This window comes from Vidua macroura, chromosome 6, assembly GCF_024509145.1.
Source record: "Vidua macroura isolate BioBank_ID:100142 chromosome 6, ASM2450914v1, whole genome shotgun sequence".
NCBI classification, from domain to species: Eukaryota; Metazoa; Chordata; class Aves; order Passeriformes; family Viduidae; genus Vidua; species Vidua macroura.
The window spans coordinates 57664758-57725972 of NC_071576.1; the positions used below are offsets into that span (position 1 = coordinate 57664758).

Below are 61215 nucleotides of genomic sequence, written 5' to 3' on the forward strand. Positions count from 1 at the left end.
AACAGGACATTCTGCAAAAGTACAGCTGAAGGGAACTGCTGCTGTTTAGGGGCAATTCAGGCCAGGATGGAGAACAACTTAAAAATTCCATTTTTTTTTTCACTGAGAATTATTTCTATGCAAATATCATAGATTCCACTAACCTCTCCTTATGTAGAGCTTGCACTGCTGCCAGCTGAGGTGTATCTTGGGCTCTTCTAGGATCACAGCAGAGTCTGGTCTGGACAAATCCCTTTAGATATTTGTGTCTTTTATGTTACATTTTTCCTACTTTTAAGGTATACTTCTCTTGATTTTACTGTTACAACTTCCACTCTCTGGTTTTACAGTTGGATAGATTAATAGTTCTTGCACATGCACTGAATAAAATATCCTTTCCCTGCACTGTTTAAAGGCAACAGAAATTGAAACACTCATGGCAAGGCAAGTGTCTCTTGGGGCATTAATTACAGACAAGTGAATGCAGAGTAAAAAAACCAACACAGAAGATCCAAAATAGAAATACAGAGACCCAAGTAATTAAGGATCAAGATTATAAATAATATCTATGTAAGCATTGATCTGACACACCATTCATTTTCTCTCCTTCCTTGCCCCTTCCAGTAATACCATTCTATTTATATGGCAACTCCTAATTACCTCATACCCATACCTCATCTACTGCCTGGACAAACCTTGAGCAGCCCAGACTGCAGAAGGAAATGAGGAACACTCCAAGAGTTACAGGTTCAATCTCCTGCAGTCCATGCCAGTTCCCCTGATGCAGTGACCATAAAACAAAACAGCTGCATGAATATGGAATTGTCTGTATGAACACTTTGACTAAAATCACCATCTCAAATTTGTGATGAATGTGCTTCATTCTGCAAACCCAAATGAGACCTAATTCCTCTTTCTTTTTTAGTGTTAGTAAATAGCTGCTGACAATAATTCTTCTTTTCCAGGTGGTTTGGGACAGCTTCCCAAAAGAAAAAAGAATGTTACCTTTTGGTTAGACAGATTCCCATGAGAATGGAACACGCACTGGAATAATTTAGCACAGCATAACAGATACAGACAGTTTAGAACAGTTCAAACTCTGTTGAAAGCTGGAACAAAGCAGTTTTCTGTCTTTAAAAAATAGAGATGGATGAAGAGATGTTTCATCTTCTCTGAGGCATCTTCAGAATTGGTAGTTTACTGTCACCAGCTCAGAGCAAGGCTGGCACTTATTAGTATTTATCAGTATTAGCTCTGCTTAAAGGAGTCTGTGGTTCAGCAGTGTCTGTACAGCCAGAACCTTCAGGTGCAAAGGTGAGAAGACTCCAAAACCAGTTTTCTCTAAGAGAATTGTGGAACGAGACAGAGGGAATATAGCATTGCATGAGATTTTTCTCAAATTCCAACCTCCTCTGTCCTATAGGATGAGCAGCCAGCAAAGATGAGCTCTCTACTGCTACCTGTGTGCCCTAAAGCAGAAAGTCACTTCTGAATTAGCAGATAGAAGAGGGAACATTCTGGCTGAGACCTAGCTGTCACTGAAAACAGATTGTGCAACCAACTCAACTGCACCATTGACAGGAGGCCCTAAGAACCAGTGGGCCCACAATGCTCCTCAAAGTGTCCAAGAATGTTTTAGGTATTCCTCAGTGTGTCCAAGAATGCTTTAGCTGTTGCAATTAGCATATGGGATTTGCATATGAGAGAGGCAAGAGAGGAGATTCATGTGCTAAGAACTCTGAAGGGATCAAAAACATTTAAAGAGTCAGAGCATTGCTTGGAGCCTTCCAAGGCAAAAGAAAATACCCAGGAAGTCATTACCACAAATGCACTCTCAGGTGCTAAAATCCCCTGTTTTCTTCAGCTAAGCCTGGGCATTTCTATTTTAATCAGCAAAGGTTGGGTGGGAAGGTATGAAATTCTCGTATGCTGCTGAGCCAAACAGCACTGCTGGAGTTCAGGCAATAGCACAACAATGTTGGGGGCATCTCCAAACGGGGAGATAAAGGGACATGCATAAAATAAGGATGACACTTATTTAGAAGAAGCAATAGGGATTCTTTAGCATTTATCATTTCAAATGGAGGTAAACTCAATCAAGTTTGCCAGCCCCAAATACTTCACCAGCCCCAAGCTCTGGAAGCTGCAGTGCAAGAAGTTTTTGCCTCAGGGCAAAGGAAGAATTAAAAAGAGGAACAAAACAACCCAGAGGCACTTAAAGAACAACTTAGCTATGATGAGCATTCTTAATCTCTCCAATAGTTACAAACCACAGGTAAAAAGACATTACAAGCTGCATGACTACACATGAACTGTACCTTCTATAGTGCAGCCAAGACCAAAAAATCCTGAAGTTCAAAGTAATTCTAGTATAAAAGTATGAAGGCTTGAGCAGATGTGGACCAAAAGTCAGACAGGATAGAAATAATACTCATTTTCAGTATACTGACTTGGAATTTCTCTCCTAGCTATTCCCATATCTGGTATTCCCTTAGATTCTCTCTCCAATTCAAATCCTCTTCTGCAGAGCAATTAATGTTCAGCCAAATAACAAAATACTAATATTAGGAGTAAGTACTCGTAGCTATGAGAATAATGAGCATTCAGTTACACACCTTTTTTCACATCCATTTTGCCAACTTGTTTTGTTACTCACATTAATACTGAATTTATCCCTGCTGACTGCTGCTCCAGCTGTAGGAATTCTTCCAGGTAATTTCTGAGCTCCAGATTTATTGACTGTAAGGTAACTACCAATATTTAACAAGGGAGTCTAAAAAAACTGTAAAACAAAGTAAGGAGCAAATTTGTTCCAGACAGCCTGCAAGTCTTAATAGAAGATGTCAACAGTAATGTAAGTTTATGTAAAATTTTGCTGCAACAAACACTGCTCTAAGCAGTGAAATATTTAATGTGGAAAGGAACTTATTCCCAGGAAGTGGCACTTCATTATAGAAACAACTGGTACAATTTTAGTTGCTGTTCTCCTACCATAGGTCTTGCCTTGTCCAAACCCTTCCTTGGCAGCACATTCCCAGATATATTGCTTGTTTCTGTGTGGATAGAGTACTGTGGTTTTCTGAGTTCAATTAGCAGAAGTGGACATTTACAAAGAGAATGATTGATTCACACACAGATGCTTTTTCATTTGGCAGTGACAGCTACTCCTTCCCACCAAGTACTGACCTGGAAAACCTTCTGAAAGAGAAAATTGAGTAAGTGGATTAAAAAAACCAAAAACTTACAAACACACACCCCAACCAACTTCCCTCTTCCACTCCTCCTCAAAAAACCCCTCAAAAATAAAATACCCAACCCAGCAACATTGTTTTTTTTTGTCGTTACATTTGAAATGTCCTGTGAAAGGCCAAATCTACAAATTTCAGGAATGAGAGAAAATTCTACATTCCTCTTTCCTCTTGTATTCTGGAGATTATGTGCTGCTCACATGTGAGAAGAGCAAAATGCTGAGCTGCAACAGAGCTCACCAGGAAACACTTCCTACAGTCACGGAATTGTGGATTGAATGGATGCAATCCACATCATGCAACTGTGGATGCAAAACAGAAACTAGGAATAAAGCACTTCTCCAGCAAGGCAGTGTTACACTTCTAACTTGCTGTATTTCATCCAGGAATAGATTACTGCTAAAAATAAAGGAATTTAATAGCTGCAAGCCAACCACATACTTCAGAAGGCAAGGAATGCTGCCAAGAGAGAATTATGGCAATGTTATTCCACCACAGCACTTTCAAAAAACAAGCATTAGAAAATATGAATTAAGCTAAAACACAGCTTTCTCTCCAATTACAGCAACACATGACTTTTCACATAACCTTAATCATCCCATTAACTTTCCTCCTCAAAGGGAAGAAAAAAAGAAAATGACTTCTGGTTTTTGGTGGCTTTTTGATTCCTCTTTTGCTATATAAAAGCAGAGAAATAGCAAAGCAAAAGCACCCCTTGTCCCCTTTCTGTCCCTGCTGATTGGCCTCTTGTACATCACCCAGTTCAAGCTGTATTAAGTCATAACCTCTCCTTACACAACTCCTTTCTGTGGAGAGCACAAAAAATACCTCTCACAAGAGATGTCTGAAAACCCCTGTTATTTTACACTTCCAGAAAGCATTTCTCTCCAGCTGGATGTTAGGTCTGAAGACCCACTCAGCACTTCATCTAGAGCTATCTTTAGCCAACACCAAATGTATTTTCTGTACATACAGCATCAAAAAAATCTGCAGACTTTTCACAAGGAAGACAGAATTAGTAACATGATAAAGCAGAGGTGTATTGAGGCAGAGATCCCATAGTAAATGCTGTACATCTTTTTCCTTCCAGTTGTTAAGAGCTGGCTCCTCTCACACTTGCCACTGCTGTCCGTGCTCTTTTTGTTTCACCTTGCATGCATCAGCTTTCCTTAGTTGCATCAATTTCCTCACACTTCTCCACAGCCTCGTAAATGAAGCCATGTGACATCAAGCATTCCCACCTCAGCTATCCACTGCTTCCCTGTGGTTCAGGGTCATGATTCAGCTTTGCTCTGACCCAACAAACATGAGGGCTGTTCTTCTACTCTGATGCTAAGTTTTAGGTAAGACCGCAGATAGAAACCTGGTATCAAACTGAGCCACAAAGAGACATCTCGAGTGTTCTGCATTCTGCTGTCTGCTATGGTTACCAACTGCCCATAAACACATGAACAAACCCATCCACAATGAGAACAGCTCATGCTCACAACAAACCAGAAATAGCAGCATGGGAAACTTCACTTTCACTTAGTGCTTCAAGTGAACTATCAGTAGTGACAATCCAGGCCTCCTAAAAACAAGGCAACATATTTAGGCCATACAGTCTATTAGAACTGGTAGCAATACACTATCCAGACCTACAGAATCTTCTCTTAGCAAATGCTTGACACAGGAATTAATGACCAGTGAAAAAAGAAAAACATTTCCTTGGACTGGTACAACTGATTTTTTTTTTTCAGAACCACAGAGAGAAAACAGATTTGGTCTACAGCACAGCAATTTTTCATTGTTATTCCTGAACATGTTATGTGAAAGGACTTAGCTCCCAAAGCCATGTACTTACAATACAGTGAGGACCACCTCCTCCAAACAGATTCCATTGTCAAATTCAATGTTCTCAGGTATTCTGCTTATAACTTCTAAGGAGTAAAATAAATCACTCCAAACAAATAAGCAAGAACATTTTATTGTGACACTTGCAGCTTTACCTTTCTCAAGCAACACAGAGTTCTCCCAAATGTCTTTACCAGCGAATTTAAATATTTCATCTAAATCTGCATCACTAGTTTATAAAATTTCTCTAAGATCTGCATATTTTCAACTGATTTAACACAAAAAGAGAAGCAAAAGAACAAACCCTTGAAAACATAAAAGAGCTGCATCGTGGCACATTTATTCTTTAATAGAAAGTAAGAAAAGCTTCCCTACTAACCTTTACTCCGAGTAAGGAAAAAGATAAATATCCACAGCTCTTTGTTGCATCTGGTAGGATTTTAAGATCCATCTATGCATGTATAATCACAGAACAAAGTTTCAGCCACACTGAACCACCTAAGGAGATTTTATGATCCATAGTTTTTATATGCATTCCATCCTCGGTGTGCTGACTACAGGACAGAGATTCTGTGCACCTACAGTGGTTTAAATTTAAAAATACACCATAAGCCAACTTGGAGAAACATCCATTAGTAACTAATAGAAAGAATCACAAGAAGGTCTCACAACAGTTTGCTAAAACATTAAGGTTTTTTAAATCACAGTTTTGAAATATAAAAATTCTATCTCCCCTGTAACTGAGATGTATTTACATGAACTTTTTTAAAATACGGTCTGTAATTCAGCTCTAATCGCTGTCATCTGAGCCCCCTTCAGAGCCCTCATCATTAGACGCCTCTGGCTCAGACTCGTTCCCGGAAGCTCTGGCAGACCCCTCGTGGTCAGAGCCCCTCTCGGAGTCTCTGTCGGACTCGGCGCTGCGCGAAGCCGGGCGCGATTCGTTCTCGGAGCCGCCGGAGCCGCGGCTCCTCCCCGACTGCACGGACTCATTGTCCGACTGCTCCGACTCCGAGCGCCGCCTCTTCCTCGGGGACCTGTCGCTGTCAGACTCCTCCTCGGACGCGCGGGCGCTGGACCTGCGGGGACTGCCTGCCTCGCTGCCAGACTTGTTCCTGTTATCGGAATCGCTGTCGGAAACAATGCGCTTGCTGTGCTGCTGCTCCCCCTCCTCAGAATCACTGTTGCTATTTCTAGTGTGCCTGTGGGGAAAAGCAAAGGGGAAAAATGGTATTAAAAAGGTGCTTCCTTTAGCTGATAAATAAAGCAAGACACCAGGATTTGGGTAATGCTAGTGTTAGAAGAATGAGTGGAATTAATTTGCACTGGGAAGGGATGTTGTGAGTACAATGAAAAACTTCTCATTATCTTCATGTTATCTCATTAACCCTGCATTTTCTCTTGAAAGCATGCATTGAAACTCTAAGTACATACAAAAGTTAATTAAGGTTCTTACCCATCATCAGCAATTTTGAGTTTGTCCTCATCAGAAGAATCATCACTTGATGAAATGATGGCTTTTGATTTGATCTTTCCTTTCATTGAAGGAGGCAGACGTTCTGGTTTGGGCTGTATAGGGGGAAAACAAAGGGCTGCTTGTTCATGTGGCACAGGGCCCAAATGTAGAAATACATTCAGAAAACTGGACGTGCTTTTAAAAAATTTTCCATTTACTATCACTTAATTCTAGATGGCTTTGGAAATATCCTTTTCATCCTTGAAGCAGCAATAGCAACAGGGGAGGAGGATAAAAATAAGCTCTAAGACTAGCTGGCTACAGGAGGTTTTGCTGTAATTTTCAACACGAATAAATCTCTCTTGACCAGGGTAATGCTGAACTCGAAACACATATCTAGAGAGTGATGCAGTTATTCAGGGTTTAACTTACAGCCTTCTTCTTCTCTGCTTTGGGTGGACGTCGCTTTTTAGGCCGCGGGCCGTTTTCGTGTTCTTCATCATCACTCCCTTCTTCTGCCTTCTGGGGTCTTGAACAGAAACACATTTTATATGGCATGAAGCATAATATTGCAAAAAAACCCTTAAAACATACAAAAATACCGGTCTCAAGAAATGTCCAGTTCATCAAGTGTTACTCCAACTTCTTTTGCAGAGTGGTTGCTTAAGTTTTATAAAGTGTAATGTGTTAGTAAAAAATAACCATGTGACCTCTTGATAGGAGTTTGTTTTCAAACTGTTACAAAAGACTGCAGAGAATTTACTTAAAAGCCCTACTAATGCTCAGGGAAGTCTAATATTAAATTGACATTAGTAAATAATTAATTAATTAAAGTATCAGCTACCTCCTCCTCTTCTTCTTCTTTCTCTCACCCTCCTCTTCTTCCCCATCCTGTTCACTGCCACTGCCCTTCCTCTTCTTTTTCTTTCTAGAGATGGGCAGATCTTCATCACTGTCATCATTGACAAACTCATCAAACTCCCCTGCTCCTTTTTTGGAACGCTGTAAGAAACACAAACAACACAACCTATTATTCACATCCCAGTTACAAAGCTACCAGGAAACACTTCAAAATGGAAATTTAGCTGAACACGTTCTAGAAGAAATGAAAATATAGACCTTCTAGAGACTATGGGAAAGTTGGTACAAGATAGGTATAACTTAGAAACTGATTCCGAATTGGCACATAGTACGATAATCTTCTGTTATTTTAACAATTGAACACATTTTAGTGATGCCACTGCACTCAGAACTTTTAAGTATTAGCTTCCAATTCTGACATTTTAGTATTAAACCTGTGCAATTTTACTCAGTAGAGCTTAGGAGCTTGAAATTAAAAACCCGTGCTCCTATAAGAGACTATATATCAGAAGGGGAAAATTAAGGAGGTTTAAAAGAAATAAAAAAACAAAAAAAGAGATTAAAACATTCTGTTCTACCCTGCCTCCACCGCCACCACGTTTTTTCTCCTTTGATCCTTCTACTTCACCAGTGAACATCAGAATATTCTTGGTCTTCTCCACATATTGAGCTCTTTGTTCCAGAAGTTTCTTCTGCTCTTCTTTTTCTCTCAGGCGCTTCTCTTCCTGAAACACCAAGGAAGCCATCCATTACCATTGTATTTGCACCCCCACCGTGATTATAGCAGCAGGCACAGAAATTATTTGCTGTCAGGAGACTGGAAAATTGCTTTTTGATGCTCTGTGTCACAGCAGAAGGTGCACATGGGAAAAAAAAAAAAGTTTTTTACAAAAAGTTTTCTACAAAAAAGCCCATGGTAGAATAGGTAAAAGTCTGATGGCAGAACTTATGGCACATCTATTTTATTTCACTATACAACTAAATATTGCTGAGGCTATGGGGAAGAAAGAGTTAGCTGCAATATTTTCAGCTGGCACTTACTATGACTAAGAAAAACAGCTACTAGGTACCACCCTAGAGCAGCAGGAGCACACATATTGTCACTGTCTGCGCTTATAAAATGCAATCCACAGAATTTAGTGCAATGAAACCTGTTCTTTAAGCAGTTTCTGGCGAAGCAGCTCCTTCTCCTGCTCCTGCTTGGCACGCAGCTCCCTCTCCTCCTCATCCTGCTTGCGTGCCCGAGCCACATGATACTGGGCCTGGCTCAGTAAGTCAGAGCATTGCCTGCAAAACCCAAGGTTCTCAGGTAAGGCAAGGTGGCAAACACAAAAAGAAATGCTTTTATGAAGTGCCTGCACCACAACACTACATTCATATCCCCAATGAACTAAAAAAAACAGCTACTTGAAATAGCACAAAGAAGAGCAGTGCAGATTTTTGAGAAAATTAAAGCCATTTTTAGTCAGCTAATTTATCTTCCAATGTATCATTTCAGAACATATTGCTTCACACTTCAAACGTAGCCAATTCATATACAGAAAACCCACACATGAACATAAAAGGAATCATGCCAACCAATTTGGAGAGCTTCAGAAGTATGTTTAATCACAACAACCTAACAAACCTTCTTGGAAAGGTAGGGCAAAATTCAAGCTTCAAACACCCAGTACTGTGAGAGTTAAGGTTGCATAAAGTGTCCAAGTCACACAAAACATTAAAGTAAGGTGCTTTCAACCTCCTCTTAGCAGATGCCAAAGTGACATTTCTTTTAATATTGAAATTTTCTTCTCTGCACAAAGTGCTTCAATGATACCCATTCAGATGTACAGTGCAGGATGGCCAACACGTGGTATTTGTATGGGGCTATGGAAATCTTACAAGAATGGGCAGAAGTGAAACACAGGAAAAGAATGAAACAGTGGTAGGGAGTGACCCTGCACTTGTATTTCTACTGTTCTAAAAAACTGACAGCTGAAATTTTGGAATCTAGTTTTAATACTAAAAAAAACCCCAGAAAACAGGACAAAAAATATTTCACTTAGAATCTGAATGAAGGATTTGTTTGTGGGTTGTTTTTTTTTTTTATTTTTACCTGGCTTCTGTAGCAGCAAGTGCCAAGTCAAATCTCATCTTATCACCTACTTTACTCAAGTAACTGAAGTACCTGGAGGAAATCACAAGAAACTAAAGTAAGCAAAGATGGCATTACTTACATATTTATTGCAATTCTGCCTTAAAACAAAGCATTTACTCCTGAATTGCAAACCTGTAGAAATCAAAAGATAAGGAAATCCCACCAATTTCCTCTGTGCCAGCACCTTTTAATACAGCACCTTTTAACAGTTAAGAAGTGCATTCAGACTACTCCAAATCTAAAGCATTCTAAAACCACTCTGGAGAGGAAAAATTCTAAAGAGAGTTCTGAGATTTCATTTGCTGGCTCCTACCAATAAGTACACTGCTGACCCCAACAGATTGATTTATTTGCCACAGATCACATGCCTGAATTCAGCATAAGAGAAGGAAGGGAAACTTGTTTTTCAAAAATCCTTTCAGAACAGCCTCCTTCACTAGTGGACAGGCCCTTGAGAATATAACAAACTTACAAGGAAATAGTGAGCTATGATGATCAGTGCTTTGAAAAGTTTTTCCAGTTTCAAAGAAAATTACTTCTAACTTTGAAGATTGCCACAGCTTCTTCCCATATACCCTCAGACACATTTCAAAAGAAGTGTCTTTGTGCTAGACTAAAATTCTTGGGTATGTGAATATACTAACTCCTTGCTTGAGGTCAACACTATGGAGAGTATGTTCTAAAAATTTTAGTTAATAGATTCATTAAAAAAAAAAATTAATACTACTTCTTCAAGACAATAAATAACAAGCTTCTCATTAAATTTAAGTCAGAACTTCCATCCTCAATGTAACAGCAGAGCTAGGAATGCACAAATCATGCACCAGATACACCTAGGAGGAGGATAAATGGTTGAAAGCTCTGTTCAAGGATGGTGACAACTGGATCAGATTAATCACACTGCTGTCTGCACAAAATTTTCTATTACTGTTTTTTAAACGGAACTAAAATATCTCAAATGCACTTAAGAAATTGCTTCTGTTCTTAAAGTGTGACAGTACTTGGGCTTTACTTACCAAAAGGAGGGTGAAATTAGTCTTAAGGGACTGCCAGTCATTAATTATGCTTTTGTAAAATAAACAGATTTGCTTTTAAGCCTTACAGTTTGCTTTGAAAGAAGTCATAAAATAGTATTCAAGTTCTAGAATAATTATCAACATCTCTTCAACTGTGCATTTCTGGGAAGAAGAGCATCTTGGTCACAGCAATAACAAAACTCTTTGAGAAACACATATTGGCACCTGGTCAAACAAAACTGGTTCTGGAACAAAATCTGAACACACAGTTTTGTCAGGCCCAGTATTTTGTTTTCCTACTAGAAATTCTAGAATTACACAGTGCTTTGTAGAAGATGATTGCTCTTCTAACCAGATTTGTGCTCAATATTGCAAGTATCCTGTAAGGGGACAAAAACATAGATTATAATGATTAGAAACAAATTATCTTTACCTGTGGGCGAGCTCCAGTTCTTTCACAGCATTAAGCACTTCCTTCAGATTGCTTTTTTCATCCTTCAGGACAGAGGTAGCAAGTCTTTGCAGCACTAAAGCTACATTAAACATGAGGACTGTATCACTTGGAGCCACATGCCTGGCCTGCAAAAAACCCATATTTTTAAGATAAGCTACAACGTGAAGCAGAAATGACATACAGAGAATAAACATCATCATTTCAACCCCAGACCACCAAATTTAAAGAAACACAAACACACATCAACTAACAGTAATTTTATTCTGTGATCCATGACGTTCTAGATCCATACCTTTAACAAAGTTTGTTTGCATTCCTGTAATTTGCCACATTTAAACAGTGCCCGGGCCAAATATAACAACACTTCAGTGTTTTGATGCTTATAGAACTTTCTGAGGCAGTTTTCATACTGAAATAAAAGAAAAAAAAAATCAAAGTAAGAGGCAACAGTGGTTTGTTATTTTGGTTAGCTAACTCTAGTAAATGTTTCTATTCCTAAAAAGCATTACTGCTAGTATTCCTTTTATTTTTTCAAAGAAGTGTGTAATGCTACCTGGGTGCCTCCTTTTCACTGATCAGAACATTCTCTCTCCTATTCCATAGCTGATTTTTTCTAGAAAGTAAAGTGGGTTCTGCAGCCCAGAAGGTTCTGTAAGTCTTAAGTACAAAAGAATACTTTTTAAAGCAGCATTTACTGCAACAAAGTCCAACCAACATGACTCATTTTAAGATCACTCAAATATTCTCCAGAGTATGTGGGGGGAATAAACAATCTATTTTCTTTATTCATATCAGATGTTTTACAAAATGAAATATATCTAATATACATATATATAATATATGTATAATAACTCCATATAATTATAATAATTCCATATATCTGATGTAATTAGTTAAAAAAAATCCAGACTTTCCAGATAACTCAACATCAAATTTGTTCTGTCCACCCAGCTGAGGAACTTGCCCATGCAAAGGGATATCAGATTCTCTAAAGCATAAAAGATGACTTGTTACTATAACTTTTGTGGGTCTGGAATTAAAGGCTTACAAGATACCAAATGTTATCATCTTCAGTAAAAAGCACCTTCTGTTTGACATACTCTTTTCTCAAGGAACCCTTCACCCTCTCTAAGCTTCCAAAATAGCAAGGAATACAAAGTATGTTTTATTTGCAGCTCAAGTACAAAAAAATTGCCCTGAACTGTAACACCTGAGGTTGTTACTCTTGGATCTCACTGTGTTGTGAGCACCTTCAGCATCCATGATTTTGTGTTTAGCTCAAGCCTGCCTCAGAATTGTATGCTTTAGGGTAGAGAACTCAGAAGGATAATTATTGTGGCTGCACTAAGCTGGGCTAGTAATTTCAATTTGTCTACCTTTGAATCTAATATAATGTATTTCACACTGTGACTGCATAGCAAAACTCAGGGAAAAATAAAACACCTCACTAATTAAACACAATTCTAATAACACCTTTTCTTAAATAAATTAGCAAATGAGTAAAATATATTTCTCCTAAATCAATAGGTGAAAGTGATACCCACTTCCCCACTGTAATTCACTGCTTAAACAATTGCTAAATGAGATTTTCATTAGGCTTTTTGTCAATAAAAATAGTCAAAGTGCTAAAAAAACAACAGACCCCATTCAAGCACAACAGACTGTATGTGACTGTGTTGCCAAAGCTTGCTAACAATAGTTCACTGGAGGACAGTGACTACTGAGCTCCTGATCATGTAAGAAAGGCCCAGTAACACTTCTTTATTAAGCGTCACAAAAAGCTTCAGAATAGCTCTGAATGAAGTGTCTTTGAGCCTCAATAAGGACTCATCTTAAATGACACAAGTTTGTTAGTTTCTGTCCAGTTCAACATATGCTGTGTCTTTAAGCTTATTTGTATGCTTTTCATCAACTAATTGAGTCAATTTACTCAGAACAGGCTGACACTTGAACATTTACTTGCTTGGGCAGGTCAAGTCAAACTAGCTGACCTCAACAGATTTCTTCCACTGTGAATTATTTTGTGATTTTAACTGTGGTGAGTGAAATTACAGCCCAGTCAGCTTTTAAGACAGCTTTTAAAGTATTGATGTAGTCATTTACAAGAACAAAAATAGGAATTGTTGCTGTTTAAAAGAAAATCCCAGCAGCATATTGTATTTACTTACTTTGGAAACATCTGCATGTAAATCACATGCAGTAACTACACTGACTGATACTGCTCTGGCTAATAATTTATTCCACTACCAAAATTCTAACCCTGCTCTCAAAAAAAGTATAAAAGTTGATAGGTGCTTTGTTACCCCCCACCCACATTTGGCAGTCTGTTACTAAATCTAGACTTGACAGCCAACAGCTTGCTAGAAATTGGCCTAAAACTTGTTAAAACACTGCTCAGAAACTTTCCCAGCTGCCCTGACAATAGAGAGACATCTAGAAGTGATCTAAGCCAAGACAGGAGGTAGTTCAATGTGGAGATGTTACCATCTGCACAGCACTGATGTACTGCTTCTGCTCCACGTAGATATGTGCCAAATTCAGCCACACATCGCTGATATCTGCTGTGGCCTCTCTCACTTGGGCAAAAACATCACGAGCTTCTCGGAAATATCCTTTGTGTGCCAAGACAGCTCCTGAGGGGAGAGGAATATGGACAGTGTGAGCTTCCAGGTTCATGCACGGTGCACTCCTACCACAGGAAGTTCAATACTGCCTCAATAAAGTGTCCCTTTAAAAACTGACATAGCTGCCATTTCCTGGGCTCCACTCTACAGTGCTCGGGCCCTGAAAAAACACTTCTCTATTAAAGCACGAAACTTAAGAATATGATCACCTCTGAAGCAAAACTAGAGTTTGATATTCACCTATGCCATTAGCAGCATACAAATTCTTTGGGTCATTTCTGAGGACTTGCTTGTAGATGGCTAATGCACGGTCTTGGTGACGTTTCTCCTGCAGAAAGAAATGCCCCAATTCATCACTCACTTCTAAAGTGGTGTATTAAAAGATCTACCCAGAGGTTTTATGAACTAGAAGATGCCAAACAAACATTAAGACGTTCTGAATAGCTAACAACATACAAAAAATAAACAAAGAAACCCATACACAGGGCAGAGAGATGCCCATTACCTTTTCTCTGTCTCTTGTGGGTTGATGGAGAGTCTGCAACCAGACGTTGCCAAGAGCCAGCATGGAGTAAGTATCATTTTGTGTGGAGGGCTGCTTCAATATTCTTTCAAATTTCTTCTGTCCTGGACCCCACTCTTGTTTAGCCAAATGAAGATTGCCAATCAGAGACCAGGCATCTGGATGATCCTAAATAAAAATTCACTCTAAGTTACAAATAAAAGGGAAGTGTTTCCCTTTGCAAGGGTTCTTTTCCAAGTATAAAGTGTTGCTCTTCTTAAACATAATTCCATATTTAAAAGAACCCCAAACAAAACAAAGAGAGCAGATATGGCAGCTCTCTCTTCTTCCCCTAGTTTAAACAAATTAAAAACACAAAAAGAGGAAAATTAAATTTTAAGTTAATTTATTGTTTGGAGTGTTTTAATGCTAAACACTATAGAGTTACAAACCTGATTGATTTGAAGTGCTTCTTTAAACCAATCAGAAGCCTCATAAAAATTCCCTTTGTCCCTGGCCATAGCTCCCAAGCGCAAGTAGCCTGAAAATAAAGATAGAAAATGAAATAAAAATCAGGGAACAGGTTAAAGTCATCTTGAACAAAGAAAATATTGTCCATGCATGAATTTCAAAAGCAATCTTTCTCTTCATCAGCTAAGGACAGCAAACACTAAGAGACCTTTCATATTCTATTCACGAGAAATATGACGTGAAGAGGAACTTGCACCCATGATGGCCATGTAAAAACTGCAGGTTTTGAATAGTTAGAGTATTGTAAATGTGTTAAATTTGGTTCATAAGTTAAAGACAACTGAAAAACAGCAAAGAAATAAGGCTCCATCAGTTATCTCCTCCCTCCACTTTAAATAGCTCTCCCATCTCCACAAGCTTTGGGAAGGGTATCTGCAGGTGACAATGGAAAACAAACAGGGAAAAGGCTACAGATGAGGCTGGGGCATGATGTGTGCTGCAGCCTGTGGCAAATAGCACAGGTCAGCCCCAACACTACTGTGAAAACAAGGGAAGACAGACATAAGGAGAGCAGAAGACACTGTCAACCAGAAGATTCTTGGTATTATAAGGATGACTGTAGAACTGAAATACCAAATGTTTCTTACAATCAACATAATTTGGATGTTCTCTCAAAATGTTTTTATAGAGCTTTTCAGCTTCATGAAATTCACACATGGCCTCGTAGAGCCTGGCAAGGTTGTAGGATGTTGTCACAGAGATGGCATTGTAGTAATGCTCATCGTGCTCAGCCTCTGCTTTCGCACGATCCAGCGATGCCAGGAAGTATTTCTGAAGTACAGAAAGAAAAGAGCAATGAAGCACTCCAGAATATCCTCAAAGAAAAACTTCTGTGTGATCAAGAAACATCATTCAAACTGTGAGCAACTGCATACCTTTGCTTCTCCCAGGTTTCCCAGCCTGAAGTGCAGGGCACCCACATTATTCAGGATCTCTGGAGGGACATCAGCCTGTACTTTCTCCTGCAGAATGCGTGTGGCTGTTCCATAGGCTGACAGAGCACCCTGTGCAAAGAAACAGAAAGTGGATGAAAGAAAGAAGAGAATGAGCTCTACATGCTCTTAGGAAAAGCACACACACAGTTCACCAAGTGTGTATTAATAATACCTGTATATCAGTCTGTTCTAGAATTTGGGCTAGCTCAATCCATGCCTCTACATCATCAGGATATTGTTCTGTGACTTTCTTTAAATGCCCCTGAAAAAAGAGAAGATAATTATGCCACTTCAAAGACACACAGCCTGTTTTAAAAAATGGAAATAAAAGAAAAGAGTGAAGGCATTCACTTTAACACTAGAAAGATGTACCATATTGCAGAAGCAAACATCCTAAACATCTGCACAGTAATAAATCTGCATTAGTTTTCTTCCTTCATTATTCTATTCTTCTGTAGAACAGAACACTTGCTTCAAGTCTTAGAGAAACAAAGGCCATTACACCAACATGAAAAGCTAGAGAAATGTCTAACATTTCTTGCATTTATCTACCCAACATTAGATTTAAAATACCTTTCATTTAAAAAAAAGCATCACTGTTCTTTCAGATAAGCCCAGACAAGACAAGTGCTTTCTGGAAATCACCAGCTGATTCGCTCTCTTCAGGAAATAATGAGCTAACTTCCCATCTTCAGACAATTTTATATATATATGGAAAGAATTTTGCCCTTTTCACATACCAAATAGAGACATGAGGCTGGAGCTTCTCTAAATTCCTGGACATGCTTAACCCAGAGCCCAGTGTAGTCTCAGTTCTTTCCAGAAGTTGTGACTCTTCACAGACAGGAAGATCCCTCATGACAGCCCATATGAAATATTCTATATCTACAGCCACCTAACCCTGAGTTTTATTCAACTTAAGGAACAGTCTGATTTCAAGTCTGATTTCCAAGTTCTACTCTTGCAAATAAACACGATGCTGGCGGAAGGAAAACTCACCTTTGCAATATCCCGTTTCTCTTGATCTTCTGAAGCTGCATAAAGAGATCCAAGGATTTTCATAGTCTCATAATTGTTAGGATAGGCTTTCAAGACTTTTTCAAAGCATTGTGAAGCATTCTCTTTGTCCCCTCGATAAATGTACATTTGACCCAATCCAAAAAAAGGAAGTACGAAAGAAGATGAGGCAAACTGAGTGGCCTGGTAATAGTACTGGAAAGCTTGATCATAATCTTCCTGATTAAAAGGAATTAAATGAAGAACTGTCAGTGTTTTTAGAGGCAACCTTTGCATGAACTTTTATAACAGAGACTTTTTTAAAATGTGAGCTCAAAGGGGACTTTTAAAAACTGCCCTACCTGCACATGAAAAGACCTCGCCAGCTGGTAACAGCTCTCTGCCTGCATTGCTTCCACTTCTGTGTTATGGAAAGCATGAAGAGCCAAGTGTTGTACTTTACCATAGTCCTGACACAAAAAAAAAAGGAAGTTAAATAAAATGTGGAAGGCTTCACTTTCTTTATGGTCAAGTGATTTTATGATTTAAACATGGATAGCTGGAAAATACAACAAAGCTTTAGTCACAGCACTGACTAAATAAAAACAGATTTAGTTTTAGCCGTTACTATTCTTTTCTCTATTTCATGTTTTAAAGCATGGAAGAGTGAGGAGGGGGAGAAACAAACCAACAAAAACCTCAACCAACCAAAAAAACCAATTCCAAACATCAAAAACCCAAAACCCCTTCAGGACACAAAGTTGATTTTGATTTAAGTAAGTGTACCTTTCTTGGTTTTCTTGAGAAAGGTTCATACAAAATTCAGGCCAAAAACCTCACAGTTCTTCATCTAGATTAACAGATATTAGGCACCTGATGAAATGTGTTTGAACCTAACACCAGAATTCTTGCTGTTCAGAGGTTTTCAAGCATTTAACTGTAAAATTTCAGTGATCTCTTACCTTCTTGAAAAAGAAGTGATTAGCCAAGTGATTCAACACCATTGGATTACTGGGATCAATTGTGTAAGCCCTAGAGAGGAGTTGAACACCATTCTTGATGGAATCCGCCTAAATGAAACATTGACAGGTATCAGCAGCACCTCAGTATCTGTATCTTATTACCATCTTCAAAACCATTTTTCAGTCTAGGCTGCTCAGGATTTCTGACAACACCATACTGAGCTCACAAAAAAAAAGTAAATTCAGCTACCGGCTTTTCTTCCTGCAGCAGACAGGTGGAAAACGGGAAATGAAGCTACCCTACAGGGATGGAAGAGAGCAGAGCAGGAATTTCTAGGGGGGGAAAAAAAAAAAAGGCAAAAAAACCCAAAAGACTTAGTGCTGATGTCCTTTGACATGTCACACAGCCTGACAGCTTTCCTTCCTTCTGCTCCTTCTACTGTTCAGTGTCCTCAGTGCCTGTTTGGTTTAGGTTTCATGTTTCACCCAATTCATTCAACTGTGGAATGAAGATATTTGCATGTTCAAATTCTAAACAACAACTTTAGATCTCGTTTTAAAATCAGTACAAGTTTCAAGTGTTTATACAGAAATATCATTGCATCAACTTACTCTTTTCTAAAGAAGATTTACACCTTAAAGCAAGCTTCCCATGGTAAAAATGTGATTTACTTACAAGTTCAAATCCACAACTGATAAAATAATTTCTCTTTATTTAGGACAATAATGAAATCTGTATCACAAGCATGTCAGCTTAATCTGTACTTATTTCTGAACAGAAACACCAAAAATGCTATCAAGAAATCATCTAATGGCTGTGCTTTACTCTGTAATTATGATGAGAAGAAAGCTGTCTTATTGAACATATTAGGTTTTAAAAGGTTAAAATGTAACACCTAAATGTAGGCACCTAAAAAATCAATTTCAGTTTGAACAGGTGCAATCCTTCCAAACCTAGCATAACAGTAGACCTGGATAATGAGATATTGAAGCTTTCCTGCCTTCATTTTCAAAGGTTAATGTGGTTTATAATCACGCTGTGCTTTTGTCCAATTCTCCAATACCTTGAGTCTCATGTCCAACTTCAACCCAATCCAGTAGATTGGTAGAGGTCCCAAAGCTCTAAGTGCTTTCATTTAAGAAAAACAGATCAGACAGACCTCAATGAGAGCACAAGTGTGATCTCAACCCTGATCTGACATCATAACATCTTCTAGGAGGAAGAAACTTCAGAAATATCTAAGCACAAAAACTATATAAATTAGTTTGATACTCAGAGAGGCTCTTTTCCCCAGAGTGTTCTCCCTTCCCTGTGTCAACTCTTCAATGTTACACTAACTTTTACTACAAAGTTGTGAGAACAGTTTGAAGTAAAGCACAGATGATATATTTCTTAGGAAGAACACAAAATGTCTTTGCGTGGCTCAGCTTTTAATCACAGATTTTTGAATCTTCAGGTGAGTGGGCTCATCCCTTGACTTCAGCCAAAAGATCATCAGGAAAAGAAAGAGAAAGATACCAAATATTATCAATTTCTCATCTGTGAAATTTATTTAAATTTGACTTTATTTTTGGTTCTTTCTGTAGTTTTATGAAAAAAACTCTTATGCCCACTTTTTCTTTTTTTTTTTTTTTTAGTTTCTTCATGGAATTATTAACAGGTGTTTTTTCCCCCCCATGAAATAGTAAACCAAGACATTTTCAGACATTCTGTGCTAACAAAAGATCTTTCTAGGGAACTATAGAAATCAGCAGACTAAATTTTAGCCACATACAATTATGTAACAATATATATATTTTTAAAAACACTTAAGGGTCTCCTTATCCACTGATAACATCTGAGATGGTTAATCCCTGCTAAGGAAGTTATGATTCCAACTAAGCTATATCTGCATGCATTTTTCTAGTGATACAATACCTAGAAAGGTGGATCACCACTTAATTGTACTTTTATCAGCCCAGTTAAAATTTCTTCTTGTCTACTCTTTGGTTTACCATGCAGCATGCATGCTTGAATACAACTTTGAAACTTGTTTGAAAATTTGTTCTTAACTCCTAAACTTCTAAAAATCTTGTTCTAACCTCCTGGGAATGTGTCTTTCACCGTCCTCCACGTATGTCACCATGGAGTTTTATTATTTTAAATTAAACAGTTAACCTAGCATTGTTTTCTGTACCTAACTCTTCTATAAATAACAGAATTTAAGATTTTTAACGACAGAAGAAAGGTATTCAGAATGTGCTGCTCACACCACAAGCACATATCTATAATATCATTCAATAGAACACAGACTTAAAATTATTCAACCATAAAAGTTATTACCCATTTTTAAACTGGACTATCTTTGAAAGGATAAAAAACTTGCCTTTTTTTTAGCTAAAAGAAAGTAAACTGAGCATGGATTCCTGCTAAGTCAGACCCACCTCCTTATTATTGAGTTCCAGAACAGCCAGTCCAACCAAGGCCCCGACACACTTGGAATTCAGCTCCAGAGCCCTGCTGAAGGCCAAGCGAGCTTTCTCCAGCTTGTTCAGTTTCACAAAGCAGTGGCCCATTCCCAACCGAACCTCAGCTAGAGAACAACATGACACCATTCAGAATCCCAAAGTTTCAACTTTATGCCTTTTTTTTTTTCACAGCCTGGAGTTAAAGCAGAGTTTTTCATAGTTCCTTAAAGTCTGTAAAGCCATCTCACAATTTGCTGTTTTTCAAGGCAGCAGCCCATACTTGGCTGGCCACAAAATGAACTTGAATGTATTAGTAAGACTTTATTTCTTCATAAACCCCAGAACATTGATCTATCTCCCACTGACTCCAATGCCAAACAAATAAAAAATTACTTTAATGGGAATGTATTAAAAAATAATAGAGAAAAGCATTAAAAATTCACCAGATGGAAGGGCTGGACATTTCTTAGGCAAGTTAAGTTCACCCCAGACTAGCAGGTCTTCAGAAAACACAGATGAATAAACAAGTTAGCTGGCATTTCTCCTCAAATGATCAACTGATTCACATGCTGTTTATCATCCTCCAGCTTCCATAACCAAGTACAGATGTACTAAACCAGAAAATTCATATCATACTGCCCTTTCAGACTGCTTGTGATCTAAGAGTACAGAGAATTTATAAACAGCAGTTTCAAACCTGTGTCCACTAGAAAAAGGGGAGCAAAGGAAAGATGTTTGTTGAAAAGTAAGGCTTTTGTAGCAATCAATCTGGTAAAACAGACCACAGAGCACACAAAAAGTTTGCAATAAACCTTTTCTCAGACAGATTAGGGCAAAATCTATCACATCTCTCAAGAGACTTTCAAGTATTTATGATCCTAATGTAAATACCTTGAATTAATGTATCTATATCCCATGTATTGCCTTTACAGCCATTAAAATTCACTTTCCCAGATTTTTGCATAAAGAAAATAATACAAGACCAGGAAAACTCACATCATGCACTATAAGTAGAATTTTGCTTTTTATGTCTTGTTTCATTATTGTTATGTCATTTCTGAAGCCTTATTCCATGAGCTTACAGAAAAATTCTGCAGGAGTCTTGAACAGTTCCCTCCCTCTCCATACAACTTTAATTTCTCTTACATGCAAAATCCCATTTTCTAATACCTCTTTAAAAGGTAATACTCCAAAAAAGAACAGTATTTTCCTAAACACAACTTTCTTCTCTAAATATTAAGAAATACTTCAAGTTAATGAGTGCCTAAATCCCTCTATAATGAGGGCTGGGGTTCTTATGACAGATATAGACCACAAAAATGCCCATTGAATTTGAAGTAGGAAGACCTGAGTTAGTTTGCAAGCAGAGCAAATACCTCCAGTAGCAAATACTTTCTGTCTTACCTGGGCAGCCTGGATTGGTACGCAGTGCTTTCTTGTAGTAGGCAAGGGCTCCTCTATAATCTTTCTTGTTGAAAGAAATGCATGCCTTACCTGTTAGAATATACCAGGAATAAAACCAAGATTATAAACCAGAAACTCAAGTATTATTTGGTTAACTTGTGCTGTGCCCATTTTCAAAAGTTATAGTTAAAAACTAACAGAAAATTTGGACGACAACTTCTTACATTTGATGATGTCAAGTATATGAAAAAAGCAAACATGAAAACACATTCAATTTATATTTTCATATTTTTCTGCAGAAACTTAATTCCTTATTGGTCCAGAGGAAAGACACTTACTAAGACTAGTGAACAACTTAAATTACAAGTGTTACAATCTGCTGACTCCTCACAAGTGGTAACTTCACCCTTAACAGAGTGTCCAGCATCATTGCCACCACTAGGGAAGCATAAATAGCTGGACTGGATATTTGCCCTTGGGTATCAGAAGATGCCAGTTAGCATTGCATTTTTCCTAGCTCTTCCACCTATGTGTACTTCCCAAATTTGACTTAGTCTCTGCCATGTGTATCTTGATCACAATTCTCTCTGCACACCCCCTCTTAAGCACATAATTAATTCCAGAAGTCAACCAAAGAGACCAGGTTTTTACAAACATCCAGAAACTCGTACCGAGTAAGGCAGGAATATTATTTGGAGATTGGTTGAGCACGAAGTGGAACTGTGCATCAGCTTGGTCCATCTTATCACCTTCAAGCAGGCAAAAGCAGGCTCTTCCCAACAAGTGATTCTAGACAAGGGAAAGAATATTGCAAAACCTGCTTTCTTTACAATCACTAATATACAAACATGTTTTTTTTGATCAGATATCAGTTTTACCTGATCGTACATGATGATTTTGTCAGCCATAGTGTACAGCAGGGTGGCCTGGGTGATGAGCTCCTTCTTGTTGTCTTTGTTCTTCTCCTTCCGAGCCTGCTGTACATAGTAGGCTGCCAGAGTGTCCAGACATGTCATCTGATCTTTCTCGTGGTCTCTGTAGTCCAGGTTGCCATCGATGCGGGCAGCTTCCAGCAGCTTCACAAAGTCTTCTGTTTTGCCTTGCTTGTAGTACTCCAGCTACAAAACACAGTTTTAACAGATAACACCACCCCAGTGAGTACAGAACGCACCAAGCTGATGCTTTGATATCACACAGACTCTTTTTCTAGGATGTAGGGAAAAAGCAGAAATAAATGTAGGTATCATCAGAGAAAGGTTTTCTGGTAATGCCAAATATTTTTCTGTCCAAGAATCACTGAATGGCCTGGGATGGAAGGGACCCTGAAGTTTTTGGATCTCATTCCAGCTGCCCTGCCATGGGTAGGGACACTTTCCTGTTGCTCACAGGCCCATCCAACCTGCCCTTGAACACTGCCACGGATGGGGTATCCACAACTTTTAAGGGCAACTTGTGCCAGTGCCTCACCACCTTAAAACACAACTTTTTGAGCTATTTACAAGAAGAATCCACTGGTCTTCCTCTGAAGTTCTTTGATGTTTTGACATTTAATCATACTTTCCACAGTATAGATACTGCCCCCCCCCCTTTTTTAAGAAGCATGTAATCAAAGGCACAAACCAGGAAAACTGGTATTGAGGGGGAAAAAAACATAGAAAGCAACCCTCATGAGGCATTGTTTCAGGAAAAAGAGATTAAATGAAAATCCTAATATGCATATGTCAATCAGAAACATCTGGCCTAGAATAAAAGACTGAATGACCCCATATAGTATCTGTTTGGAACTCAGTTATCACTGGTCATAAGAGTAGGGAACTGGAAATCATGATTTGATTATGCGAATACAGTATTTAAATGCACAATTTGTATCTATACTGACCGCTAGGGCAATCCATATGTGCAGCTGGGTGTGCTCCTGTTTCAGTATACTTATAACTTCATCACCCTCGGGCAACTGATCGAAGTCAAGCTCAATAACCTAGAACCAAACAACACAGATCATCTTTTCACAAAGCTTTAAAAACATTGTCAGTCATTGAGCTCAAAGGAAACTGGACCTGTCAGAGCACAAAACATAAATAATTATTTGCGTTTAAACAAGGTTATGGACAAAGAAACGAGAGATAATATATTGCATTCTGTACAAGACGAAAGCGATGGCCTCTCTTTAGAGAAAAGACAAACCAATGTTTGGGATACAAGCGAGGGAGAAAAAGCAGAGATCCTAATTCAACTTCTTTCACTATGGACTTCATGCTCAGAATCAGCTAATAATCAACTTGACTGCACACTGCTGACTTTCTAAAACTTTTCCTACAGGTAATATAGAGATCTAGCTCAGAGACAAAATCTTCCAAGTCATCTGGTGTCAGAAAATCAATACCTAAGACTTAGATTCCTGAAATATTGTAAAATCATCTTTATGCCCTAGGAAATTAAGAGACTTTTGAAGCAGCTAAATTTATGAATATTTCCAACTGTAGATATGACTAGCAAATGACATCAAGAACTTTTCATCATTCAGGTATTGTTTTGTATTAGTCTCCCATGTTGATCTAATCTTCTGATATCATAAAATGAGGAAAAAGGAACAGGTACTCCCCAGATGGGATATTTGGGAACACAATTTAACTGCTTGTTAGTTCACCTTACTCAGCCATGCTGTCTTTAATAATTAGTCATCTGCGTTACAAGTTAATTTTACAGCAAGAAAGAAGTGCAGTTGTTGTACCCTGATCACCAATGCTGGGACTCCTCTGTAGGCTGAATTAGAGCAATCCAGTTTATAAAGGCTTCTAGTTTTGACTATACAAGAATTCAGCAAAAATATTTCCGCTTAACTTTGGCTCATTTTAGTTTATCTTGCATAGCACCTCCTGTCTGACAGATAATGGCCCTCATCCATCAACTAAAATAGTTATGAATGAGAAATAGATATTATCCATACAGCAAATAAACATGGAAGTAAAAAAGAGCAGGGGTGAGTGGAGGGGTATTTTATTACATTCCCTAGTAATTAACTCAGAACTTTGGGATCCAAGTAGTTCTAGCCTGAACAACAGCACCAAGATCACAATTCATGTTGACACCTCAGACAAAAATTTCTGTCACAGAAGAAAATGCCCTTGAACATGCAAACTCCATAAAACAAAGCAATTTTGTGAGACTTAAAACCTCAATGGCAGCCACATAGAAATTTGTTTCTGTATATATATTTGTGTGTATATTAATGTCTCTGTGTACATGTATCTATGTATGATATGTGTATGTATACAGGAGAGCAGGCAGATAGATATTCACAGAGAATTTTCTTCAACCTGTACGCATTATGTTTCAACACCTTACTTAGCTACACTATTAAGTCAGTATCTGCCATGGCATGACTGAATGGCAAACTTTGTTATGTGCTGCAAATCTCCACATACTTCTCCTGAACCTTTCTAACCTTTCTAACTTTCTACACTTGTGACAGTGTACCTTAAATAAAGAAAAGCTAAATTAAGTTTTCAGCTTCACGATGAAATAACTTTACAGAGAGGGTCCTCTTGCCCTGCCTGTGTCTGTGCGCTGCTTGAGGAACACCAAGAGACCCCGACACACCAAAGCGCGCCGCGAACGTGGCCGAGCACACACCTGCGACCCCGGCACCGGGACTGCGAGCGACACCCGCGCCCCGAGCCCGGGGCACAACCACGGGCGGCAGCGGCGACCGCCCCCGCCCCGGCACGGATCGTCCTCCTCGCCCTGCCCCGCCGCCTCCCCGCGCCCGACTCGCCTCGTCGGTGTCCCGGAGAGGGATCTCGATGGAGCCCCGCGACATCTTGGCGACAGCGCTGCCGGAGCCGCCACTCGCCGGGCCGGGGCCGCTGCGCGCACTTCCCCTCACGGCAGCGCCCGACCCGGACGTGCTCGGGAATGGGGCGGAGCGGGCCGGGCCCGCCCCGGGGCGGTGTGAGGGCGGCGCCTGCTCGTTCTGACACCCGTCGCGTACCTAGCCCGGGGAATGGGGATATACACACCTATGGAGCTGGGAAAGGCAGCTCTGGGTGTTTGTGCGTACGCGCAGCCGCTGCTAAACCGAGCTGGTTTAGCTGAGTAAAACTCCCTGGGCTTTGGGGCACGGCTCCCTCAGGCGGCGCCTCTCCTCACGGCGTCTCAGAAGCGTCAAACGATTCCCAAATAAACGCGTTAAAACGGGCGGATTTTCCCCATCTTCGTGGGAAACCAAAGTGTAAATCTAAGTTTATATTATCCGACTAGCTCAGCTGGTGTAATACTTTTGATGCGTATTTACAATTTTTCAGCCTCAGCCGGGCTTACATTGCAGTAAGGTGAGTGTGTTTAATGACAAATACGGACTGTGATAACATTGGGATCCGGTCTGTGTGAGGGACTCAGCCACACGGAGGTGCAAAGTAAAGAAGGAATTCCACAACTGGGCTCCTAAATTGTGTTTTTCTAATTGTGATGGCAGATACATTGCATATTTGGATCAAACACAGCAAGCACAGTAACCTATGACCCATCTTGGTCATTTTTACAGTTGTACCAAGGGGAAAAAAGGGTAGTAAGACTAAAAGATCCTCAGACATATTTCTACAGAAATTACTTTAAAAACCCCCAACCCCTGATGTTATTTACACAGCCTGTTAAACCCTAGAGCTAACTTGATTTTTCCTATAGCTAATCGTCCACAGAACACAAAACTTTGAATTAATTGATAGTCACAACTATAAGGTATTAAATTAGTTAATTTTATTAAAAAAATATGAATTACTATAATCCTGTATATTATAGTGGTAATGGCTACATGACTTTCAGTGTCACCTGTTTTGTGAAGCCGGAGTAAATAGCATTTTTTGATTACTTAACATTTTGAATGTGAACTGATTTTTCTTTATGCACTAATTATTCTCAACTTAGTTACCTGCTCCAATGCATTCTACCAAATATTTCTTCTACTCTTTGAGTAGATTTCTTCCATAAATACCTATTTTAGAGAAATGTGCCAGGAAAGCAGAGTGATGTTCAAATTTATGGGAGGGAGTGTGTATTTTTTGCTCTAAAAACATGCCAGAAACAATGTTATGCAGAGCCAGATGCTAATTAATAAAGTTCCTAAGCCTTCTTTAGCGATTTTTTCAGAAATAAATTACTTTTTAGATATTTTAGTCAATGCTGAAGCTATTTCGATTGAAAAGGCAGCCTGTTCCTGAGGTATTTGTTCACCAGTGTCTGTAGAAAAAGTAGATTTCCTCATGGACAAAAAATTAGTTTTAATGAAAGATTTTATAGGGTCAGACCTTAAGAATATTAAGCCAAAGCTAAAGAGGAAAAACAATTCTTGCTCCCTGGTACAAACCTACTGCACACATTTTAAATAGTCTAACATTTTATTACTATACTATTGACTTCTATATTGTTTAAAGCAGGAAAACTCGTTTTCTTTCCATATACAGTCATAACAATAAGTCACTGTTGGCTATGTAGCATCTCTTTAATGTGTAAACTATTGCTCTAGTGAAAACAGCTACTTTTTTTTTTCCACTTTATAAGTGCTTAGGGACATTTCAAGAAAAAAGGCTTGTTTTATCCTGCTGTCTTTTGTTTTTATTTCATTAGATTTTATTACTGGGGAAATTGAATTTACTACTTTTAAATTTGGATTGTTAAGAAGATCTTGTTAAACAAGAAAAACTTATATAACAGAAGTAAGATACAGTGAATTGAACTTTCACTTGTGATATATGTTATATACAGTAAAAAAACCACCCTCTGGAAACTTCATTATCATATGGAATTATAAGCCTTTTTCAGGTATGAAAATTGAGTTTAACAAAGCTACTTTAATAACAGTATTAAAAAGACCTCTACCTACCTAACTACCTCTCTTTGCAAGCAAATACCATTTGTGCTTCAGGTACATGTCCTTAAATAAAGGAGGCCCAGTTAGCAACAGCTGGGTGTGGGCACACAGTTTGTGGGAATTGGGAGTGGGGCTGGGGCCGAGCCTCATCCCCAGTGGGTACAGCTGTGAGCAGCAGGTGAGCAGCACTGACAGCAATGAGCCATGGAGTGCCCGGGGGCACTGAGCAACCACCAAAGGGAACAGAGGGCACACAGGTGCAGTGCATGAACATGAGGGGTATTAAAAGGTTGGGCTGAAGGACAAGAAGGGCAGATGCTTGCAGCCTTCTGAGGTGATGTTGCTCTGTGTGGGCAGACACCTGAAGCCTTCTGATGAGGTGTGGTGACACTCTGCATGGGCTGGAGCTTTCTGATAATGTATGGTGATGCTCTGTGTATTGTGGCTGTCTCAACTGCAATGTATCCTGCAGCAGCTGGGTGGTTAGAGCAGGCTATTTTAGTAGCAAAATATCTTTACAGTTAACTTTTAGGATAAAAGCTTTAGGTAGGGTAGTGGTAGAATGTGCCTGGGGGAGCTCTCCAGGGCCATCAGAATTTATTAATCTTCTTTAGGCCCTGACACAATGCATACATCTTGAAAAGGTAGTAAGCAAGTTTAGTAAAGTGCTGGGCACTTTACTAAAAGTTAAAAAGGTGCTGAAAATGGGTTTGCTGGGTAGAATTTTCTTTTTTATTAGTTTAATATTGTGCTAGTCCCAGAGGTTGCTGTATTAACTGTGTATCTCAAAATTGTTACTTTAAGGAGCTAGGATTTTCTACCCTGACACAGTATGTACATCTTGAAAAGGTAGTAAGCAGGTTTAGTAAAGTGCTGGGCAGACTGGTTTAAAAAGTGCTGAAAATATGTTTAATGTGTATATATATATATATATATATTTTTTTTTTTTTTTTTTAATTAGTCTAATCTTTTGCTTGTTCCAGAGGCTGCTGTTTTAGCTGTGTAGCTCAAACTTGTTATTTTAAGGAGTTAGGTTTTTCTATCCTGCTGGTAAGGAATGCTGAAGTAGACCATATTAAATGGATTTTGAGCAATATTATGGGTGTTTTTTTCCTTCCAAACTATATGAGGTGTAACAAACCAGAGCTGTAAGAATGGATGGTCCATACTGGTTTATGTTAATGTTTCACTGGAAGGTGTCATGTTTTTGCAGACCAAGAAATATTTTTTTGTAGCTACTAAAGCTGCAGTATTTTATGCTGGATAAAAGGATTAGTATATTTAATTGCTGCTTTTTGTTCATGTTTCATCAAATGATTGTGTTTGCCTTATTTATCTGATAAACATAATTTTGTTCTACTGAGTTAGCTGGTCACCTAAATCTTTGGAATTGTTTGTTCAGTTTTTGTTAGGTTTTGCACAGATAGCCATCCACCACCTCTGTGGTGCATTTAGGTATAAAAGTGTGGTTTAAAAAATGAATCAGCAAGTCCAGTCTTGGCTTTGCTGTGCTTCATAGAGTTTCTCTTAGAAAACTCGAGAGAGGCAGCTGTAGGATGCAGGACACTTTTGCTCTGTCCCCTGTGGGGCTAGTAGGAAATGAAGAGTGCCACACGAAGTTAGCAGTACAAGTGCAATTCTCCAAAGTTAATTTTTTTAACGCTTAAATCCTCCCCAGCTTTCTAAATCTAAAGCTGCCTATGTAAGTACAGTGTCATTATTGCCACCTTCTGGCAAGCACAGGGATGATTCCTATTCACTCTGTTGCGGTTACAGAGAATTTGGATTCACCCTCTGGAGTTCGAGATTTTCTCTGCTTACCGCTTTGCATTTTCCTATTGGGGTCACCTTTTTGGCTTTGGCTTAGTGTTTTCCAATATGTTACTTTTTCCTAGGAAGATGTGGTTGATAAACACTGAGTTGTTCAATGATGAATTTTATTTGAATGATAAACAAAGAGTTACTGGGCAAAGGCCTATTATTCCCCTACTCCTTTCTCTTCCTGGTGAAGGCTGTTTTTAGGGATTATGCATCAGCATTACAGGTTTAAAATGCATGTCAGCAATTAACAGGACAAGTGAGGATTACACAAAAGGCTGTAGAGTATCAAATGACATTGCAGTGCTGAAATGTAAAGAATGAAGGTATCACTGATTTTTGGTATAGAATGTTTGCTAGGAAAAAATGGTGTCTTTCAGACTTTCAATAGAGTTATACCTAGAGAGAGAGGTGAATTTTTTATTAATCTACTTATGATGAACTTCAGGAATTTTGTGATTCTGTATCCTCTCTCTTTTAGAAATACTTAGTTTACAAAAGCTTGCAATTGTTCAGAGGAAAACTGAAAAGGAAAAAAAGTTTGAGGTTAAGACTTCACTGATTATTACTTGCCAAAACTTTCTTCCAAGAGGAGTTCTGAGTTCTGATACCGCATCCTTTGAAATGAACAGTACATTTCTAACACATTAAATCATATTAATATTTCAATGGAAATATTAGTAACAAACCCAAGAACAAGTGAGATCTAGCATCTCCATCATCCTCTAGCCTTTTTGTTTAAATTAGTATACATGAAATGTTTGAAGTTTTTTTGACAGGTACTTGGCCCTAAAATGTTGGCATTTGATAATGACACTTGTTTATCATAAAATGCTTAGAATAAAATTCTTTCCCTATTTGATAGACTAACTTGTGTACTGAAAATTGAAAGAGACTACAGAATAAATATAGAAATCTATGTCTTCTGGTAGTATAATGGTACTTTGGAAAATGTTACAAAGTAGTGGAGGAACTTAATTGTATTTAAAATGTATCCTCTTTGTGTTATATTGCTTTAAAAACAATTCTTTGCATTCTGAATTCTGTGCATGCTCTCTAAAACCCAAGTTTTTAACAGAAAGCTTAGGGAAGGGAAAACACATTACAGAAGCAAGGACTTGAGTGCAGAAGTCAGTTCCAAAAATAACAGGGAACACTTGTGCTGAAATTCTCAGGAAGGATGAAGCCTGAGAATCAGCCTGAAGATGAAGAAAGCTTCTGGGAATATGTCAACAAATCTTCCTCTGTTTCCTGGAGGTGAGTGCTTGTTCTAACATCCTTTTCATTAATGTGATTTATACTATAAACTCTATACTGACTTCTATATGTAGGAATTAAATAGAGAAAAACAACTGATTTTCATGTGTCTAACATCCAAAATCCTTTCTCTGATAATTTACTTTGCTTCTATGTCTCCTTTATTTTTTCTCTTGCAGAACAATTTCTACTTTTGTTTAAACACTTAAAGTGACAAGGTTCAAACGGATCAACATCCTTACTTTTTGTGGGCCGAGTCCTGTCTTGCCAGATGATCTTTGAATGATCTGTTCAGTTTTGCTTCTCCCCAATGTTTCATTAACATCTCTTGCTTTTCAGATAGAAGTAATTTGTTTTTCTTGGGCACACTAATAACTTTTGCTCCAAGGGAAAGGACAATAAATTTATGAGAGGGGAAAGTAATAATTCTATTTTTTTTTCCCACTCAAGATGGAAACTATTATTCTACTGAATCCAATTACTACTTGTAAAGTAGGAACATTATCTGTAATTTATTTCATCCCAGGAAGATAATGTGCCCTTTTCAAACTTGGTTTTTATACCAATGATTCTATGTTATGTCTTAACACACATTTTGCTAATAATGCAAAACTATTCTTTATCATCTTACATTGGGAATGAAAACAATCAGATTACTTTAAAGCTCCAGTGTAATAGCATGTTGTGTATCTAGTTATTAATTAATTTGAGATATGTCTGTTCTGTGTTTCTCCCTAGCACTTGATGTGTTTGTATGCACATTCTTCTTGGAAGGCCGGGGACATTTTGTTTGGTGATTGAGAAGTGATGTGGATGGGCGCCATGCTTGAAGCCTGTTTTCATAGCTCCTATCAACACGTAAGTTTACAATGAGCTTGATCCATGCAAGTAGAGCCATTTATTCTGGACCAAGCAGAAGGCTGGCTATCTTCTTGAATTAAGGCCTCAGGTTGGAAGAGAACCAGTAAATGTTATCAGCTAGAAGCCAAAGTTATTTTAAGATGCAAGGAGGTACTCTGAGGAATGGTTCACTAAATAATTTGGGACCTATTTTCCATGTATTGCGCTGCGTCGATGTTCTTGCTCAACTTCTAAAGTCACGTGGCAAGGGGATAATGGTGGTGTGGGAGCAGCAAGAAGTATTAATTTAATAGTAATTTAACTGAGTACCTGTGAAAGGCAACTTCCCAGAAGCAGATAACTGCACTTAGAGAGAAAAAGATGTACAGTTGTAAGTTTTCAGGAATTCCTTCTCACAGTATCTTTTAGAATTGGTGTTCCCTGGTAAGCCAGGGTGGTTATACTGGGAGATATTGGATTTAGTATTTCCAGCCTGTGTTGTTGATGGAATCTAGGCACATCAGTAGCAAGCTACTACACTAGAAATGCTGTATGGTGAACTGCCTGGAAATTTTGGGGTTTGCACTGAATAGAACAGTATCTACCATCCTCAAAATGAGTAAGATGAAATAGCATAAGGAATTAAAGTGTTATCTCAGTAAGTTGCATGTGGATGTTCTGGAGTTCTGAGCTACTTTCATTTGCCAGAGCAGTCAAGTACTCTTGGTGCCTTGCAGTCCTTGCTGCTGGAGTTGCCACCCATGCTGCAATATGTTTATAAATAAAACCATTTCTAGCTGCAAGCTCAGCCTGCAATGGAAAGTTGAGTTGTGTTTCTTCTGGCTTGCACGTTACCACTAGGAGAGCTACTGCTGGCACTCAGTCAAGAATTCTGTTGATTCAGAAGCCAGTAAAGAAACTGTCAGGATTGTGTTGCCTCTGCAAGTATGAGTAAATGTTTATTTATATCAGTCAAGTGACTACATGAATACAGATCAGACCATTCAAATGAAGGAAGGTGTAGCTGTCACAAGTGACTCCTTGTTATCTCACTGGGCTCTCATTTGCACCTCAGCAGATAATTTTAGAATTTCAGGATGCATGTATGGTAATTTATAATGTGCTGGAAACACAAAAATTATTAGAGAAACACCTTCAACTAGTTAATAACTAATTATGGTTTAGGCTTAATTCCTTGTGTTAATCAAATATAACACAAGCAACAAACGACATTCTCATGGTTTTACTCAGATGTGCTTCTAATATTGAGTCATTTTTTTAACAGTGCCAAGGGTCATTATGTTTTCTAACATAATGTTAAAAAAACAGGTTTCTTTCTTAATTTGGCTGTACCTAAGGAACACAATGCTGATAATAATCTGTCTGAAACTGTAGTGATGGAAATCTTTCAACCCTTGTGATGATCAGTTTCATTGCTTAACTTTGTTGTTGGATTTTTTCAGAAAGTTTAGCCTGAATTTCCCTTGCTGTTCTGTCCCATTCAGCAGTACACAGAAAAAGATGGGGGTTTACCTTTCTTTAGTGTAATTTTTATTTTCCATGGGCATGTAAACAGATCACTTCTATGTAAACAGATGTTTATGAAAGACATTTAAACTCTATGAAGTATACCTAAAATCCTTTGAATTCATGTATGTGTGAATGGCCATCTCACTTCTGCAAATATTTTTTTACTATCTTACCTCTATTATGAAAATATTTGTATAACTTGCCCTCAGAATGGTTCAGTCATGGTTATTACTGATAGGCTATTATTCCTGATTAACTAGGGAATACAGCTGGTTTAGTAGGAACTCTTACTGGCCATTGAGACTGTAGGAATGCAAAATAAAAAAAAACATATTCAGAAATTATATGTTTAAAATAAGAGCAAGCACTTAAAAACTTGGAAATTAGTGTAAAAGTGAAAAAAAGAATAGTTTTGCCTAGAAATTAAATTTAAGTAGACTGAACATTTTGAAGAGAGAACTTTGACTTTCTTTTGCAAACCTTTATAGCAATTTTAATAAAATTTAATTCTCACACAACTGAGAAACTTCTAAAACAGCCAGTCATAATCCTGACAAGTGTTTGGAGAAGCTGTTGTGTGTTGTAATGTTTGTTTTGAACATACATCCATTTAAATTGTCTTAAAACCAGTTTTGATGTTGCCTTCCTAAGTAGACTCAGCCAGGGGTAAAGACAATAATTTACACTAAAATCCTTTCTTTACTAGAGGTTATAATAAGTTTTTTTTGTCTAACATTTGCACAGTTTTGTATATGTAAAACTACAGCTCAGGCAGGTGAAGATGAATGGTTGCTAATTCCAATATTCCAGGTTTGAGAGGTTTCTCTATCATGTCATTTTTTATCTTCTCTTTCAAGTTACCTTCATGCATGTGCTGTTGTTGTATCAAGGGAGGCTGATAGTTATTTTTGGAGGTTTTTGTGTGTTCTGGGTAGCATTGTTCTGTAGCTCTGAAGGCTGCTGTTAACTATCCTAAATTTTCAGAGGGTGAAGAGACCTGCTTTGACTTTAAATACCCAAACAGTTTTTCCAAACTGACCTGGTAAGGGTGTTGATCACTTACATTCTCTGCCCTGTGCTGACTGAATATGAAGCAACAACATTCTGCAATTTTCCTTCCTTCATTTGCAGGACAAGTGTTAACACATCCCCATAACATACCCTCGCAATTTTTCCATGCAAATAACCAAGCAGAAAAACATCAGCAGAGGGCACTATTGAGTTATAAATAGAATAATAAAACATTTTTAAAAAAAGTGTTGCCATGTGTTTTCAGTTTCCATTCATAGACTCACAGCACAGTTTACAATGAAAGGGGCTCTGGGGGTCATTGGGTCAGTCCCTGCCTCAGAGAGCCAAATTTGAAGTTAGATACAATTAATGTGGCCCTGGTACTGTTTCTACATTGTTGGATCATCTGTAACAAGCCCCAATCAGATTCAGTTTGTCTCCAAACCACATTTATAGCCATTTGTGAGGCTGGATGCAGAGCATGCCCAGAGCTGAAACATAGTTATTTTGTATGGGTAAGACCAGAAAAAAAATGTTTAACTATTTCTGTTTCCAAAGTCAGTAAATAGGTTTTTGAATGGTTGATCCTAAACTTTAATAAAAATAGGCAATAATTAAAAAAAAATCAGTTCTACAAATATTTTGTCTGTTACTTCTGTAAGGCAAGATTGACCAGCATGGCAATTTCAATATAGGTGCTGTTGAAGCAGAGTATTGTTGATTTATGGTTTTTTTTTTTAAAGATATGGTTTTATAGTATTTCTTAATCAATAGTATGATTTTATTTCTTTCCAACCACTTTACAGGAGAGCTGAGGTACATAGCAATAGGAAGAATTTACAAGTGAGTACCACTGTCATGTTTTAAAGCCTTTTTTTCCAAAGTTGTTGTATTGAATGTGTGGACAGATTTATAGAAAGCAGAGGCTTCTCCAAATCAGTGGGTTTTATTAAGGAAATTTTTTCTTGTTTTAATATATCCTAGCCTGTCATCATTACTTGAATTAATTCCAGTTCCTTTTTTCAATCTAGTTGCCTATATTAACTGAAATTTTATTGGCTAAAATGGTAAACTGTTGAATTTTGTAGGATACAGCATTTTCCTTTAGCTTATCCAATTCTGCAATGCTGTTCAAGAGCATATTTGTGACAAAATTGCAGAATTCCAAGCTGTGGAACAAATGTCTATTGTAAAATACCAATCACAGTGCTACTTTAGGGAGTTTACTGACTCTTATGGTCACATTAAAGAACTTCAGATATTTACTGAAACCACTGGGATGCACTAATAATTTGTTAATTGCCTTAAAGCAACTGTTTCACTACTGTCTTCAGTCTGGGAAGCAGTGTTCTTACATCTTTGTCTAGTTTCCACCTTTTTTTTCTTTTGACAAACTGTTAGCTACAATATCTATTCAGACAAAATATTTGTGATTTTACATATTAAATAAGGCTGTTAGAAAGGGTAACATCTGTTTTTTAAAATTCTCTTTTCACTCCTAGAAAAGTGACTATTTTAGGTATTGTTAGAGTACCACAAATGTTTGCCTACCCCTATGGATTTCAAGCTAGAACAACTCCTAAAGAGATTTTTGGCCTCTTAAAAGCACTTTTCCTGCCATTTAATCAACTATATTTGAATTAGCTGTTCAGTTAAAATTTTAGCTCCTCTCAGATGCTGAGCTATCCCTTAAACACAAGCAGTGGGGTTAGTGAAATGTCAGTTTAGATTGCTGGCAGCTCTGCAAACAAATTAATTGTAACAGGCAAATGGCCTCCTGAGCCACAGGCAGCTGGGAGTGTTGCTGTGTACTTGTCTTTGCAGGATGCAATTCCAGCTGGTGTGGAATTCTGTGGAGGTTGGAAAGGGCTGCAGGGAGCTGAGGGGGGACTGCTCTGTTATCAGCACCAGCAGAGGCAGGGTATGGTGAGTGTTTGGGTTGTGGTCAGAACTTGGGCAGGATTTACGTGCTCTGCGGTGTTCCTGGAGCAGCAGCAGCCGGATCTTTCAGCCACTGGTAAAGTGTCTCCTGGGTGTCACAGTTGGAGGCAGGTCCAGTTGAGCAAGCAGGGTATGGTGATCACTGATAAGTAGTTTTTGTCTTTGATGAATAGGGATGTTTGCCATGTAGGAATAATATAATTTCAGAAAATATACTCCCCAACTAAAATGGTGTTTTAAAAAAATGAAACAACATTTTAAAAAACTCTGCAATATTCCTAGTTTCAAAATGCTGAAAATCTTTGTTTTTCAGTTAGGTGACATCAGCAAAGCTTTTATTGTTTTTCTATTTTATTTCAAAAATAAAAATTGCTATTAAACATGCAGCTGAGCAATATGAGTTGTCAAAGAGATGTAGGCATGAACATCTGTGGAGGTAATGTGGCATTTTAGTGTGTTGGAAGATGGTGGCATGGAGATGAGAAAGTTCTTGTGTAGTGAGTTTTGAATGATGTGGAAGACTTGGGGCACAGAATTAGCACAGGACAACTGCTAATGACAACACTATCTTTTCTGAATGCTGACCCAAACTGAAGAATGGCTGGGCTTTAAACAACAAAAAAACTCACAGCTGGCAGTCCCAGAAGTGACAATGTGGGAAGTGCCCCTGCCTTAAACTTTTGTATCTCCTGCAGAAAATGTAGCTCAAAAGCTATACAGGGAAGAATGATGAGGAATGACCAAACCTTAACAATGGGAGAGGTTTACTCTTGACTCCCAAGGTACAGTTGTGACCAGCACTGTAAACAACAGCACATTTAGCATTCCTGCTGGCAGTGCTTCTTGCAGTGAGTGTTTGGAGTGTTCTTGGTAAAAAGGAATTCAAAGTCACACATTGGATCATCCAGTTACTGAAAGGAGTTGAGATACATGAAATTATATGGGAATAAGCTGAGTTACACCTGGCAGACTGCAAAAGGCACAGGTTCCTAGTGCTTTCAGGCAGGTACTACATCTACAGAGCCGTAAGTAATGGTTTTAGCCGTGACTTTGTGACATCAATGTTACCCTGACTGATTAAAATCAAGCACACAGCACTAGAGATCCTTCATGTAACTTCCTGTGTTTTGGTGCTCCTCTTCCTCCCCGCCTCACCACAAACGCGAGCACATTGCCCTCAAATGGCTGCCAAGTAGTTTTGGACTCACATAATGAGATTCTATTGTGTATACTCCTAAAAAAAAGGCAGAAATTGCACATCCTTGTGTAATTTTACATGATAAGTTTTACTTCGCCTTTGTAGCAAATTAGAATGAGAGTTTTGTGATTTTCTTTTGTTACCTTAATACTGTGAAGTTGGAATTCTTTGCTGACTTTTGCTATCAGGATGACCAATTACTCTTTTGCTGAGTTTATATTCTGTTGCTATTCTAATGGGATGAGTGAAGAGACGAGGATATTGTTTATTTTTACTTTCCTCTGTAGGCCTTTGGTTTGTGACACTTCTGTGTGAAATTGTCCGTATGTTTCCTTAGGAGTTTTCAAGGAAGACTTAAGTTCACTATTGCACAAGAAAGGATAATATCCAAGGTGCTGCTCTTGTTTTGGCAATTTGAATTTAGTTCCAAAAATTCTGTTTGAAATAAAATCAGTGGGATTTATGTCGAGGTTGTTTAAATACTTCCTATGTTGTGGAACAAGTTAGAATGAATTTAAAATCTTTCATTTCCCCAAATTTATTCTGAACCTCTGAAGAAAAATAGTGATGGAAGGGAATGTCTTATAAACACTTGTAAGGGCACTTACAATGTTTCTTGAATTCCTGGAATTAAAAGCAACTGTGTGTAGTGCATCTTCCCAAATCTATGCAGCTAATTATCTACAATAAACTTTCTAAAAGCAAACAGATAAGATCAGTATATCTCATAAGAGGAACTTTACAAGGATGCTTCGCCTCTGATCTGGAAACAAAATTGATAGGAATTTCCCATTTCTTTTGGAAAGACTGGCAGTGGTTATAGTGAATTATCTATCAGTTCTTTTATTAGGGATATGTGGACAGAGCAACTCTATAAAGGAAGGAAACAAGACTTTTACCATTATTTCAATTATTTCAATTATTCAACTATTTTAAAGAAATAATAAATTACTTTTGGCTATATTTTCAAAAGAAAAGCCAGTGGCATCCTGGCCTGGACCAGCAATGGTGTGGCCAGCAGGATCAGGGCAGGGATTGTCCCCTGTGCTGGGTACTGGTGAGGCCACACCTCAAGTGCTGTGTCCAGTTCTGGGCCCTCCACTGAAAGAAAGACATTGAGGGGCAACAGAGCTGGGGAAGGGCCTGAAGAGTCCTGTGAGGAGTGGCTGAGGGAGCTGGGGGTGTTTAGCCTGGAGAAAAGGAGGTTCTCTCTCTACAGTGATCTGAAAGGAGGGTGTAGTCAGGTAGATGTCAGTCTCTTCTCCCGGAAAACCAGCAACAGGACAAGAGAGAAAATGCCCACAAACTGTACCAGGAAAGGTTGATGTTAGACATCTGGAAAACGTCTTCACAGAAGGGGTTGTTAAACAGTGGAATGGGCTTCTTGGAGAGGTGGTGGAGTCACCATCCCTGGAAGTGTTCAAGAAAAGACTGGATGTGTCACTTAGTGCTCTGGTCTTGTTGACTTGGTGGTGATCAGTAAAAGGTTGGACCTGATAATCTTGGGGGTCTTTTCCTGCCTTATTAGTTCTATGATTCTGTGCTCCATACATTATGTGCTCTGTAAAACACTATTTGTAATGAAAAGGGACAATGTTCTGGAGGCAGGATTAGGAATACAAGATGCTTTACAGTCTGAGTGAGAAAAGGGCTTACATGGGAGTTAAATGCTGTGGACTGTAGGGCAGCCCCTAAAAATAGCAACTTATTGCAGCCCCTAAAAATTTAAATGCAGTCATGAGCTCAGCTGGAAGGACAATAAGCAGCAGTGTCAATATTGTCCTGCTATGGCTGCAAAAATAGTGAGATTATTACCGTAGACACAAGCTTTTGTCAATGTTGTAGAGTTCTTGCATACAATGTTATATGCAGTGTTGCAAGAAAACTTTCATTTGAAAAATGCAAACCCACTACTGAGCAGATGGGGGGAAACCACCTGGAAACAGATGAAACTCTATGCTGATTGTTTAGATGTCGCACCTTCTTGTTATGCTTATGAACTGCTTGGTGGTTTGTTAAATCCATTTCCAAATGCAAGACTTCTTACATGAGGGTGGCTTTGAGCCAAGGCCTGTGCTGGAGGCTAGGAAGTGATAGGCAGCTGCTTCTCCAAGAAGCTGGAGCCAGCAGTGTGGAATAGGCAGTGTGGTGGCATCTCTCGGAGTGTGTGTGGACCATGGTTAGCCCCTCAGCAGGGGGTCTGGGGAAATGAGGCTGACTGTGGCTGAAGAAATGCAGCTTCTTAAAATGAGTTTGTGTCCAAGATGCAGAAGGGTTGGACAAAAGGGACAGCAAATCCATAACAGGCTGGGAGGGGGAGTCTGGTTTGCTGTGTGCAGGCAAAACACAGGAAATCCTACCTCACATATGTGAGTGATGGAGGTGGTGAGGAAAATCTCCCAAAGAATGAAAGCTCCAGGGAGGTGGTGGAGCCAGTTTTGTTGTTGATCTGAAATTGGCTCCCTTTAATGTTTTATAGTGGTCGGACCTGTTTGGGAAGCTGAAGGCCTGAGTTTTAGAATCTCAGGGCTAGAAATTGAACTCCCTTCTAAAATGGAATCTGCCATACGTTCTTGTAAACTTCATATTTGCATGAAATTAATTGAAAGCATATGTTATATATATATGCTTGTCTCAGGCTGTCTTGCCCCATGTTACATCTTAAAAATCAGTGGAAATGTGTTTAGGAGCTGTCTGGCTTTGATTTTTGGGTTTTGCAGGGTTTTGTTTTCCTTGGCCTCCTATTGAATGTGCAGAAAGAGCTGATATGTTGAAGGTTTGCTTTAGAGCTGTTATGATCTGGGAAGTTATGTACTGTTGTAGATGACAGCGAAAAGGATTTTCAAGGTGTTTACAGATAAATGAAATTGTTTTCAAACATATTGAGGTGTGACTTGCAAGATCACAAAGTTCTGACAGCACACACAGACAAAAAAAGGCAATGTTTCCATGAAAGTTAAGGCCAGGCCATCTTCACAAAAAGAAGCTTACTGCAATTATAAACTTAGTAGACTGAAATGAAAAAAAGAAGGCATTCTGAGACCAAGAGAAATGCTGGCATGCTTGAGGGCTCATCTGTGTCCCTGTAACTTATCATTTGGTGTAATAAAATATCTCCTGTATAGGAAATTCAGTGCAAGTCCAAAATACCAGCAGGTCTAGTAAAGCTAACTGTGTTCTCTGTAAGGAAAAACATCTAGAACTCTCATTAATCATAGAATGGTTTGAGTTGAAAGGGACCTTAAAGATCATGTAGTTCCAATCCTCAAGGATATTTGTCAGACAAGGATTTTTAGATGATGAGAACACTCCAATACCTGGCAGCACAAATAGAACAATGTGTGCAGGCAGTTGATGTGGGTGAAGCAACAGATGCTCAGAGAAGAAGCTAATTATGATAATAGCACTTAAATATAATGAAGTGAAACATGCAGAGAAGTAGAACAGCTGAGAAGTTCTGAGGATTTCTGAGTACCACAAGGCACATGAAAGACATCAGTTTATCTATTTAGAAGCTCCTATAACCTTCTGTGTACCTTGTATGACTTGGCCATTGGAGTACTCATATAAAAAGAAGTAACTTTTAAAATCATAATTGACCAGCAAGCCTGGTCCTCTAACTGTGGATGATTCTCACTTCCTTTTGCTGGGTATTCAGCAGTTGTTTAATTCTCACAATTCAATGAACAAACAAAAAAACCCCACCAGCACACACAGAAAAACAAGATAAAAATTTGGAGAAATACAATAAAACTAAAGTCCCATTTTTTGCCTTTTTTTTATAAAGACAATTTTTAAAGCTTCCATGTGGAATCTACTGGTTTAGCATTAAAACTAAGTTTTAGTGAACTAAGCATTTGTAAATGCAGCCTATTATAATGGGACAAGTACCTCTTAATGATTTCTTGCTTAGCTCTTTCCGTGCCACTGCTGCCTCGTGTCCTCCCACCCCATGCAGACTTCCTGGCACTGCCACTTAGCAGGGCACTAAAAGAATGAGCCAAAAGAGCTTTGCCTTGGCACGCTTCCGTTGGCTGCATTTGGGTTTCCGTGATGAAACCCAGAGAGGAAACGGAACCCAAGAGCTCAACAGTCTGGCAAGAGTGCTGTAAAGCATCAGATGTGTAAGGCATCCTACCACCCTACTACCCTCAAGTTTTCCTGAGACAGTTTTTTTCCAGACAAGTTGGGAGGGGTGGAGTGGAGCATGTTGTGTGGTTGGATTTCTTGGTTTGATTTTTTTAAAAAAGAAAAATCTGAGTTTGAGCTGCAAAATCTTTAGCAAGTTCAGACTTGAGCTCTTGTAACTGATAATAAAGCAGCAGTGTGAGGATTTGTCCATGTATCAAACCAGTAAAGAAAGGCAGCAATTAGAATTAATTAGGTTTTTTAAAATTAGAATTAATAGGATTTTTGAAAACCAGTACTGTTAGTTTATAACAGAGAAGGTTGGTTGCTTTGTTTTGTCCTTTTTGGTTTGAGGTTTTGTTATTGCATAAGTATTTTTGTTCATTTTGTTTCCCCAGGAGGTAATTATAGCTGTGTTTCCTTGCTGTTTAACAGGCTAATATTTCTCCTGGTCATAATCAACATGGGTGATTTTTTATGGCAATACACTCATGTTACAGCAAGTGTAACAAAAATCCATAGTGATGACAATGGTATTTGGGACAGCTTATCTGTAGCTGATAAAACACACTTTTACAGGTATGTTTTAGTTATCCTCTCACAGACTCATTGACATGACATATATGTGCTTCTATTTCTCTAAAGGAAGCTGTTTGATAGATAAAAACCATCCTAAACAGCAAAGGGAGAAACTTAATCCACTGTTTAACTACACTTTTTTTGTTTTTTAATGAAGAGAAAATGAGTCATAAATAAGGCAGAGGGAGAAAGAGATAAATAAAAGCTGCTCACAATAGCTGATAATTACAAAAAATACAGTGCTGATCTGGGGATCTAGCTGTTGAGAATAATACATTTAATGGCAACATTCCTTGCTAAATTCATCAGAATGAGTGTCAAAATATTTAATTGAGAATGCAGGCATTCCTTCTTGAAAAATATATCTTGAAAGACCACCTTCTCACTGTGGCCTGTGCAAAAAGCTGTGAACAGGACAGCAATGTTCATGTCCTCAGTCCCTTGAGACTGTCCAGCTCTCTCTAAACTGAACGGCAAAGTTCTTGCTGGCATCACTGAAGTGGAGGGGGCCTCAGATATGTGCATTTTCCCTGTGAATGTGGGTGACACTTTCTTTTTTCCTGTAAAGTCTGAGCAGTCTTACCTGCATCCAAAAATGTCAGTTGTGACATTTGAGTACCATTATATTTTTCTTCCTGTCTCCCCTTTTCTGCCTCACCTGCAAGAGGCCTACATCCAGTCAGGATGCATGTGTCTTTCTCTGTTCCTGGCATAAATTTATACTGGTTTCAGTTAAATGTAGGATTACCACCATAAAGTGTAAGCACATATAAGATTTGAACTTTCCTTCACATAAATTTATTACTTTTACCTTAATTTTATAGAATTTGTATGTTAGTGTTTAGTAGTGAAAACTGGTTATTTACTTTCAAAGGGCAGTGTCAAAAGGGAAAAATTTGTTAAGATACACTTGCTCTTTCTTGTTTTGGCACATAAAGTAATCATAACAATGGTTTTGGTGGAAAATTGTTAGGGCAGTTGTATATAAATGATAAATTACATGGACTGGATTTTAATGGAAATGGCTTTTTGTTCTCAGCTTTGCTTCTATTTAATGTGAAGGGAAGCAATGCAAGCTTGTTATTCAGTCATTTGCAGGAAAAAAAAATAGAAGTTTGTTGTTATTGGGATTTTTTATAAACAAATCCAAACAACTTCAATAAATAATGCAGGGACAAGGAGGAACAGGCAGAGTGCTAACTTCTGATCATATTTACCCATCTGTGCTCTGTGACAGTGTTCCTTATTTAATTAACAGTAGTGCACAAAGATCATAACATTGTTGTTTCTGACACTGTAAAATCAATACTTTTCCTGTTCTGAAGAGCTGGCAGTCTAAAAATGCTCCCTCTTGATATATTTAGTCAATAAGAATAATTTGAGAGAAATTGACCTAAATAATATTACCAAAGAGATAGGGTTGCCACATAAAGCTGGTTTAAATCTTTAAAAGAATGGAGATGCATTGTCAAAGGGTGACAGATATTTGCTTCACTCTCCAGAAAGCTCTTTATGCATGACTTGGTGCACAAATACTTATAGAGTAAGGACTTCAACAATGCTTGAGTAAGTCTAATCAACTACAGTGTAACAAATAGGTTACTGGAAAAAACCCTGTAAGGTAGCAAAGGTCTCATTTGAGATGTACAATAAACAGTTTTATATTTTAGGGAGAAGGAAGATATTGTAATAAAACACTTTTAATGAAAATAAATATTGTTAAATGATACTATTCTATTTATACAGCAAAAAAGATCTCAAAATACAGCCCATGCTCTTGAAAAAAAAATAAAATTTAACAAAGGATTTGTCAGAACAATGTAAAAGAAAAGCAGAAAATCCAGCTATTACTGAGACTGTGCTGAATTAGAATAATTTTTCTGCCATCTTCCCAGGCAGTGTGAACTTTAGTTTTCAAAATAAATCAAAATCCAAACTGAAGTGTCATATGTATTTCATACCAGGTAAAAACATTTAGGAGAGGTATTCAAAGCAGTAGAAGGAAAACTGTAGACTTGGCTGCAAAGGCTTCAAGCAGCCCAGTTGTAACTTTCTGATAGCAAGGACTTTGCTTTCCACAATGCCTGCTAAAGGTTAAATTCCTTTCCATGATGGAGAGCAGATATGTAGAAGGTAGAAACAAGATAGAAATAAGTCTTCCACATCAACATTACCAGATAAATATATAAATATATAGGACTTTAGGTATAGTAAATTAGAATGATGCATCCAGTAAAAAAAGAGGTCTTGTTTACCTCATTGAAGCATATGTTAGGAAGCAAAAAAAAAATCATGAATAAATTTAGAAATTACTGAAATGTGCTGAAATGTTTTGAGTAGAGCACTTGTGAAATTTAAATAATTTGAAACTTGTGTAAAGACTTCTATGTAAAACAAGTAGAGGAGAAGATTCTTTGAATTGGAATACTTCTGTCTTAGCAGGAATAAAATATTGCTACTTCTTAACTACACAGTGGCATGTGAGTCATTATGAAACCTGGTTTTTTTAGGTGTCAAATGCAATAATTTAACCTTGACAATGGCTCCTTCAAACATAAGCAGGCAAAAGAGTTGTCACAGATATTGCATGCTACTGGTAATAATTGTATCCCTCCCAAACTTCAAACAAAACCTATTTTTAAAGTAGTCAAGGGGTCTGAGATTAGGTCCTCAGAAACTGGTATTTAGAAGGCCTTTTTTGCTTAAAGCCTCTTAAGGAAATGTTAACTGGTGCAGTGCAAACTCGTGTTTATATGTTGTATTGTTTATATTGGTGCCCTGGATTTTATAAACAACTCTGATTAAAAGACATTCTTCTGGCATTGTGCTGTCCCCCATTGCCAAATATACGTTTGTTTCCAATGCTTTTGGATTTGTAGTATCCCCATTTAAAAGGAAAGAGTAAATAACTTCTATAAGCCTGCAGAAATCTCTGTTAATGTCTCATGGCACTTGCTGGGCCTGTGTCCATGTTTCTTTCAATCTTTTCCAGCCCTGTCTGTCCTTGGGAACCTTCTTAAGCAATTCAATTTTGAAATTTTGTTGGGAATGAATGGAATAATCACATGTTGCTTCATGGTTTTGGTTTTGCTTCGTTCTTTCTGCATCATGGCAAAAGAGAAGCTCTGTTAATCACATTGGTGTCTTCCAAAACATCTCAGTCCAATGTTTTTCTTCCCTGAGCTTTCAGCTGAATAGGATTTTCATAGCTGACCTTGTCACCTTTTAGAAGAAAAATCTTTACTTGGGACTCTGGCACAAACCTTAAGTATTTAAATGAGTGCTGGTATTACTTTTGGATTGTTGTCCTCTGGAGCTACACCTGGGAAGTAAAATCAATAGAATGCAGAAGCACATAATAACAGTTTACAAAAACCAAAACAAATACCACAATCCAGCTGATAGACAGGTCTCTTTCTTTTCTCAGTAGGAGTGTTTTCAGACACTGCTTGCAGTTGTTAAAAACACTTTTTTCCTCGAATCTTTTGGTTTCATTTGAATTAAAGGCAGTCTGCAGTTAAATGGGACCAGCTCTTGTTTTCATGTTATGAACAAAGGAGATGTTTATCAGTACTTGTGTATTTCACTGTGACACTTTTCACAGTGTAGAATTTTCAAAACATTTCCTGCCATAAAGCTGGGCCCATTTTTAAAGAAGAATTCTAACATTAACTGATTTTACTGGTAGAGGTATAAATGGGGTGCAAAGTAAATTTCATGTGATTTTCTCATTATTTTTCTGAGTATCTTTTTGGTGAAACTAGCTTACAACAAGTTTAAATTATAAATGAGTGATATAATTTCTCTCTGCCTTGTAAGAAAAAAATTAACAATATACAATATTGTTATTATAACTGTATCCAATATAACAATAGTGCACTTTTAATGTGTGAAGCAAAGTAATACAGTGCATTTTAGCAAACACTTTAGATTTCTAGAATAATTTTTTATTTTATGTCCATGTATTCAGTTTCCCCTTATCTTAAACTGAAGCTTCCACGTGCATGGTGTTGTTCACAGTAAAAATACCCAATCTGTTCACTGACTTTGGATCTGAGGGAAAAAAAATATATTAGCATATAAAATGCTTTGACCGTTGGAAGAGTGCTGTGTAAGAAGCAGGCATCTTTCAGATATGCTTCAGTCAGTGCTCCCTTTGTGTCCAGCAGAATTTTAGTCCCCTGGGGAAAGATTTACTAAGCATCAAACCAATTTCTTGCATTTTCTGATAGAAGTCACATTTCTGAGTTTAACACAGAGCTGAGTTAGAATTGGAAAAATAGTTGCCTAATTAAAAGCTGAAAATCATGGTGTCAGGAAGGTTAGTTATTCTGAGTAAGATAGTCAGAAAGCTGAGAAAAAGGAAATAAAGTAGATGAAACAGTGAAGAATTATGTAAATCAAGAAATGAATTGCTGTTTGGGATGGCAGGCAATATTAGAGAAACAATTCAGGACAGGAACTCTTAATCGTGTTTTTTCAAGCTAAATATATGAGTGATAGTTGAGGAGAAAGGTAAGACTTTGAAGACATTTGGAGTTGAGTTACTCAGTGCAGTGACATTGCAGCTGTCCCATCCCTTAGAAGATTTTTTTCATCTGTTTAACTGTTTTTTAAAAATGTGCTTAATTGCTTTTTTTGAGGTATGCACTTATTGAAGGACTATATAGTGTGGTATGATGGTGTAAGCCAAAAAGCCAGGCATTGTAGAACTTAGGCTCCTTGTTTCTGGTTCTGAACCCACACAGACTACACATAAAGTCTCTAAAATCATCTTTTGTGGTCAGAAATATTTGGAGATTGGGTAGGAAGGCTGAAGAGCATATGGCAGCAACTCTCAAGGGCTTACTCAGCAGGTGTCACAGGTCAATTGCTGGAAATAATGAAGTGTGTGCTCACCCACAGCTAAACAGAAATTGAGACTGATTGAACAGATTCTACCATGTGAGGTAAAATTGCTTTGTTTAAATGTCAGTGAGGAACAACTGGCATTTCATCATTCCTAAAACTATAAGAAGCTTCCTGTATAACATCTTTTTTTCTGTGAACCAAGGCTTTAGGAGAAGTTTAAATTGTCCTAAGGATCAAATTAACTTATGGCTAAACATGTATATGAGTAATGTTCTCATATAAGATCATGGCAGATTAAATTTTGAACTGGTTCTCAGATGCCTTTGTCATTCAGCTGATGTAATGGCTGCTTGATTTCCTTTTTTAGTTGCTTGCTACTTCAAAGCACTTTATTGCTATGTTCTAAAAATTCCATTAATTTATCTGTTGCTGCCTTTTATAGTCTCAAAAGAATGTCAGCCTTGCTGTGAGAAATGCAAGTACTGCAGGGAGGTGATGAAGCAGTAACTACTCTCTTAAAGACTCAGCTGCATGTTCAGTCCTTTCTCAGGATTGCTTTTGGAGGTGCTCAAGGCAGAGCAGCCTGTGGAAACAACAAATGTGCCTCAGTTTCAAGTGTACACAGAGGCCAGAGCTGATTGCTGCTGGTTGTAGCTCTCATCCAAGTGAGGTTTAGTAGAGAAATGTGCTGGTGGAAAACTGGGAACTGCAGCTTGTGGTTTATAAATGTGTTATCTCCTCCTTTTTTCATGAAGTAGAAAGAAAATAGCCTTTGCATCTCGAATTTACTATTCAAGCCTAATTTATTGAATACACACTTGACTCTAATACCAGAAATCAATCATCTTAGCAGTGGAGATACTACCTGAAACCTCTGGACACCACTCATGTAGTTCCTTCTTAACCATTGCTTTCTTCTGGATAACAATGCCACCAAAATACTTACTCTGTATTACATCAACTGTTTAAGAGAGCCTTGATAAAAGTTAGCTTTCAGCAAGTTTAACATGTGATCACTGATCATTGTGACTTTCATCACTGAGTCTGACAGCTGAAATACTTTTCACTGGCCTTGGCCTGGTCTTTGAAAGGCTGAAAAAAGTAATCTTTTCCACACTGGAAGTTTATGCTCCCTTATTGTTGGTATTTCAACAGCAGTTGGAAAGTTCATTCAGCAATGCTCATTATTTTTGTACTGCAGGGGCTGCTGTGTAGTTAATTCTGTAGTAAAAGAATTTAAATGTTTTGTACGTACTCAGCATAGCCTTGTGTTACACACTCATATTTAGTATGACTTTATTAACTAATTTTTTTAACATTTCAAGCAGGCTCTATTATATGTGTTAGTAGCCTCTATGAAGAGAGCTCCCAGAATCATAGAATGCTTTGGGTTCATTAAAGATCATCTAGTCCCAACTCCCTGCTGTGGGCAGGGGCCTCTCCCACAGATCCCAATCCAGTATCAGGGACAGGGAGTCCACAATGTCTCTGGGCAACCTGCTCCAGTGCCTCACTGCCCTTATAGTAAAACATTCCTTCCTAATATCTAATCTAAACCTACACTCATTCAGCTTAGTTGAAAACAAACAAACAAAAAATCTTAAAGTAATTTAAAAGCTGAATTAAAGATTGCCTTGTAAAAGTGTAAAAGGAATTATTCAACTTCCATCTATTCCTTTTTGCTAAGCCATTGTAGTCTCTTTAGATGAGACATCCCAGCCATTTAAGTAATATTTGTATTTACAGAGATGAAATGGTGTAAGGTGCTCTGAATCTGTAGCAAAATCTGTTCTACTTCATAATTAATAATGAAAATATTCTTTCCCCTTTCCAAATGCTAAAAGAGCACACAGAAGCAAATAGAAATGTATTTTGTTTCTGTTCACATGTTGTGTTTTGTCCACTTGGATATCGGGAGGGGTGTGTGTGTTGGGGGGCATTTCTCTTCTGCTGTAAGTGTGGAAAATGCTATCATGTTTTCTTGGTCTTGTATCTAAAGTTTCAGCACAGTAGTTGGGCAGTAGAATGTGAGCCTGTAGTGATTGAGCAGGTAATCAAACAAGGGAAAATATTTTTACTTTCTTGGCAAGGTAAAATACAAGGTGAGTTTTGAAAAGGAAAAGAGAGTAGAAAGTTTTGAATAGGAAAAGAGACAGTCTGTCTGTGGACAGACTGTTCCAAAGCTATGCTTTGTCTGTGATTCCATAAGAAAAATCAGCATTGTGCTTATTTGTGTATTTGCAGGGCTCTGGTTTGTACATATTTGAAAGCCAAATTTATTCCTATGCAAAACCTGTAGTGTTAGGCCAGTGTCTTAACCAGGCAAAATATACTTAAGGGAATACAATCTGCTTCACCTTGTGCATTTAAACCTTTATGAATTAGATAGTTATGGCTGTGAAGGTAAGATTGGGAAAGGGAATGAGGAGCCAACCTTCTTAAAAGAGGGATTTAGTTTCTTTCTTTCCCCCTTACTTTTTGAAGAATTTCCCTGGGGTATTTGACTTTGCTTAAATGGATCATTGTGGAAGGACCAGCAATCTTAGATATAAACAATGAGAACAGAAATTTCCTCTCCATTACTCAAATTGCTACACTTTAGGAAGAAGAGAATGAGGTAGTTGTAACAGGTTAGGCTGTGGGAAGTGTGGGGTGATACAGTGCAAGGAAACAAAAAGTATTTATGTAGGTTACCAGCTCTGTTGTGCCTGTCACCTTAAAGCCTGTTTCTTAACATCTCTTCCAGACACTGAGGTCATTGCGTGGTATCTAAGGCTGAGAATTAAATCTTAGAGATAATGAGTCTGAATGTAGATACATTAAATTTTGCACCCAAAAGCCAAAATGCAAGACCCCTTTTTTATTTTGCTTTGTACAACAGTCAGTTTGAGGTCTGTTTTGACCAAGATATGATCTAGATCGACAGGCATTCATTTGTACTTTGCTGTAGAGTAGCATCCTGCCTCATTTTCCCTTTCAAAGGAATGGTGTGACTGCAGAAATCTTCAGACACCAACTTACAGTGCTCACATGACCACTGGAAAAAAGGGAATCCAAAAGCTCTTCATTGCTGAACTCATGCCTCATAGTCTGATTTAGTAGAAGTCTGGCTTCTGCAGGGGGATTAGGCTGTGCAGTTGCAGAAGAGTAGAAGCCAAAGTTTTGACTTATGGTATTAGGAATCTATTAAAATGAGTGAGTGGACATGATCAGGATGGTAATGCATTGAGTGGTTTTATTGGTGCAGTGAATTTAATCCTTTTAGCCTTTATAGAGAAATTACAAAGCTTGACAGGGTTATTAGTGAAGTATTAATGAAATCCACCAAGCTATGCAGATGTCTGCAAAGTATAGCATACAAAACAGTAGAGTTAATTTTTGAAGTTCTCAGGAGGATAGTGCTGTGAAAGAGAAGATAAATGGACAATGGCAAACGAAATTAAAGACTCTGTAGCTTAGAGACAGACAACATCTCACTTCACTACATCTAGCAGATTTTTGACCATCACTTCCCATATGAGTAAGTCTGGCCTATCAAGTGGGATGATAAAAAGAGATGGATGCTTAATCTAGTAATTTTAATTACCTGGATTTATTCCATTGAAATGTGGTTGCCAGGATATTGTTGCCTGAGTTATATAGAAGACATGCAGATGCTATATTCTTGCTTGTACAGAGGATGAAAACATTTTTGCAAAGTTTTCCCATTTGAACATTTCTCATGCAATTCAAAAATCCTGTTTAATAGTCATATCTGAAGTGTTGCTTTATCTCCACTCTTTAACGTGAACAGAGAAGTTACCCTGGATGTGAAGAATCCATCTTAGATGAAAGAAACAAGAGAGACCTCAGCAAGGTAAGAGATTGAATCTGAGACAGATATTTTCATTTAATTTCTGTTTTTCTACTTGGATAAATCAACATGTTCAGATCAACTGAGCATACTGCTCTACCAATCTCACTTTTATAGGCTAATATAGGATTATAAAAGGACTAACTTGAAGTAGGATAATTCAGGCTGCTTATTCAGATGCCTTGCCTTGCATAACAACAAGGCCCCTGCTCACCATGGGCTGGAGTGTGACATATCTGCACTAAGGCAGCAAAGGCAGCATAGACCTAATTAAGTTATTGTAATGCCAGGACTGTCTTCACTATCTCACTTAAAGATGGCTTAGCTCTATTTGTTGTAGAGCATCAGGACTGCACAAGTTCAGAGGAGGAATTTTTAAAAAGTTAGTTAATGATTTAGAGTTCATAGGGAAAGGAATAAAGTGGCTCCTGCAGCATAAACATGCAGTTATCCCAGAAAAAAACAGCACATGGCTTCAAAAGGTAATAGGCTTTTAAAAGAACCCTTTTAATTCTTCACTTTAATTCTTTCTTCCCTTTCTTAAAATTGCATATATAGATTATTTGAATGTAGAACAAGTGTGGGTTTCTTTAATCATCTCTGAATGATTGGAAAGGGCATAAAAAGAATCTTCAGGGCAGAAAATATTTGGTTTAGGGGCTACACATTTGGGTCTGATTTCAGTGATTTTAGATCTCTTCTTGCCTTGTAATTGATTCTCATGTTGCTGAAGGCTTTTTGGCTTTATTTGGTTATTTCCCCTTCCCTAAATGTTTTATCAGCAAAACATTCCAAAATCCTGTTTGTTAAATATTTTAACTTGTATGAACATATCACACTTCCTAATAACTTCAGGTGCTTTCCTGGGAACAATGTTTGCTTAACCTTCCTCCTTTGCAGTCTTCATTCTACCATGGATTTGCAAACAACCCTTCTTCCCCACTCCTTGTTCCTGTGGCTAGCAAGAGTTAAATTCTCCTAACAGTCAGAAGAATTGCTCTAAAGTTCCTGTGATATGGCTAAGTAGCATCTATTAGCCTTGGTGACAGCACACATGACAGCTCCCAGTTTCCTGTCTGATTACAATTAAGTTTTACTGAGGATTTTATCCACCCACTTTTAAGAAGTTGTTTAGCAAAAAATAGTTTTTAAAAAAGTACTTGTTTTGCCACATTCTAATTAACTTGTAAGAACAGTGTTCCTGGCAAATCTCAGAAGAACACAGCATATGGAAAGCTGTGGATTATAGGTTGGTCTAGATAAGTAGAGGGGCAGAACATGAAAACTATAAGTAAAATCTTATTTCTCTGCAGCTGGATAGTGTCCTAGTCACCCATTATATAACTAAATTTACCCACAATAACATATGTTACTAATGTGTCCAAGCAAATTGAAGTGTATACAAAAGGCAAGGCAATTTTACCATACTGAGAAGAGGCACAAGGTGGTCTGTGGTAACCACAGCTGATATAGAATTGTATTTTGTCCAGAGGCATCATTAGATTTCTGACTAGAATGTCAAAAATTGGATAGTAAAATGTCAGGTAACTGTTAAGTCACTCTTAGAAGGAAAATAATCTTAAGCTTTAGTTGAGGAAATCCTGGAACTTTTCAAATACTGCTTCTATTTTATTAAATTCTCTTGTTTACATGGCACTGATCTGGTAAGGGAATAATTTTGTTTTTCTATAATGCAAGCATAGTGTGGTTTTAATGATGCTGAAATTTACATATTTTTTTCCTTCTTGGCCTGAGAAATCAACTGGAATTCCCTGTATGTTTTAGCAAACAATAGATACTTGGATGAGGTGCCTCACGACTTAATGCTTATAAGGCTTTAAACATAGCTCTGCTCTCAAATTGTTCCATAAATGTGATCACACTCTTCTTGCTTAGGCTTTTGTTGGGCTCTTGAGCCCGCAAGGCTTGCATGCAGTCAGCTTCCAAGGATTTTGGCATGCACTGACATGCTTTCCTCCTTTGGCTCTGGCATTTTTCTTCTGCTGCTTCGCAGTAGTAGAAATCTAAATCCCAGCTGTTTAGGAAACATCCTAAATGTTTGGGGGTTTGTCTTGTTTGAAGACAAGTAACTGACTAAGAGATTCTTCACATTACTCCATAGATTCTTTGTCTTAAGGCTGTGGTACAAGTCTTGCAAAAATGATGGACTAGAAAAAACTATAGTTTTCAGGGAGTCTTAAAACAATATGAAACTTTATTTAATGGCATACAAAATACCCAGTTTCAACAAAAACAAAAAACAAAAAAAAACAACAAAAAAAAAAATCTTCCTTTCTCTGTCTTATCTGCCTGAAATAGTCTGGGGGCTGAAAGATGTTCATGAATCTGTCATTTTTGTCTTCTAAACCATGATGTTCATCCAGCTTAGTACAATTTATCCTGACTAGGTTTTTGCTCCTCACCTTGCCTATTTTTTACTGTTTTCCTTTTCCAGCTTTGTGAAGATTATGCCAGTCTCATCTTTGTTTCTGTGGACTCAGTCATGACTCATTACTTCTTTCCAAGAGACTCCATCTCCTTTTTTTTCCCCCTTTGTTTAAGGATGACTCCCAAACACCATCCCTAAGAAGGCTAATATTAGCAGCTCTTGCTAACTCTGGCCAATATTCTTAATACTTGATTTTTATAGTCAGAGCAGTTTCAAATTTCAGTCTTTTCCATTGTTCCTAGCTTGGTAAATATATCTACTCTATCAGCAGAAAAAGCCCTCTTGTTCTATGGATCCAGCAATTTTCAGAGTGATACTATTGTACAAATTCTTAATATGCATATATACATATAACAATTCCCAAAATTATTACCTATTCCATTGACTTCGATTTAATTTGCATGTGTACATGTGGTTTGTGGTGAAAAATATGGCATCACTCCAGTTGGATTCCTGTTGGCTTAGTGCCACAAGTCAAAGAAATGCTGATAGAATTTGGCATGTAAAATTCAAATTGGTACAGTGACTTTTGCACAGTTTTTCTTGCCTCCTCCTGATGTCAGGTCATTTAGCACTTTAATCACCAAACCACTTGTGTAAACAACTGTTTGTTACCTCTTTTTATTTGATGGTGAGCTTCTTTCCTGTAAACAGCATCAGGCTTTGGATGGAGAGCTTAAATTTATATAGCTTTATCTGCATCCTTATTAAAGGCAAAGGATGAAGTTATTCTGAGCATTGACTTAGCCACATCTATTTACTGATCTCTATAGCTTATAAAATTGTATGACATTTGCACATCCTCATTTAAGATTTGACTGTCTCAATTTTTAAGATGACAAGCTGATAATATGAGATTTTGCATCTTAACTTTTTGTAATTGCCTGATGTCAAAGTTGTGCATATTCTCTACTCCAGCTGAAATAGCTTCTCTGTATTTAGTTGTCCTGTTGGCTGAATCACTCCCAATTCATGCTGATATTTCCCAAGTATTTGCTTTTAACTGAGGGTTTTCAGAGCTTTGTTTCTGTTGCATGTAAACTCAGTCACTGCAAGAAATCATGCATGAAAAGAGAAACCTAAATTAAAGGGGGTTTTAAAATGTGTTTTGGGCTACAAAATGTCCAAATAGAAATACATTTGAATCTATTCGGAAAAACATATTTGCCAGACACAGCATTCCATATATCTTTTGCAAAGAAAGTAAAGCAAGGATAGCTTTACTTACAAATATCAAGAAACATTTTTATATGATCAGGCTTTGAGGCGTTGATAAGAAGATAAAATGATCCAGAATAAATTCAAGGGTACAAGGTTGAGTAGCCCTGCTAGTTTTTAGGGACTAAAACTGGAAAAGAAACAAGTAAGTGTAAGAAATGTAAATGTAAAGAACATCTTTGAATAAAACAGAATGAGCATAGTAGTTTGGGATTTTTTTTTAAGAGGCATCAAAGTAGGATAGAAAGCAAGTTTTAAAAAGTGTATCAGAAAGTATTACCCAACTGTGCATTTCCCCAAAGAGGAATCAAATGCCAGAGTGAACAAGCAGCACTTTGATTTCAATGTGCTGGCTGAGCAGCTTTTTCTTGGGGGTCTCTGGACCACAATTTAAAAAAGGATAATTGCTTTTACTTAAAATTGCCAACTGCATGGTTTTCCAAGAGAACTAGGAATTCCCAGGAAGAGATTGATACCTTGGTGGTTATTTTTAACAAAAAAAAAATCAGCAGGTTTCCCTCAAAGAATAATGCAATTGCATTGTATCCTAGCCAGGCTTTAGAGGGAAGGGAAACCAGAAACCAGAGGTCATAAGATTTGATTGACAAGTTGATTTTGAACAGGATGCAGGCAGCTAGAAAACATACATGGCTTTTGTGAAAAGTAGAGACAGCACCTAAACCACTGTGAAGTCACGTGATTAACTCAGAAACAGTGTAAGCATTTCCAGGGACAAGGAATGCTGACAGTCATTTTTCCTAACTGAAGCAATCCCTTGCAAGTGCAACCAATGCTGTCAGTCAAGAGAGCATGATGAAGCAATACTGAATAGTTTTCGTCCTTCCTCTGGTAAAAGATATGCAGCTTGTTCTAGGGAAAACATCAATCTGGGGAAATCTCCTTCACTGTCATGTCCATCACTGTGTGGAGGAATGGAGCATGTTTTTTTGTCTATGCTCTGTTTTCATTCCTTATAGCTCACTGCTCAGGGGTTCTGAGCACAGGCTTGTGTGTGAATCCCATTCAGGGTGGAAGGAAGCAGCTTTAGAAGCTGAGCTGCTGCCAGCAGTTCTCATCCTCCTGACAAAAGCCCAGATGTTCAGATGAACATCTGGCAGATAGAAATTAAAAAGTGGAGAGACTTTCAACTTGCAGGTTTGATCTCTCATACAAAAGTAGAATGGGTGCTTGCACTCTGTTCTAACCCGACTGGAGGAAGAAAGAGGGAATGTGAACACCCTGCCATCCAGGGACCTGCAGGAGTACTGGGGCACCTGTTAACTTTGCTATCTTACTGCACAGGACCCAGGCAGAGCAGGACACTATGGCACTCTGAGATGCAGCAGTTATAAATCATACTGGCAGTTTCCTCTCTTGCTGAACTTCACTACAGTGGCAGCACCAGAATATGGAGTAGCTTATGGTCAATTAATATCCTTAACCTTTAGTTAAACTCTCTCAGTTCCAGGAACCTCATATCTCATCAGAGTTCCTAGATTCTCACATATTCTTTATGTCTAAATAATATTTGAGTTGTTTTGGTTTTGTCCTGGAAGGTCTTCAGGTTTTTCTGTTTTGGGGTAGTAGATGAATGAAAGGTCTGAAGCTGTTGTGGATGAGGATTCTCTGTTTTAAATGAAGCAAACACTATCTCAAAAAGCAGAATCACTTGCTCTGGTGATTACAACACAGAACCAATGAGTGTTTCATTGCCTTGTTGCAGTATGACTTGATTCATCTTGGAATATACAATTCCTAGGAATGGTATGTCAGTCTCATTTTGTGACAATTCCATATATCACAAGGTGGTATTGATTTTTATATAAATATATATGTAGGTTACAAATTTCTTTGTATAAGACTGCTGTTAAGCTTAACATTTCCTTTGAAAGAACAGATAAATATTTGCTTTTTAAATTCTGCGAATAAGTCTATGAAAAATAGAAAATATTGCTTATAATTAAAGCAAACAAAACATCCTAATTTTGCTGGCATTTTTGAACAAAACACTTACGTCTTTTAGAACTAGGACATTCACCTTGGGGAGGATCTTAGGAAGAGAACATACAGAAAAATAGGTCACAGATTTTTCATTAATAAACACCCACCAGGAAAATATGATCAGACTGAAGTACAGGAACAAATGTAGGGAGGAGATTTTACGCTTTAGATCAGAGGTGAAAAAGACACAATCTAATTCAGAGGGGAGGATGAAAAGGGGATGTGGAGGGAGCGGGAAAAGAAACTGTAACTTGAGAGTCTCATATTGATAATGGCATATCATTCCAACAAATCATAACACTGTATTTTAGGCAGTTCTGAAGGCATGGCAGAAATGCAGTGTGCTTTAAGGGCTGTCTGGCAAAAATTTCCATTGCAATGCATCCTCTTATACATAGGCAAAGAACGAAGCACCAGCAGCTACTTCTACGTGAAGCTGCAAAAATGCAGAATAAATTACTATTAATCCCAGCTTTGCAAAAGTTCAAGGCAGACAAACATTTAGCTATGTGCATATGGTGATACTGACTATGCATAATCAATTCCTGTTGTTTTCTGAAACTGTAGACACATGCTCAGTAGAAATGTGTTATTTGAGACTTCTTAAAAAAATTAAAAATTGAGTACTTCCAAAGAGTCAAGAAAAAAATATGGTTGCAGGCCTAAATTCAATCCCCTTTTCTGTAGAATATCAAATAGCTTCTTTAAAATTTTCTAAAGATGTTCTTACATATATAGTGTATATATAACAAATTTTGCCCCCCTTTTATTTTGGAAACAGTTGAAACATGCTGGCTGAAAAACGAAATTTTGAAGCCAGTCACTTTGACCCAAATGATCATATTTGTGTGTCATGTCTCAAATATCTGAAACTGCAAAGGTACAGTGTTACAATGGAAAATGACAGACAAATTAATCTACAAACATTCTTACTGATGCTATTTTTTTTTTCCTTTCTTAAATGCACTACCTTAGTTTTGTCTAAGGATAATACAAAAACACAAACCATCCAATGAACCCTGCAACAGTCTGGCAGCAGCAGTAATACAGTCAACAAAAATGTATGTTAAAGCTTTTCTCCAAAATTCTGCTGGTAAAGGTGGAATAAATTTTCTGTCCATATTTTGGGAATCTTTAGAACAAATGGCAGCATAAAAATGCAGCATTGAAAGCAAGTGTTAACTAAAATTAGTCTCTGACCAGGATTTATAATTATCTTTACTTTTTGCTGTAGGAATGGAAGTCACTTACAGTGTACCTAATAAAATCTTCCCATATTGCTTCCTCAGAAGTTTAATTTTACCATGTGGTAAATATAAACTTCAACCTGCAAATAATTCTTAAAATCTAGGGCTTTTCACAAAATTAATTGAGTTAAAACATTCTGGATCAGTATGGGTAGGGGATATACTGGTATCAAGTTTCATGTGAGATTAGCAATTTTTTATGATTAATTCAGCAAGGGAATGTCATTTTAAATCATTAAAAAATGTCTGTCTTGCATCCTTTTCCTGCAAATCTTAAGTAGCTTCTTGCAATATTTTAATTTCTCTTGTACTACACTAGAATATGGCAGGAAGTACAAGTTCAGTATGAATTCTGAATTCAGGAAGAAGTATAACATTTACCAGTTTGGCCTAGGTTGGTGTGCAGTACCAGTTTCCTTCACTTGTACTTCAGATTTCCAGAGCATGCTATTATATGTCTGTACAGCCATGTGAAAGGAGAAGCCTGTAATCCTTTGGAATTCTACCAGTTCTTAATTTCTGTCTTATTTCCCACCACCAAGGTGAGAAGCAGCTTAGTGATAATAATTACTAACCTCTTCAGCTTTCCTAAAAGATCCCCAGAAAATAATTTTAAAACTTCATCCCTCCTCTTTTTCTGGAATCCTGCTATTGTAGATCACATTTTAACCCCTCACTGCCACCATCCCCAAAATCAAACCAGAAAATGATCTCTGTTGGGAGAAGCTCTCTGTACATGATTAATGACCCAATGGCTATGACTGTGTCAAATCTTCTGGAAGATTTTCTTTGATTGATAAACTTTCCTTTTTTATTTCTTTCCTTCCCCCCCCCCAAAAAAAAAAAAAACCAAAATAAAAACAAAACAAAAAACCATCAGCACTTTTTTCTTTTTCTTTTTTTTTTTTTTTTAATTGTATCATCTTCCCAAAAGGATTCTCCCTAGAACACAGAGCAATTGCATAAAAATGTATTTAATGTATTGCTTGTAGGCATGCTAAGGTTTCAATTGCTATTAACAGAAATTAAAGCTCAACCTCAGAAAACAGTTAATTAGACTAAATGAAATGCATCCATGACCTTGGAAGATTCTATGTGTGCTAAAAATATTTGATATATTTAGCTTCTTGGCAGGCTAGATTTTAAGGGCATGGAAACAGAGTAACTTCCTTGCCCACAAAGGTTTAAATTTCTGATACTGTTTTGCTTTCCCGTAAGTTATTATAAACATCCTAATTTGGTGCTTTATTGGAACTCCATTTTTAAAACCACTGTCTTAAAGGGAGAAGGAAAAAAAATTGAAGACATTAACATGGAAAAAGAAAATATAATGATTGCTGTAAATGCTTTGACTAACATTTGTCCAGAAGGAATTGGGCATCGAAACTGTGTTTGTCAGTTTGGATCATTTTATTGATCATCTGGCAATGAAAACTGGAAAACAGATTGACATTTTGTTTCTTGGCCCCTGCCTGTTTCTCATATAGAGATTATTAGTGGCTATTTTGGGACTGAGAAAAACATTAGCTTTTTATAAATAAAAAGACTTGTTGTAGCTTGATGAAGAGGGCTTTGCAGGTGCTTTGAGTCCTTGTCCCTAAATCTTTCAAAGTCTCAAATCTTTCCATCTAGCATGGGCTGGTCTACAGGATCACCTCTACCTCATTCATGGCATCAAAGCAAACTTGATTTTCCATTGCTGTCCATAGAGATGTTTTCTTTAGAGATGACTGGGTTCTAACAAACCTTACCTCCTTCTGCAGGCTCTGCAATTGCATATTCTTTTAATTTAGCATTTCTGATTCATGTGAAGAGCTTCTCTTTTGCTGGAGAAAATTGGAAGCAAATTCTCTGCCTTGAAGAAGACTCATCTAGATAAGTTGCTGCATAAACTTTATTAAAAGTTAATAAAATTTGTTATATTTTGCAGAAATGGTCTAGCATAGCTGACTGGCAAAGTGATATTGAGTAATACTACCCTTTTGAACCAGCACACATTTTAGTTCAGTTTTCCTGGGTTGCATTTGGGATTTAATGTTCAGCACAATGAGTCGCAGATGGGAAAATTTTATTGCATGTTTTTTCCTTGGATTTTGTTTTTTTGTTTAATTTATTAAGTTAGCAGAATTGTTACTATTTTTGTTTTTTTCCTCCTGTGTGTATGAAGCTGGCAGATAAGAATTGCATACTGTGGTGGGTAGAAGAGAGAAGGTGAGTTCAGTTTTGTGTGCACTATGATGGTAGCAACATACAAGCCAGAAAAGCAATTGAAAACACAAATCTGATGCAGGACTAAATATTTAAATTTGGAAAAAATGTTCTGTGCAAGAAAACAAAAGGGCACAGCAAAAATTTGGCATGAACTTTAACTCAGCTAACTAGTTTTTCCATACAGTTGAGAAATAAGATGATGAGAATGATTCAATAAACAAAATTGTTAATGCATGTTGTTATTTGGGAGGTGGACAGAGATGCATTCTAAGTGTGATGCAAGTGAAGTTTTAACTGATAAAAACACCTTTGAGATCCCTTTAAAATGGAGCATGAAAACTTGTGTCCTAGAACTCCAGTTTTAAGTGCAAATGTTATCACTTCTGCTGCAAATTTTTAGCCTGTCTGATGAATAATCTTTATACTTTAGTCATTGGGTAAAAAAAATAGAGCATGTAATCATGACTTGCCATTTTAGATGGCCATTACATATGCTCAGGAATGATAATAAACAGCATTTTAATGCAAAGTATCTTTAAGTCCAAAAGCATAAAATCTTCAAATATAGCAGTAATGATAATAATAAAGTAAATCTTAAAAAATATGAGAATTCTCAAAACCTCAAATGAAGATACAACTATTTCTACATAAATACGCTATTTGAGTTAAAGTTCTTATCTCCCAGACTGCCCAATTAAAACCAAAACTAGGAAAAACCAAAGATTGTGGCAAGATCACTTTTCTGCTGTTGCTAGACAAAGCTTGTGCTTGAAAATGTTTGTGTTCCAAAAATGAAGTCCCTGTGTGGATCTTACCTCTACTTCAGCCTGAGAGACAGAACTCTCCATTGATTCAGTATGACAAGGATTTTAGTGCTTGTGTTTAGTGCTGGTTTTCACCACCTCAAAGGCACAAGTAAAAATCTTAGAACTTGAGGATTCCAGCCCAGGAAACTTAATGTTCCTATGTTAAATTTGCTACCTGCACTGCTGCTTTCATAGGTCACAGAGCTGTGAAAATCAAGGAAATGGAAACTTAACTGGTGGGATTGGGGCACACACATCCCATAACCACCAAGCCATATGTAACTGCAGAGATCTGCATCTAGCTACTCTGAAATACTTCATATACTTATAAAAAAAATAATTTCATGCTCTCCCAGGGGTATACAATAGTGGAATACTGGTAACATAAATATGTTGTATTATGGGGGAGTTGCCAAGCCATCTGTATTAGAATGTTTTTTAAAAAAAACAGATCTTAAAAAAACCAAGTAAACAAATTACTTTTTTAATATAGTACATGTTACTATGCCTTCTTTATAGAATCTTAACAATGTACTTGAAATAATTAAATTTTAGTTGCTAATATTTTGTCATCCAATAATTTAGATTTTAGCAAGCAGCTTTCACCTCTGTTTGGCCTGAAATCATTCACATTAAACAAATCTCTGGGCAAAGGATCTGCCAAAGCTATAGAATAGAATATACAAAGCAGTTTCAGGAGCACAAGATTGATGGAAGCTTTGTTTTCCTCCTCTTGTAAGTACCTCCAGGATCCTTCTGTGTTCCCTAAATCCTACCTAGACAGCAGGGGTCATGTTTGTGTGGTGCAAGTGGAGGGGCCAAACAAAACAAACTCTGCTGTTTTACGGTTTCCCCATAGTGGGGGCAGTAGCTTAAATCTGCTTTACAAGCACTGGTTTTTCACTAATTCTCTGGGAACTTGAAAATATTGTGAGGCCCCAATTACTTTAAGAAATTTGGGCTAAATTTGGCCAACAGTTGTTGTAGGATGCTAGACCAATGAACAGGCAACTTCAGCGAAAAGT

The 61215-nt window shown here is 37.7% G+C and overlaps 1 protein-coding gene and 1 long non-coding RNA gene across 2 annotated transcripts; one reads left to right on the forward strand and one right to left on the reverse strand.

Annotated features, from left to right (window-relative positions):
- Positions 1-5177: 5177 nt before the first annotated feature.
- On the reverse strand, positions 5178-25284 carry CTR9 (CTR9 homolog, Paf1/RNA polymerase II complex component). Its single transcript, XM_053980068.1, has 25 exons — positions 25162-25284; positions 23266-23364; positions 22265-22504; positions 22058-22175; positions 21387-21476; positions 19959-20107; positions 17535-17642; positions 16935-17042; positions 16576-16812; positions 15749-15838; positions 15517-15645; positions 15229-15412; positions 14563-14651; positions 14114-14299; positions 13849-13936; positions 13469-13617; positions 11277-11393; positions 10964-11109; positions 9473-9544; positions 8529-8664; positions 7956-8102; positions 7361-7518; positions 6949-7045; positions 6517-6629; positions 5178-6262 (listed from the first exon to the last, which is right to left on the reverse strand). Exons 1-25 carry the CDS (start codon positions 25204-25206, stop codon positions 5851-5853), a joined length of 3507 nt encoding a protein of 1168 aa, XP_053836043.1. The 5' UTR covers positions 25207-25284; the 3' UTR covers positions 5178-5850.
- A 350-nt stretch (positions 25285-25634) lies between these two features.
- On the forward strand, positions 25635-57702 carry LOC128808684 (uncharacterized). The gene is made up of 6 exons (XR_008437511.1): positions 25635-25717; positions 30246-30327; positions 31066-31185; positions 34515-34551; positions 50199-50261; positions 57607-57702. It is a non-coding gene; the product is annotated as an uncharacterized LOC128808684 (long non-coding RNA).
- The last annotated feature ends 3513 nt before the right edge of the window (positions 57703-61215 follow it).

What these genes read in the sequence shown, in the direction of transcription:
- CTR9 (XM_053980068.1), bottom strand. Translation starts at nt 25,206, where the DNA reads ATGTCGCGGGGCTCCATCGAGATCCCTCTCCGGGACACCGACGAG. An exon ending in TACCAATCCAGGCTGCCCAG is followed by an intron (nt 20,108 to 21,386) that starts GTAAGACAGAAA and finishes GTTGTTCTCTAG; the next exon opens with CTGAGGTTCGGTTGGGAATG. An exon ending in GAAACCTGGGAGAAGCAAAG is followed by an intron (nt 15,413 to 15,516) that starts GTATGCAGTTGC and finishes TCTGTACTTCAG; the next exon opens with AAATACTTCCTGGCATCGCT.